Below are 72,089 nucleotides of genomic sequence, written 5' to 3' on the forward strand. Positions count from 1 at the left end.
ACAGACATGGCACACATGTCATGCTGTTACTTAATCTATATTATTTGATCAAGCATATGTGCAATATATGTATATTGTAAAGATTACTTGGAACAATCATTGGTTATAGTTTGTAGTTAAAAAATATACTTAAATGTAAAAATAGAAATAAATTCTTTATATTGTGCTAATTTATTGTATGCCACATAAGATGGTACTATGATCTCTTTTTTTGTCTTACCCCAATTATTATTTCACTTTGTTATCTTTATATGTGTGGCCACAATGTTTTGATGTCATCACTTTCTGACATCTCACAAAATGCTTTAAAGCACAGGAAGGTAGGCCAACAACTTTGGCTCAGGCTGCCCCTGCTCCTCCTGCACTGATGCCCAGCACATCTGAGACCCAACCCCATGCACCAAGCCTGGCATCTCTTGGCAGGTGATAAAACTCCCACATCTGCCAATAGTCTCAGAGGTTATATGGTTAAGGTGTTTGCCTTGCAAATGCAAGGTGCAGGGTTTGATTCTCACATCAGATATTTAACTAGGCTTAAAATTGCCCACAAGGGCAATTAGCCTAGTACTAATCTATGAACCTTTGCTGTCCTTACACTACCTGGTTCCTCCACATTGAGTAGCATTACCCTGGCAGCTTGTGCAGTGGTACCCTATGGGAGTATTGGCAGAGGTGGAAATTTTGTCACCCACCAACAGATGACAGGCTTGGTGCATGAAGTCATGGAGAGCATTATTGGTGGACTCCTCCACAAGATGGAAGGGAAGCTCTCCATTGTGGTGTGTAAACAAAGATGTCAAGAGCTCCAACAGCCAGCAGAGTAAGGGGACAGTGATGACAGCTCTGAGGGTGAGAATTAGATTCTCACTGTCCCCATTTTTGATGCGCAAGGACATCTGATGTCCACTCCCTATCCCCAATCTTGTCTATATTGCAATGTCGAAACTTCAAAAGAGTGAACACTCTTACATCAACATGGAAATACTGAACCCACAGAATGTCAAACGGCCACAACAGCGATTTTTATTTTCCAGGGGGAAAAAAAATCGCTGGGCCAAAAAAAAAAAAAAAAAACAAATAGACAAAATAAAGTGGGGAGTTTCACCTTCCACACCCCTGATGTGGTGGGCTATGACCCCCACACCCTCCTACTTTTATATACCAAATCTGAGATAGCACCACAGTGGAGGAAATTGTTCTGGCCATTCAACGTTCTGTTGGTTCATTTTTTCCATGTCGATAAAAGAGTGTTCACTCTGTTGAAGTTTCGATGTTACAATATAGGTCCCCCTCAGTCATGGTGTCCACCAACCTATTGTGTCCTTCACTGTCCCTGTGTCTTGTCTTTTTTGTCCTTTTGCTTATCAAGAGATCATTTTACACCGGCATATGAGACACTGCTATTACCATCCTCTTCTCATCAGACACTGCTAATGTCCTCAGTAATAAAGTGTTGCCTGACACTACAAAAGCCAGAAGCCAGATTTGTGCTGTGGCACTTGCATTTAGTACTGTGCTCTGTAAATAGGTAGGAGTTCTATTTTCATTACAGACAATTGGTGTGTGTGTGTGTGTGTGTGTGTGTGTGTGTGTGTGTGTGTGTGTGTGTGTGTGTGTGTGTGTGTCCACTTGGTTAACATTTAAGAGACCGTTTTATTCCAGCATGAAGGACACTGCTACAACCATCCTCTTCTCACCAGGCACTGCTGATGTAATCAGTTATAAAGTGTTGTCCAACGCTAAAAAAGATAGATGTCTGCTGTGTCACTTGCATTAAGTACACTGCTCTGCAGACAGGTATATGTTGTGCTCTCACTGTGGTCAGTTCTTTTTGTGTGTGTGTGTGTGTGTGTGTGTGTGTGTGTGTGTGTGTGTGTGTGTGTGTGTGTGTGTGTGTGTGTGCGCGAATTTTTTATTTATTTGGTTGAAATTCAAGAGACCATTTTACACCATGTGGGACACTGCTATTACCATCCTCTTCTCACCAGACACTGCTGATGTCATCAGTTAGAAAAGTGCTGTCTGACACTGTAGAAGCCAGACTTGTACTGTTGCACTTACTTTAAGTACTGTGCTTTGTAAACAGTTAGGTGGGGATTCTATTATCACTGCAGTCAACTGTGTGTGCATTCAACAATCAATATTGTGACAATTTTAGAATGATATCTGAGTCTACAGCTATGCTAAATGCTCATCCTAACATCTTAATTAATGGTGGTGTTATGCTGATATTGTCCATGACATTGCATGCGTCTGTATACTGTTATCCATGAGCATGTTGCTTTGTGCCCCACTTGGTTGACACCTATACTGACATAATGCGCATATTCAGGCAACTCATTCTGCACAGCTTCACAATATGCATCTACCTCTATTGTATATACCATCCTTGATATATGTCCTCTCCATTGTTTATGTCCGGATGCTTATATCACAAAGAATCCTCTCCATTAATATATCACCTTGTGTGACAGTCACATAATATACAATACTGGTGTGACTATACCCACAAGGGACGTATACACAGCAGTATGTACTGTACTGGGTACCTATTACTTGATTGACAAGTCAAAACAGCGACACTCACATGTTCGACTCCACATCATCGACACTTCATAACATCGACGTTTCAGGTAAGCGATCTTCCCCCTCACAGGACCCATGGTAGCACTCGTTTCACTATTAAGAAGGTAAGGACAACGCTGTCAGGGTACATTTTGAAGACTGACGTAAACCTTGTGCGTTAAAATACAGAAACGAGTGCTACCATGGGTCCTGTGAGGGGGAAGATCGCTTACCTGAAACGTCAATGTTATGAAGTGTCGATGATGTGGAGTCAAACATGTGAGTGTCGCTGTTTTGACTTGTCGATCAAGTAATAGGTACCCACTGTATTATATACATATGTGATTACTACTCATGTTACAACTGTCTTTTCTTTGTGGTATATGCATATTGACATGCCCTCATCTGCTGTGCATTATCATGTCTCACCTGTCCTCTTCCCCTGTGTTCATTCTTACAATTCATATGTGTGCTCCTTTCAATACACACACACTTCCCCAGAATAATTATATATAATTCAGTCTATGTACCCTTGCTGATCACCACCAAAACATTTATTCTGCATGCCTAAAACATGTTTGCACAGTGTTCTGCATGGACTAAACATTATTATAATATGTTATAACTGCCTTACATTAAGCCATGGTAATTATTGTGGCTGTCTATGCAATCACACAGAACAAGTTTACCCATAGGTAAACATGCCTGCTTATCTGCAGGTGTTTAGGCTGCTTAGCATGCTATTCTGGCTGGTAACACTGTTGCTTGCCATGAAGTCACTCTTGTATTTGTTTAAGCATGATGCACAACATGCAGATGCAATTAACACTGCTGCTCACTGTGCAAATGCTTAAACTCCATGTAGGCTTTGCACTAAGTCTACATGGAGTTTATTGAATCCCCGGGCTTGTTTTGTTACATGCTCAATAATGGATACAGCCTTATTTGTGTACTGCACAGAGAAATCATGTCAGTATAGTTTAGATTTACTGCAAGTTTATTCTTAAAATAAGCATTTTTATTGACCTGCTTTCATGTATTCATGTTGTAGTGGATTTACTATTGACAGACAGTAATAAGGAACCTCTTAATACAGTTAGAGTTTCATGCTCGATCCAGAAAAAAAAAAAAAAAGAAAAAACAGGAATTATCTGAATAAATTTGGATTTAGAAAGAAAGAAAAAAAGAAAGATGAAAAAAAGTTTGGAAGGGGTTCTTGAGAAATTAATTGAATAAAACTGGTATTACAAAGAAGGCTGAGAAGAAGTACTTTGGAAGGGGTTCTTTAAAAATGAACAAACAACTACACATACAAATCCTATAATGAAATAAAGCAAGATTTTAATCCGATGAACAGTAGCTGTAATCATTTTAGCAACAAGCAGTTTCAATAAAAGATGTTAAATTTAAAGTCCCACTGTTTTCACCACAAATCACGTGAAACATAAAAGTAAGAGTGAGCTTCAAAAGCCCAGTTTGTTTATCATTTAATATATTTTTATTTCATTCCATTTCTAATGGTAGACATGCAAATCAATAAAAGGTCATAAAGCAGAATAGGCTCTCTGTGTGGGATAGCTAGTGTAAATCTTCCTATTAAACTGTGAGACCAATATTGCAAGTCATTCAACTACAAAAGATATTGAACGATTACCAAAAAATGCATCTGATCATGAGACTGACAGTAAATGGTCATAGCATGTTGCAGAGGAGCTTTGCTAATGACAGTCCCACTGCAGTGCTTTTATATACTACCTTCATGATAGCCATACTTTAAAGTAAGGGAAAATTCTGAAATACCGCAACCTAATACTTAACCTGTCTTAATCATACCGGAACTTTCCAGCTCACTATTTTAAATGTCATAACTTCAACCCTCGGAATTTTAGGAGGAATCCCAGAACTCAGACAAAGATGCCAAAATATGAAGGTTTTAATAAAGGTTTTGAATCTGAAAGTACATTGTTTTCTAAGACAAGTGAAGCAGAAAACTGAGCTGAGATGCAGTAGGATACATTGTTTCCTCTTTGGACTTTTTTAAAAGTGTTTTTAATTCTAGCTACATTGAGGGCAAGCCAACAAACTCAGAACTCTTGAAACAGAAACAATCAAGGCAGGTTTTAAGTGTACCAAATAGCCAATTTTACACAGTGGAAGTTTCATTTAAGTGGCTGAATTTGAAAGGTCCTCCATTTTTGAAGCTAAATGAAGCAAATAGAATGTCATGCTGAACTCCAAGCCTCTTGACTGTTTTTCCTTTGTATAAATGTCTGGTATTCTAGTTCTACCTGGGGTATAGATCATTTTAAGTAGATCTGTTTATATCTCTGCTGTGTTTTATGTCTATCATGGAATTGTACTGTTTTGAAATTTCATGAAAAAAGTAGCTCATCTAGGGGGTTCTTTAAAATCAAATGCCATATAAATAAATAAATACATACATACATACATACATACATACATACATACATACATATTACAGCTGTATTACTTTTCTGTACTGCTGTCACAAAACAGAATTCTATTATTTGTTACAACCAATTAGGCACTGCCATTTTCAAGCATGGCCTACCTTTGAGCCTTGAACTTGCTTCTTACTGCTTACACTAAAGCCACCTACTGGTCGTCCACTTTTGCATTTTTAAGCTGATCGAGTGATTGGCACTATATCACAAATGGAGTGTACTAATTTGTCCTGCTCAGCTTTGGATTCGAATTATGACATTGTGAGAGTCTCAAAACACATTTCTCTTTTCCTTCACTTGCACGAGCATTGCTTATTCACATGTTTGCATTTCACACTTGTGTGTGGTTTTCCATGAATTCAAACTGATGAAAAGTAAAGTCAATGACTTACAATGTCACTTTTCTAAAAATTACAAAAGCAATTTTTGTAGGGGGACAAACCACTGTACATGTTTCTGCAGCAATGTAAGTCTGTGCATATTAATTTCAAAATCATTCCACCTTAGGAGAAAGCAGTAAAGTTCTTTAGTTTTTAGAAGTCTGTAATCTTGCACATAACATTAGCTGTAATTTAATTTAAGTGGGACATTTCAAACGTCAGCGACCATTCCTGTATTGACAAAATCCACATATCTTGCTATGTGTGTTTGCCTTTCTGTGCATGCATGCATGTGTGTGTGTGTGTGTGTGTGTGTAGTTGCGTGCACATGTCTATGTGTCTGTATCTTAATAGCATGTATATGGTTTCACCTTTACTGTTCTGTAAGCACTGTTAATTATCACTTTCTAATTTTTCTTTTTGCCCATTTTCAAGGTGCATTATTATTTTTTTCCATTTTTTTTCTTGTGGAACTTTCCACACATCATCTTATTTGCCTCACATAAGTCTCATATTTCATATTAGTACACTCTGGCCTATTTATACTCTTCCACAGTCACATGACATTTTGTCACTTTGGTACATTCTTTATGGATTTTTACCACAACACTTAATGCAGGACATACTGTCATTCATTGTCTCTTCTTCCTGTGCTCCATTCACACTGTTGATGTGTCAGTATTATCCTGTGTTGTTGTCTACTGTGTATTGCCTGCAAATAAATACAGGACAACGTTTTTTTTTCACTTTTATCCATAATGTTGCACACACATGATGTTCAGGTTGTATCCACTGAAAGTTGCTGTTTCTCTCGTTCAACCTCCTTTCCCGGGATTCTTCACACTTCTTCACTATAGCCACTCTGTTAATGAAATGGCTCTCAGACTCAACCTTAGATATTCACAATCTGGGCTGCTGCTCTTTGTACCTCCAACATATATTGCCAACCTCATAAGTTACACTTTTTTGCCATAAACATATAGCTTTACAACAAATTGCATAATAATGTCAATCATGAAAAAAAATGTGTTTTCATTTTCTTGTTCTCAAATGCAACACTGTATAGCACTTTTATTCTGCTGTGTACTATTTTCCTATCTGGTGTAAAGAATCTTTATCAAACCATGACTTTTATTGACCAAAAACATTTATTTATTTATTTATTTATTTGTTCCAGTTTGGAGGGGAGCCCATTTTCAGTAGAGGCCCGGGGAGAAAAGCTCCACAGTACATAGAAAATATAAAGAATGCAAATAAATTATAATGAAAAGAGTTACAAAATACATATTAAATTTCAAGTTAGAGACATGACTTGGTCATTGGTACATAGATTCTAAAATGTTTGTGGTAGCAGTAAGGAGATCATTGCCAGAGATGGGAGAATAGCGGGGTAAAAATAAACTATTTACAATATATACATTCATGATGTAGTTGTTAGATTAGTTTACAAAGAGAGTGAGCCCAGGAGTTCAGGAAATTCAGGATGGAAGAGAGTTACTAGGAGGATGGGGAGAATGCTTTATTGTCTAAAATGTATTATGTATTATTTTGTTTATTAATTTTATTTTGGATTTTTCTCCCTAGGCTTACACTGAAAAGGTGCAGTTAGTCTTACCCAGTCAGACCATCCGATAAACAAATTTAATAAATAATAAATAAATCCTTCTTTTTTGCCTAGTGGCACATCTTTCTGCCTGCATTATAATATTTTTTTCTTGTTAGATAATTTGTAAATAACTTCACTATTTTGCATGCTCTGAAACTGGTTAGCACATCACACATTAAAAATACTTACAGTGAGTAAATGTGCTTGCTTTTCTAGAAAAATGATGTACAACACTGAATGTCTTTTATTTCCAAAGTAATCATGAATTGTATTGCTGCATAGTAGAATTGTACAATAAAACTATTCTTTAGAGTATATGCTTTCTTGGCAAATGAGTGTTTTTTTTTTTTTTTTTTTGCAGCGCTATCATTTGGTTGTGCATGGTCTCTCCTAACTGAATTTTCCAGAAGTTAAACAGAATTGTTTCATACGGTGCAGGCTAGATGCCATTCATAGTTGTCATGCTATTTTTTTATGTAATTAATTCATTTGAGAAAGTGCTTGCAAAATCTGTGTTTGTGACACTTCATGTTGTTAAATGGCATATTTGTTTATCAGCAAATTGTCAGAGACCGAATTTGTTCAATTTAAGGTATTAGAGAAGAGAAGCAGAAGTAATGGATGTTGACTCTCATGTGTGGTTAGATACTTTGTAAATTTAAAGTGTAATCTGTGTGCATTCACAGGTTTTAAAGCATGGCAGTACGAACTATCTTATGTATGCTGCAGGAGGAGTTTATTACGTACACAGACATGGATAATGAAAATAGTACATAGGCAAAAATGTGACTACAAGGTTTTATACGCTTACTTTATTAATCACTTCATTAGGCTATAGTTCTGCGAGTATGTTAATGTCTAGTTATGCAAACCTAATCTACTTGCATCAGGGATTTGAGAGAGAGGACAACATAAACTGTATTTTAATATGCAAATATGAAAAGGAGCGTTGCACTCTATCTTTTAATTAGCGCTACTAATTAACATTTCTTAACAATTAATGTTTGCAAGTTTCCATTGTAGTAGTAGACTTTCTTGTTTGATTATCATCCCAATAAATATGTTGTTCATTGTTTAAAAGAAGCAGAGAGACACGTTTCCCAGAGATAACTACATTATTTCCCATGTAATGGAGTTTTATCTTTGCCTTGCTGGAATATGATCCAAAATTAAATATCACACTAAATAACACCATCTGCACTGAAAATGAAGCTTGAAGAAACTATGATATTCAGAAATCCACAGTGTGGGTCAGTGTAAATATTTGAAATATGATGCTAGCATAAGAATCTCCTTCAATCCTTTGATTATTGAAAATATAGCAAAAACTCTGTGCTGAATAACTGGATTTCTGTGTATGGTGTTAAGACATCCGTATAGACAATCATTTGCATTTGTTTAACATTAACATGTTGCTCTGGAGTGGTGTTATTGTACTTTTAAATGTCAGAATCAAGAGATAAAAATAGTTACAGAGATATATAGCATTAAGCGTAATTCATGTATGCATGTATTAAAAACTGAAATGATGACTGCCTTTTTTGTGTCTATGATATTGGTTTAACTGTATGAGCATTGATGCTAAATGTGAAGGATTTCAGCCCAAATCAAACTATATCACACTATTTCTTTTTAAATTCATATCATTTAAAAAGTGTCTTGCAGTGGCTTTAATGTTCTTTAACCTTACTTGACTTTCACAGAGGGTGGGGATGAGGCCACTGCAGGCTACCAAACATTAAACAAATATTCATATCTATAAAACCTGCTGGCCATACAGTGTGAGTAGGCAGATAGGATACTTAGTGTAATATTAAAGTGCTCAGCAAAGGTTTGTGCAGGCAGGAAAGAATGATGTGTTAATGTAGCTATGTGGGATATTAGTGAGATTACATCTGAAGTACAAAGACTAATCTGGAGGCTGAATGTCAAAATGGATATAGAAAATGTGGAGATATTAAAAAGAAGGATGCAAAAGTTAGAAAATTGGCACCACAAACAGATTAAAAACAATACCATACTCTTTGTTTTCCTGCAGATTTTATTCTCTCTTTTTTTTTTTTTTTTGAGAAAGCATTTTGTGGTATCAGCTGGATATAATGTAAGGAAATAATCATAGATAATACAGTGATTTATTTTTTGTATAAGTCATTGCTAAAATTTAGCTTTCAGTACACAAGATCTGTGATATATAATTTGCTTTTCTGTCAATATCCTGGTAATATTGTAAGGTGTCTAGTTTGTTCGTGTCCATGCAGTATGTAAGTAAAACTTGTGGTAATCAAATTTCCTGATACATGTGAGATGCAACATGCTAATCTAACCTGCAAGATATGTTACCAGCTGAATTTGCAGACATGATATTGGATATTTGGAATATCCTTCTTACCAAGGTAATTAAGGAAATTAAAAATACAGCACATTCAAACTAACAACTTTCAAAGGGTCCACTTCTTAATTTCGAAATGCCACAATCTCGAGATTCATAAACTTGAGTCCACAATCTCGAGGTTGTGAAATCTTGAAAGTAAGAAGTTAAATAAAAAAAAAAAAACATAACATGTAAAACCATGTTTTTGCAGGAGTGCAAGCCTCCTGCACCCCCACCCCCACACTTCGTGCAAATTAAATATACTTTCTCCTGGATCAAGCTACAGTGAAGAGAATGGTACTACATGTGAGTATAAAGTACAGAACAGGAACATTACAATTCTCTTCACTGTAGCATAATCTTGGAGTTAGTATATTTCAGTTGCAGAGGGTGTGGGTGGTGCAGGGGGCTTGCCCACCTGCAGAAACATGGTTTTACATGTTTTCTTTTTTTTTTTTTGCTCACTAATTAGTTTCGAGATTTCACAATCTTAACATTCTGGCCTTGAGTTTATGAATCTCGAGATTGTGATATTTTGAAATTATGTAGTGGACCTCTTTAAAAGCATGTAGCAGTAGAGTATGTAGTAGTAAAAAGACTGAAGATCAACTGCTGTTCATAGCATGCAGGTAGAGGAGGACCACTGTTAAAGGACATGCGCCATTTGTCTGGAGAATGTGGTCAGTATAAATGTGTAAAATAGTGCTTGCCAGAAGAGACAGGAAAGTTAGTGCCATGCACAGTCTCTACATACATTCAGTCAAAGTCAGGTGATAGGCTGTAAGTCTTGCATGGCTACACCCTTTAAGAATGAAAAGTGGGTGTTATAGAAATAATAATCTGTTCTGGCAGTCATATTAAAACATCAGAATAAACCTGTGTTTGAGAGTAATAAGCCAGTATTCATAGTCCAGGGGTTCGCACTTTTATAGTGGTAATACAAGAAAGGTTACACCACATGGATATGCAAATCCTGGACTTTCATGATGCATATGTAAATGTGGAGGCCTTTTCATAAACATGCCTCCCTATTGCAAAAGTATAATATGCATAAGGCATAATGATAGGGTGCAGCTCATACACAGATAAAGGGTGTTACACATTTGCATATTAGTAGGATTCACAGAAGTTAATCCATATTGAACTCATTTGCATACCAAACATAAATTACCCTGAATCTAGGCCAGTAAGCAACAATTTAACAGAAAAATATGGAGATGTAAGGGGAAGGAAAAAGGTTTTGTTTGGTGTCAGGGCCATGTGTCTGCATACATAGACAGGCTAACTACTGAAAGGGTTGTTGGCGAAAATGTTTCATTTGGTGTCAGAGGCATGCTTATGCATATATGGGCAGCCTACTGAAGGAGTCATTGGGGGGAATGTTTTATTTTGATGTCAAGGACATTCTTGTGCATACATGGGCAGACTGCTGAAGGGATTGGTAGGAGATGTTTCATTTTGGTGATGGTACATACTCGTACATACTGCTGAAGGGATTGGTGGGAAATGTTTCATTTTGGTGCATGCGCATACTTGAACATGTTGCTGAAGGGATCAGTGGGGTAAATATTTCATTTTTGTTCTTGTGCAGACCTGGGCATATTGATGAAGGGATCTATGGGGGGAAGTGTTTCATTTTGGTGCTTGTGCACACTTGAACATATTGCTGAAAGGAGCAATGGGAAACTATTTCATTTTGGTACTTGTGCTTACCTGGAGATATTGCTGAAGGGGTCAGTGGGGGGAAATGTTTCATTTTGTTGGTTGTGCATACTCAGATAGACTAGTGAAGGGATGGCTGGGGGCAAATTCATGTACTGCAACTCATATATGAAAAGTGAAGCACCACATTAACTAGGGATGTGGGAACCACACAGATACTGGAATGTAAATTGCAAGAACATCTGAGCAGCCTATGCCATGTTACAAAATTTCTCATTTGCATCAAATTATATTTAAGGCATATCACATTAGCATACATGACCTCTGTGAATCTTTGATTTGCTACACTCATTCATAAACATCAAGGGTACCCCTATGCAAATGACTATGAATACAAGCTGTAGTCTTTCTTCTGGTTTCATAGTACTGTTTCATGGAATGGTGACTGAAACTAGTTAGCTTGTACTAAGCACTTAATAAAATAATACTATAAGCACAGATGAGGAATTGGACTGGTTTAATAGTTTAATTTAGCTAAATTAATAAAAAATGCTTTGTGGAAGAATTTAAAAAAATTCTGAGTAATATGTATTATTATTTATTACCATTGCAAGAGGAATGAAGGTCAGCAGGACTAAGACAGAATATATGTGTGTGAATGAGAGGGAGGATAGAAGAATGGTGAGGATGCAAGGAGTAGAGGTGGTGAAGGGGGATGAGTTTAAATATTTGGGGTCAAGTTCAGAGTAACGGTGAGTGTGGAAGAGAGGTGAAGAAGAGAGTACAGGCAGGATGGAGTGGGTGGAGAAGAGTGTCAGGAGTGATTTGTGACAGATGAGTACCTGTAAGAGTGAGAGGGAAGCTCTACAAGAGGGTAGTGAGACCAGCTATGTTATATGGGTTGGAGACAGTGGCATTGACAAAAAGGCAGGAGTCTGAGTTGGATGTGGCAGAGTTAAAGATGTTAAGATTTGCACTGGGTGTGATGAGGGTGGTCAGGATTAGGAATAGGTATATTAGAGGGTCAGCCCAGGTTGGAAGATTTGGAGACAAAGCCAGAGAGGCAAGATTACGTTGGTTTGGACATGTGCTGAGGAGGGATGCTGAGTATATTGGGAAAAAGATGCTAAGGATGAAGCTACCAAGTAACAGGAAAAGAGGAAGGCCTAAGATAAGGTTTATGGATGTGGTGAGAGAGGACATGCTGATGGTTGGTGTGACAGAGCAAGATGCAGAGGACAGGAAGAAATGTAAACAGGTGATCCGCTGTGGCAACCCCTAATGGGAACAGCCGAAAGAAGATGATGACCATTGCTCATTTTGTAGAGGGAATAATAGATCTGAATAATTCAAGAGTGTAGTTTTGGTAACTTAGAAATTTCACCAGTGTGACAAGGAGACAAAGACTTTCTTCGCAAATTTACAAGGACAAAGACTTTTCTTTTGTATTCTCTGTATCACACTGGAGATTTAAAAAAAGTGGGCAAATCAATATTGAAGGCACAGTGAAGACTAAGGTAATAAAAGTACAAGCCTGCTAGACCCTAGCTATGTTTGTGTGTGCATGGGGTCTAGTAGATTTATAAAACAGGAAGGAAAGAAAGTCATTTGATAAAAGCAGTACTTTTTCTAGTACAAATTGCGTTGGTAAGTGGAGTAGAAAAGAATAACTGAAAATGATGACTGCATTCAATGAATGAGGTAGTGCAAAAAGAAGCATATTGTTAAAACTAAAACTAAAGCTGAATAGAAATAATAATGATAATAATGATAATAATAAAATAGTGTTATCTTATAAGTAGAATTCATAACGAAACACTGTATACATGTGCTGAGCTTCCTCAGCTATCTAAGAATATGTGGCAGTGAAAGCAGAAGCAATAAATACAAATGGAGGAATATGGAGCCACGGAGTACAAAGTCATGCTCATATGGGTGTACTACAGAGTGAAACGCTGTGCTTAGATTGCTGTAGCATGGAGTGCACAGCTGTACTCAGATGGGTATAGCATGGAGTGCACAGCTGTGCTCAGATGGGTATAGCATGGAGTGCACAGCTGTGCTCAAATAAGTGTAGCATGAAGTACACAGCAGTGCTTAGATGGCTGTAGCATGGAGTGCACAGCTGTGCTCAGATGGGGTATAGCAAGGAGTGCACAGCTGTTCTCAAATGAGAGTAGCATGAAGTACACAGCAGTGCATAGATGAATGTAGCGTGGAGTGTACACTGTGCTTGGATGGATATAGCATGTAATGCTGAGTTGCACTCAGTTGGATGAATGTGGACTACACAGCTGTACTTGGATAGGTAAAGTATGGAGTGCACATCTGTGATCAGTTGGATGTGGCATTTAGTGCAAAGCTGTATTTAGATGTGTGTAACATGGAGTGCATAGCTGTGTTCAGATGGGTGTAGCATAGAGTGCACAGCTGTGTTCAGATGGGTTATAGCATGGAGTTCACTGCTGTGTTTAGATGGATGTAGCATGGAATGTGCATCTGTGGTTGGATGGGTATAGCATGTAATGTTGAGCTGCACTCAGATGGGTATAGCATGGTGTACACAGCTGTGCTCAGTTGAATGTGGCATGGAGTTCACAGATGTGTTCAGATGGGGGTTGCATAGAGTGCACAGCTGTATTTCACTGGATGTAACATGGAGTGCACAGCTGCATTCAGATGGGTGTAGCATGGAGTGTACAGCTGTCTTCAAATGGGTATAGCATGTAATGCACAGCTGTGTTTAGATGGGCATAGCATGGAGTGCACAGTTGTGTTCAGCTGGATGTGGCATGGAGTCCACAGCTGTGCTTGGATAGGTATAGGATGGAGTGCACAGTTGTCCTCAGGTGGGTATAGCAAGGAGTGCACTGTTTTGCTTATATGAAAGTAGTTGAGTGTGATAGCAACTACATAATAAGACCAGTCCATGCAGTGACCAAATTGCACAGAAGAGTAACCTAGACATATGTAGGATATAATTAAGCTCAACAATCACATGTTCCACTTTTGTACCTCTCAACATCTTAGTCCAAGAATTCTGGACAAGGCTAAAATAATGGCTGGACGAAGGTCCACAATCAGAAACACATTTTAAACATAGTTGCTATAAATACAGAAAGGTGTTAGAATAACAGGCTTTCTGTTAGCATGCATTTGCAAAAGAATAAGAAGTCTGGAACTCAAATGTTTGTCTTTTTACTGACATCAGTCCTCTGTGATTTGCCAGAAAACTACCAATTTTATGAGAAACATACTAAAAATAAAAGACACAATCTTGACCTTCTATGAATTCCTAGACATTTCAAAGGTATGGTCACGTTGCATGATCTTAGTGATTAGAAGCTGTAGGAATTTATATCTATGCATCTGACAGCAGTAAGAATAAGAATGCTGGTACATTCTGTAGTCACTTCCACAGCAGAGTAGCAAAAATCATCACTGCATACACAGACACATTGAAATGCGATCTACAATGCATTAAATTGGGGGGGGGTTCAAATATATAGGTTCCCTTCAGATGCTGAAAATCAAGTGAAAGGGAGTATACAGTGATTTTAGGAAAGATGGAAGGCAGCAATGAGATGGATATACACTAGAAATATATATAGGAGTGTACAGAAAAAAGTGATGTTGGGAAACATTATTTTTGTGGTGATAGAACCACCTTTGTCTCATAGATACAGGAATGAGAGGGAAGCATGACAAAGAAAAAGGAAAGAAAGAAAAATGATGCAGGTAAGTGTGCAGGTGATTTTGCATGAGCAAGCAGGGAAGCAGAGAATAGCAATAAGTAAGGGTGAGTGTGAACATGCAAGACTGAGGAGATACAGGACTGACAGAGATGTACAGAGGGTGGACAAAATAATCATGCAGTGGAAATGGTAATACACATGATATGATTTTACACATAACAGGCTGGTAGAAGATAAGGCTAGGGACAGGGTGGAGTATAGGCAGCATGTTGCTAGGTGCCTGGAAGAGAAGGTAACTATTTTGACCTATCTACATCATACAATCCAACATGACCAGTGGTATAAGCATGTCCCTCTGATGGTGGCCCTAACATCTGGTTTAGCCTGGTGAGTGAATAAGATATGCTCCACAAGAAGAATTTGATTTGATGGAATTAAGTAAGCAGCTGCCTTTCACCTACAGACTCTGCTTTCTGTGATGACTTTCTATTGCCACCAACTTTAAACATAGTAACCATTCATAGTACCCCATCATAAATAGCAATGACATGTGGCATACAGACCTTCAAGTACCAGGAGCACATTATCAAAGGATAGTAACAACCATTCCCACAAAATGAAAGAATAAAAACTATGCAAAAAAGAGATATTTACATTACCACCTGGGTCATTGTTTTCTGCTCTCTTATTTCACTAATAAGGTCATCACTGGAAAAGTATTTCATGTCATCATAGTAACACTTGCACTCTTCACCTGTCCTGTAAATGCCGATAGCTATGGCCAAAACCTTGATTAAGTCACACCAGATATTGCCTTACAGAATAGTCCTTCATAAAGTTGCAGTTGTCACTCCTTTAATTGGCTTGCGAAGGAGATGGAGCATACTGTTGGACTCCTTCACATATCAGACATGTACTCTACACTGGACACTAGCAGAAGTACCCAGAAGTACCATTGCTATACCAATATATAAAATGGGAGACAATGAATCATGAGTAGCACAAATCATTTTTGCACACTTGCATGATGTATGTGCATGTGTAAGTCAGATTTTGTTTGATTTATCCCATAATTTAGCCTCATGAAACAGCTGCACTTTTCACCATTCTGCATGAAAACACAATTAAGCAATTCAGAGATATTTAAGAATTATGGGTTGAAGAGCTTAACTATTTCATATCCAGGTATAAAAGTGGAGAATGTGTGTCTGAGGCACAATTTTAAATACCATCAGTGCAAGGATTTGCAGTAAGTCTAGTAATTGAAAGAGTACAGGTGAATGCAAATATAGCATCAGTTGTGTGATAAGAAATATTGTCCAAACAGGTTAATTGTGTTCTCCTAAGCTATTAAACCTATTAAGTGGATGTAGTAGGTATTCCACTATGTTCTGGTTTGCCTTCTACCTTGTATTAATTCTGTAGATATGCGTGTATCTCAGTGTATAAATTGCAAGCCTGTTAGTGACACACATATATGTATATATGAGGGGGACTTGTGTTCCCTTCATCTCTATATTCTGTGTATACCCTGAGCATTTATGGGCAACATTACAGCTTACCCTGTCAGGTCTACTTATTTGCTATACATACATCTAGAACTTATCAGAGTGGCTAGACCTGAAGAACATATCTGTACCTTGATGTCCCTGGGTACATCATCAGTATCTGAACACAATGTTTCACAACTGTTGAACTACTGTATGTGTTTCTTACATGTGTTGCCAAAGATAGCACCTAGATTATTGATATCTATGTACAATGTATATCTATGTTCTCTTGACTTCACAGGTGTCATCATCTCCAGGGGATGTGGTGAAGTCCTACTTCAGGCACTCAGGACCCTTGAATGATACTTCCCGGGGAAACAAAATGCTGATTAGCCTGTGGGAAGATATTTGTATGTGTCCCACATATGCAATTAAGTCCAGAAGGTTTAGGATTTTTACATGGATGTGTTTGCTAGACATTTTATACCTGAAGCAGACTTCAAAGATTTTTCTCATGTAGATAGAAATTACTGGAGATGTGATATAAATGAGAAAGGTTACTGGGAATGTCTTTTTTGGGAATATAATGAGTTAGCAAATTTTTTCTACAGACTACTTTATCTGAAATGTTGGGGGAACAAATAACTGTAACTAATGAAAAAAATTTTTTTTGAACTTCAATATATGATCGGACTTTTCTCTACATAATAAGCAGTGGTAGCTGGTGACTTCAAATTAAAGTGGGGGGGGGGCTCCAGGAGACAGCTGAATGGGTGGGGCCAATGGGAGGGGGTATGGCCAACTAGAAAGGGGTGGAGCTATGCTAAAAAACACAACAGCAGGAACTTTAATTAAATATGCTGCCCTGGGTGCCAAAACTGTCATTATGAGAGTTCAATCAAGACAAAATGAAGTGTAGAAGAAAAAAATATTTAAATGCATTGGCTACATGACAGCTTACTTAGTCTCTAGATGGAAGCAAAAAGGTTGTGAGGCATGAAAACATAAATTAATTTTTAAATACATTACTGGAATACTAGTCAAAATCAAGCATAAAAAAAACAAGTGTCTCCTTGCACTGCAGTTCTAATTATAACTTATATTCAGCTTTATAAAAGTACCAAGTAACATGCTGAAAGTAGAAATCTCTGTGATACCCCAACTTGTAAAAATGTTTCTTATCCAAAAAAGACCTGCTGCCTAACAACATATATCTACTTGTTTCATGTGGAAAACATGATCAAAGTATAAACTGAACAGCAAACAAGAAACAAGCTCAAGATAAATTGCTTAAAGGATTACTGCACAGGTTATGGACCATACATGATATATTGGCATTTTGTTTAGTTTATGGGTAAAGCCTGCAAAGATGACTGCAAATCTCCAACAAATCTAATGAGCTTCTGAAAATACTGTAATCCTGTCCTTTATTACAAATACTGTCATATGCATTTCAATACCTAAGGCTTGTACATTATCTAGTTATATAAATATTCTCTGCATGGCAACAACAAAAAGGCTTTCAGTGTTGGTAATTATTTAACAGTATGCTTATTAAAGGTTACTTGCATCTTACAATCTCAGAGAAGCTTACCCGATGGTCATTAAAGCATTGCTATTTAAACACAAACCAACAGGGCACTGTGACAGCATGCATTTTCTGAATAATAAGAAGCATAAATCAACAGTATAAAACTATGACAGAAAACCAGAACATTCTGCATCACATAACATTCAGACATATCTCTTGTAACCACAATTTCTACTCTCACTGTCTGATATATATATAGTATATTGTTGGACACTACAACAATTTATTTCAATCTGCTAACTTTATTGTGAACTGTACATAATCTATACCTGAACATTTGAAGTGCTGAACTTATCATACATTGTATATATTCTATGTCTGATTATCTGAGGCTTCAACTTATTGTAATGTTCTGAACTTATCAGAAATTGTACATAATCTATGTCTGAACATTTGATTTGTGAACTTATTGTAAACTGGAACTAAAATGTATGGAGCTTTTCTCCTAGGGCCTCCACTGTAAATGGACCTGTGTCCAGTCGGACTATCCCAGTAAACAAATGTAAAATAAAATAAAAATAAAAAATAAATAAAAATTCTGCAAATTCAAGGACAGATGAAAAGCCATTGTCGTACTTGCCTTGGATGGGGGAATACTCTGTACACTTATACTGCATAACTGCTCCTTGTCTTGCTTGGACACATCCAGAGTCACTACATGGGGGAGTGGTGTGCAACAAGTATGTCACAATGTGAAATGTCTCTGGCTGATGGTGATGGCTCTGACTCTCATACCTCTCAACCTCAGAGCAAGAAATCTGAACAAAGCCATACATAGAAGTGGGACACAGGCCCAAAACTAAGGACAATTTTTAAATATTGCTCTTATAAACTTAGAAAGATAAGAGAATAGTAGTAGGTCTTGCATTAGTATGAATTTTCTGAAGGGTATGAAATCTGAATCTCAAATGTCTGCCATTATTTTCTATCTTCAATCTTTAATGATTTGCCTCTAATTTGCCAGAAAAACACAATTTTATGAAAAACAGACAAAACATGTGATGCAAAAATATAAAATAGCCAAACAATACAGCTTGGAACCTGTCAATGAAGGGACACCTTTTTAATATTAGTACTGTTAATTTGAGCAGTTGACAAAATAAGAGCATCTACATGCATTTCTGAAATAAAAGTAATCTATAACTCTGATCATTACACTTATTTATAATTGTAAACCCTCCACATTTTCTTCCAAAATTGCCATTTTGTGGAGGGGTTATTAGGGGGAGGGCAACATTTTGAGCCAAAATTGGGGACGGTTGAGAGGTTTGGATATTCCTAATTCTATAAAGCGATTTATTTGCATGTACCTCTCAACCTCTTAATGCAGGAAATCTGGACAAGGCCAAATAAATATATTGGGGGAACATACTAACAGTACTAAAAATTGCTTTTGTGTAAACTTAAGACAGTTGATAGAATAACAGGTCTTGCTTTAGCATGCATTTTTCTGAAGGTTATAATGTCTGAAACTCAGTGTCTGTCATTATTTAGTGACTTCATTCCTAAATGATTTGCCAGAAAACCACAAAATTTATGAGGAACAAACCAAAAATATGAAGCAAAAATCTATTCATTCTGCAAAAATCTGGACAGTTGAGAGGTATAGTTCAGCCGGGGCTGTCTGAGTTTGCTGCCCTTCCCCCCTCACAAAATCATGGTTGAATGGAGCCTCCCCCCTACAGCCATTCCAATGTCCCATTCCTTGGTTATTTCACCCCGTTTACCATAAACACTGTAATGTGCATACTGCTTTACTTCTGCGATGATTTGGATTTCGTTTGAAAGCTTTATTTTGCATTTTACAGCACAGACCTTAATAGATATCTACTAAACAAAGCAATGCAGTCTCACAATGAAAACAGACTTAGCATTAAAACGTCTCTGTCCTTGAAATTCACATTCATTGAAACAGCATTGAAACCCACATTCAAAGAAAATACATTTTGCCAGTGGCAGATAAAGATTAACTTTGGGCTGTTTTCAAATCATAGGGCCCTTGAACATGAAACATACACATGCTCTTTGATACACCTTCCTGATTATATTAAATTATATTCCTTGTACAATACAGTACAGTTGTAAGAGGGCATTTTAAATTTATTGTTTTGAACATTTTTCCAGTAAACAATGAAACAAAATGCATGCAACAATAATGACAAAACTGCCCAATTCAGAACATTTCCATCATAAAAGTCTACTCAAACTTACATTTCCATCATAAAAGTCTACTCAAACTTCTACAGTCCACCAGTATCAGTAAATATGCACAATCTCTGAAGAAGTAAAAGCCATCTAAATAATTCCACATTAAAGAAATCTGTAACTAATGAAGAGGTTGCTGCTAACAAACAACTTTTTATGTCATTGTTTCATCTACAAATAAAGTGGTTGTTGCCCTTGAGGAATAAACTGCACATGTTGCATTAAAAAAATGATAAGCTAGTAATATCGCAGTAGGGAATGGATGGCAAACTGATAACAGGTTCATAGTTTCTAGGTATCTTTGCCAAAAAGGAATGCAGCATCCATCCCATTTACAACACACTACAGTATCAGCAATGCATCTACCTACTGTGGGAATAGAACCCACAGCCTTCTGCATCGAAAGCAGGTACACTAACTGTTGTGCTATTAACAATGCAAGTAGATTCACCATAAGCAGTACTATACTTTTGTTCCCCTGCAGCTCTCAGATCCTTGTAAAATCTACTCAACACTCCGCTGTATCTCTGAACTTTGCAGCACAAAAAATCTGGAAAAAGCCAAAATTTATTGGGGGGGGGGGGGACAAAAGCCCAAAAACCAGGGACACATTTTAAACATTGCTTGTATAATGCTAGAAAGTTGCTACAATAAAATGTTGTGTTACCACCATACATTTCACTGCCAGGTCTTGAACCCAGGGGAACCCTGTGCAAAACAGTCAGAGCAACATACCACTATGCCCAATCAGCTGTTTTGTGAAAGAGGAAGACTGAAACTTAAATGACTACCATTTAGTGAATTCAGTTCTCACCATAGCTGTCAACCTCTTAGCACAAAACACCTGAACAAAGCCAATAATGGGGGGAATACAGCCCCCAAACATATTCAGTGAATTCAGTTCTCACCATACCTTTCAACCTCTTAGCAAAACACACATGGACAAAGCCAATAATGGGGGAATACAGCCCCCAAACATATTCAGTGAATTCAGTTCTCACCATAGCTCTCAACCTTAGCACAAAAAACCTGGACAAAGCCAATAATGGGGGGAAACAGTCCCAAAAATAAGGACACATTTCAAATATCCATGGTATAAACTTAGAAAATTGCTAGAATAAAAGGCCATGTGCTTTCTCAAGAATATGAAGTCTGAAATTCAAGTGCCTGTTAGTTTTATTTAACATTTGTTAACCAGGAAGGTCTGACTTGGAACAAAAGCCAATTGTCAGCAGAGCAGGGAGAAACACTCAAGACACATGTCTTTGTAAGATGGGAAGACATGCAAAATCCACACAGAAAGCACCCCAGCCACGAATCAAACCAGAGAACCTGCAGCTGTCAGGCAACAATGCTATCAGTGCACCACTGCACTAATGACTTTGCCAGGAGCAACAAACATACAGAAACCACAGATTTTATAAGGAACAGAACAAATATGATGCAAAAACCTGCAAATTCTTTTACAAATGGTGGTGGGTAGGGAATTCAGGCACTTACTACCTACACCCAAGATACAGGGTTCAGGCCTGAGTATTCTCTACCCACCACAATGTACTGTCTCTAGCCACCAGTCTGCAGCAACTGGGGCATTTCACACACACACACACACACACACACACACACACACACACACTACCTTCAGCAGATTTAAGTCATTGCCCTCTGCAGCAGATGTGATCTGTTCCTTCATGGCAGCTAAGTCCTTGTCCTCTGTAGCGGCCTGAATCTGTTCTCTGCAGCAGCCTGATCACCTGTCTGTCATCCATAGCCTGCCCTGTGCAGGCTGTTCAGGTTTCCCTGTGAGATGTGAGTAGGCTGGAGCCTCCAGCCTGTGGGCGATGCAGTCTGGTGTTATTCTGGTCTGTGCAGTTGTCACCGGAGTTCCAGGACTCGTGAATTTTTTTTTATTCTATTAACTTTCTACAGTGGGGTGGGGACTCACAATTTCTTTTTCTTTTTTCTTTTTTCTTTTTACAGGTGGGGGGCTGCAGTCCTGCAGTCCTATAGCACAAGCCGCCCATAAGGCCTTGTGCTGAGCCAAAAAAGTAATTATTTGACGATGGAAATCAAAATCTAAACCAACCATAACTGATATATTAAATATTATAAAGGAGATAAAGGAATTGGAGGTGGGATCTTTAGAAAAGGAAGGAACACATTATATAGAAATAAATGGAGTTTGTGGGAACAATATGTGCAGAATAATGGGGGTTTAAGAGAAGGTAGGACATGAGCAATTTATACAATGTTGGCACGAGTGTTAATTGTTAAAAAAGAAAATGCGTAATGTAGGAAATTAATCAAAAGGGTTTACAATGTTTGTTTTTCTTTGTGATAACTGTATGCATACCCAAATTATTGTTAAAATTGTGTGAATTTTTACAAAAGTGTTACAAAAACAAATATGTCAGTCACTGATCCTTAAAATCAATGCCATGGGATGTTGTAATTGCAGATTAAAGCTATCTGAAAGGAACATCACTGACTTGCTCAGCCATGTGAAGATAATCCCATGGCAGATGGTATCTTAGTGGCCAGCACAGGTGGAGGCCCAACAAAGACTACCACAGTGATGGAAATGGAGGAGCTTCTGGTGCCCCTTAATAGGGAAGCAAGTACAGTAAAAATCTTTGGAGGGACAGCAGTTGGTGCTATGATGGCTAAAATCCAGCATGTCACAGTGGGAGATGGATTAGGTTAGTATGAGATATAGAGGATGACATCATAGCAATAATACAGATACAGAGGGTAGGCTGACCACAGTATCCCGCTGCTTATTTATTGTCATAAGAACAGCAGGAGTACAGTAAAGGTAGGTTGTGATGGGAGCTGTGTTAGTAGCAGGCATCAGGTTTTGCTTGTACAACAGTGGCATGCGTGCCACATCACATGTGCAGCCAATATAATTGTAATCACTCTGGTGTTTCTCTGTTTTATGTCTATACAGACAGTCAACTGGAATATAGAGAATAAGTACATCAAGAAAATTAACTGAATAATGACTTGTAATTTCCATCTGCAATGGTTGGAAAACCTATTGTCAAGAATAAAGTGGATGTCAAGTAATATAGCTTGCATACCTGGGTGCAAAATCAGGGACATTATTATGGCCTTACAATCCATTTTTAAGTTTAAGAAGTCATATGGCTTATCCATTGTTATTTGTGGTACCAATTATGTGGAAATATACCACTGACCAATGGAATTTCTATGTAATCATCAACCCCTTTTTCCCATTTCCTATTTGGAGTTTGGATGCAATATAAACTATTGGGTGGTGCAGTAGTGCAGTGATTAACATTGTCACCTCACTGCAAGAGGTTCTCCAGTACAATTCTCAGCTGAGTTGCCTTCTTTGTGGAGTGTACATGTCCTCCCTGCATGTGCATGGGTTACATCTCGGTACTTTGGTACCTTCCCATATTTCCGAAGACATGCATCTGGAGTGTTTCTCCCCAGGCCTCCACTGAAAATAGGCTCTGTCCTTGTTGGACTTTCCCAGTCAACAAAATGTTAAATGAATAAATAAATAAAATAAAAATCTTGCCATTTCTCTAAATTCTGTGCCACACTCCTTCCTTCTTTGACTGTAAGCCTGAATGTGACAGGTCTTATCTTCTGCAATCCATCGATCCATTTCTTTGCTGGATGCTCTCTTTTTCTCTTGCCTCTTTCCTGCTTGTCTCAAAACTGCTTCACCAGTAGGGTGTATTTGCCTCCCATGCACAAGGTGTATGTAAAACATATTATTAATCTAAGTAAAAGGTCCTACTGACATTCTCTGGTGTTTTCCCATACCCTTTCTTCGGTACTGTATTAAAGAAGTGACTAGAAAATTTTCTATCATACTGTGCTGTGCTTGAAGAACAGTATTGATGTAATATACTTCTCAGAGAATGTTGTTGCTAGATCATATCACTTTGACAGCAGTGATTTATACCTGAGTAATACTGGGAAAAGGAACTGGGTGATAAAACAGATAAAATGATTACTGATATTTCAGGATCTCCTGTGAGTGTGCAATAACTAGTGGCTCTTCTAAAAAATGTACAAAATGTTTTTGATTAATACAATGAACCTTAACAATAAAGTGAGTGAGTTTGGAGCAAGGTTAGTTACAGAGGGCTACAACATAGTGCTGGTTATGGACCTTGGTTTAGTAATACAAGGGGTAACATCAATATAGACAATTTAAAAATGGTAGTGGAATTTTTTCATATGCTTCAGATATATTATGATTGTAAAGGTCTAATAGATTTACTTGTTTCAAGTCTCATTTGCAATAGGTAAGCATACTACATCTATTTTGTAAGCCACTTAATGTGTCTAATACAGAAATAAAAAAGTGTGTTTCAGAGTTTAAAAATGTTTTGGGAAGGCCAATGATCTAAATCCATCAGGATAAGCTGGCCATCTTATTTCACTATATGCATGCTGTTCTCTGAAACTATATGAAACAGTATTGTAAATAATTTGTTCAGATCATTACTAAGGCTTTCCATGAAAAAAGACTCCTGGATACAATATGGATTAGGAATGAACAGAGACATTTTGTTACAGTGAACCTTCTTCAGGAAGTCTAATCATGTGGTGTGTGTGTGTGTGTGTGTGTGTGTGTGTGTGTGTGTGTGTGTGTGTGTGTGTATGTATGTATGTATTATAGGAAATTGATACTAATAAGGGTTGTTGCCTCACTGTAATTGAGAATGTAATCAAGTGTCCTCAAGAGAACTAGGATATAATTAACTCTGAAATTAATAAGTGGAAGATAGAAGAAATAATGCAAGATAAATATGCTGAGGATTGCCTGAACCTATTTTATGACATTATCATTGATCTTATAACAAAATCTGAAATAGTCACTGAGGTGAAATCTATTAATAAAGGGGTACAAAATTCTTGCTTGATGGCCAAGAGGTCTACACAAGAGTGCAGGGGTGGCAACTAGAAACATATTAGTGAGCTGTATATGCAATATATCTAAATGTTGAGAATAAACAGTAGTATTCACAGTTCTGCAACATCTGAAAAAAATCTGAAGATCCAAGACTTGATATGTGTTAAAATGTGCGAATCTCACTAACCTAAGACTAAACCCTTTTTAAACCTCGTGGACTATATAGTAAATCTATCCCATGGACCTCCACTACAAGAGGTTCAAGGAATTACACAGTGAAAACTCTAGCTTGGCTAGGTCTTTCTTGCACTTTTTACTTAATCATGTAAAGGGGATACATGTTTAAATTTTCATAATTTTATGATCATAGCTTCATCCAAGATTATAAATCTTTTTTGCAATAAGTTCCTGAAAGCTTAATTAATACTTAGCCTCATATTTACAATAAGAAGTTAAAGGATATGGCGAAATATCCAAGCATTAGCACAGAAGACGTAACTCACAGAAGACGTAACTAAAGCATTCAAGCATATAAGAACAAACATTGTTGCAGGACCTGATGACCTGAACAGATATTACTAATCAAGAACAATGAAGTCCTTAGGACTGTGCTTAACATGTCTGTTTTAATTATCCTTAAATTTTAGGTATGTTCCTGAAAACTGGAAGGAGTCTATAGTCAGTCCTGCTCAAAAGGATAGTGCATCAGTCTCAGTCTACAGGCCAATAATTTTAATTAGTCTTAAAAGGAAAGTTTTTCAAAGACATACGCTCCTCCCAAAACCTACGAGGCAGTCAAGTAATATTTCTCAACACAGATTTACCTCTAGCCACTCTTGTCTAAGTAACTTAAAGGGATTCTTGTCATAGTTTGGTTGACTTCTTTGAGATGAGATTACCAGTGGATGTTATTTACTCAGACAGATTTCAATCTTTTGATTCTATTCTGCATGTCAAGATTCTTTGCATCCTCAGTTCACTGGACATTAACATACATGCCATTGCAAGGGCTGACCAGTAACAAGATATGGAAATTCAGAGTCAGGAGAGGATTATTACTGTGGATGTCCCTCCTGGGTCAGTTCTGGGACTAGTAATTTTGTGTTAATTTATCTTTTAATTTTCCTCTAGTAATGAAAGTTTTGCAACCAGTGACAATTCGTGGATTAGTAAGTACACAGATGACACCAAAGCTGATAAGATGCTGAAAAATGTGAATGATTGAGGGAGTTTACAAAACCATCTAGTGAGATTATACAGCATATAGCATCAATACTATGCTTTTAATATTGCCAAATGCAAGATGCATTATTTTGGCTAAGGCCATAAGAAATGCCCTTATCTCATAAATCAGGAAATTAAACCAGTTATTGATTACAAAATGTCTGGCTTTTGTTACTGGTGATAATATGAAGTCTGATGCCCATATCACTTCTATTTTAAGATGCTATGGTATAATGGAAGATGTCCTTCATTCTGTTGGCAATAGGGAAGAAAAAGTATTGATGCCTGTATATAATATATTGATAAGACTGAATACTGGATGTTCTGGATCTATTTGCATCTATAACTCCAGCTCACTAAAAAAGCTAGAATTGATCCCTGTCTTCTTCTTTCACCTTTTCCCGCTAGGGGTCACCACTGCAGATCATCTGTTTCCATTTCATCCTGTCCTCTGCATCTTGCTCTGTCACATCAACCACCTGCATGTCCTCTCTCACCACATCCATAAACCTCATCTTAGGCCTTTCTCTTTTCCTCTTACCTGGCAGTTCCATCCTTAGCATCCTTTTCCCAATATATCCAGCATCCCTCCCCAGCACATGCCCAAATCAACACAATCTCGCCTCTCTGACTTTGTCTCCAAACCGTGCAACCTGAGCTGACCCTCTAATATACTGATTTCTTATCCTGTCCATCCTCGTCACATCCAATGCAAATCTTAACATCTTTAACTCTGCAACCTCCAGCTCTGACTCCTGCCTTTTTGTCAGTGCCACTGTCTCCAACTCATATAACATAGCTGGTCTCATTACCCTCTTGTAGACCTTCCCTTTCACTTTTGCTGGTACCTGTCTGTCACAAATCACTCCAGACATTCTTCACCACCCACTACACCCTGCCTGTACTCTCTTCTTCACCTCTCTTCCACACTCACCATTACTCTGAACTGTTTATCCCAAGTATTTAAACTCATCCACCTTCACCAACTCTACTCCCTGCATCCTCACCATTCTTCCATTCTCCCTTTCATTCACACACATATATTCTGTCTTAGTCCTGCTGACCTTCATTCCTCTTCTCTCTAGAGCATATCTCCATCTCTCCAGGGTCTTCTCCACCTGTTCCCTACTCTCACTACAGATCACAATGTCATCTGCAAACATCATAGTCCATGGGGATTCCTGCCTGATCTCGTCTGTCAACCTGTCCATCCCCATTGCAAATAAGAAAGGGCTCCGAGCTGATCCTTGATGTAATACCACCTCCACCTTAAATGCATCTGTCACTCCTACTGCAGACCTCAACATTGTCACACTATCCTCATACATTTCTTGTACCACTCTTACATACTTCTCTGCCACTCCCGACTTTTTCATACAATACCACAACTCCTCTCTAGGCACCCTATCATATGCTTTCTCTAAGTCCACAAAGACACAATGTAACTCCTTCTGACCTTCACTATACTTCTCCATCAACACTCTTAGAGCAAACATTACATCTGCAGTGCTCTTTCCCAGCATGAAACCATACTGCTGCTCACTAATCATCACCTCCATTCTTAACCTAGCTTTCACTACTCTTTCCCATTCATGCTGCGAATGATCAATTTTATCCTGCTGGAGTTACTACAGCTCTGCACATCACCCTTATTCTTAAATATTGGTACCAAAACAATTGTCTTCTCCTCAGGCATCCTCTCTCATTCCATGATTTCATTAAAAAATCTGGTTATAAACTCCTCTGCCATCTCTCCTAAACACCTCCATGCTTCCACAGGTATGTCATCTGGACCATCAGTCTTTCTATTCTTCACCCTCTTCATAGCTGTTCTTACTTTCTCATTGGTAATCTGTTGCACTTCCTACTTCACTATCCCCACATTATCCAACCTTCTTTCTTTCTCATTCTCTTCATTCATCAGCCCTTCAAAGTTCTCTTTCCATCATCCCAACACACTCTCCTCACTTGTGAGTACGATTCCCTCATTATCCTTTATCACCCTTACCTGCTGCACATCTTTCCCAGCTTGGTCCCTCTGTCTAGTCAATTGGTACAGGTCCTTTTATCCCAATAACCTATACAACACAGATACCCAAGGTGTGTTACTTGGGCTATAAGAATAGGTTAAAGTCCTTAAACGTATATTCACTGCATTATTGGCTAGTAGAGTGGATGCTACTTTTGATTTATAAACATTTTACTAATGATTTACTATCATCAATGATGAGAATGCAATTTACATCTCATATGAGTGATACTTAGAATAAAAATAATGTATGGAAGTTCCAGTTGCTAAAAAAAAAAAGAGACGAGAAGTACAGTTATAAACATTATATTGTATTGTATGTGATTTCTGTTAAACCAGTATAAACTCCTAGGCAGTCTGGGTGAAACTTTGAATTTGTTGTACTATAACAATAAACATTGAACATGATGGACAGGTGCAGGGATGACACACACAGAGGATTTGGAAGAGTAATGTGCTGATGTTGGCATCTGTACAGGGGCCAGAGATAATGTTGAAACTGTAGTTATAGCTGGATAGCACAGGGGTATTACCTGTGCATCCTAGGTTGTCATAGAGGACAAATTTACAGCAACAACCACAGAAGGGCACATGACAGTACTGTCAGAACATAGTCCCTGGAGAAGGAGGATTCTTTTCCTTGTGGCTGCAGCAGTAAAGGAGTGCATTGCATCAAATATGGGCACACCTGCCATAATGTACCCTCGCAAGGGTATCAGAGGTCATCATATGACATATTTGGCCCCAGGCATGTAAGTAGTACAGAGTATGAATTAGCAGCATGGACCTGACTGCTGTGTCATTTAACACTTTGGAGAATGCCTTCCAGCACTATCAGCATTTCTCTGAGTACATGGAGTCCAGTGACACCATTATGACTGTGTTTTTGAGATCTGTGGTGGTTCCTGTTACATCCTTTGTCACTTCTATGGTGTGGATTTAAGTGCTATCACCAATGCCACTACTGGAATCATTGTCCTGTCCTTGGTCAGGTTATAGTTGTACCTTGGGTGGCCAGGCATGGATGCACTAGCAGCGGACACATTGTACACCAATATCAGAAGTCAAATGTCACTTCACTTCACTACCCCTTATGATGGAATCTGTGTATGTGATGAGTGTGAACCACTACATCCTCCATCCAGTGTGGTATATGTTATGATGTCTTGTGCATAGTGTGATCCGACCATGCATTGCTTAGCATAGCCTGTTATTAACACAGAAAGCATCATGTTATTTATGTGTTTCTCAGCATTGTCACTGTGTGCACATCATGGTCCAAAGTTCTGGACTAGACATCTCCACTTTACCATGTATTGTGTGATCACTATCTAAAGGGATATTATCTAGCATATGCTTCCTCCTTTTCTGGTTGTCTCTCTCTGTCCTCACTATGCCTTCTTGGCCTTTGTGGTCTAGACCCATGGCTGTCTTTTTTTTTTTTTGTTGTTTCCACAGTATTAAGTTATATAGCTAGCATAACATATTACTAGCTTAAGCCCTCCAGATGTTTCTAAGCAGTAGAAATGTGACTTTTGCCAATTTCATTATATTGGTGATCAGCAAAAAAGCTCCATGCTATTATTAAGTGTCATTAGCTAAGGGTAAGACAGCATCCAGCATCATCTGTACACTTAATAGATATGTGTCTGAGGGTGGTTAGTACATATGTACATACTCTACATAGTGCTTATGTACCCATGCTATATAGTGCATATGTAAACACTTTACCATATATTTTGCCCACAGCGCCTGCACTTGCCAGCTTGTGGAAAAGTCATCTTGCTGAATGTATGGGAATCATGTTCCAGCCAGGGGGTTTTACAGACAAATTGGTAATAATATTCTGATAACTGTACAATATGTAGATGTTCAGACAATGATAGAGTTTCCTGTTTGTACACCACGGCAAATATTGACCTTTTGGCACCTTTATTGCTACATGTTTGCAATCTGTTCACTCTGTACCTCATGGTGATGGGCAGTGTCAAAGAAACACCTCTTTGTACTGAGTTTCTCTTCTGTTGTCCTGAGAAATAACAGAAACACTCATCCACATGTAAAGAAATCATGATATCAAGAAACTAATTAACCAGTCTTGAATACTTATTTATTTATTTTTATTTATTTGCAGTTTGTTTGCCAGGATGGTTCATTGGGCCACTAGGAGCCTGTTTTCAATGGAGTCCTGGGGAGAAAAACGCCAGTCAAATGAATAAACAAATACAAGTTACTTAGAAATCAAGTTATAACAATAGATAGTACAGTAATACAGGTAATAAATTGCAAAAGCATGCATATATGTGATATTATCAATGTATCCCAGGTTGGTATCTGAAAGTCCCTGTAGCATACGATGGTGAGTAGTACACATACTTATGTGCCCACAGAGATAAGTAGCCATCACCTTCCTGTAGATTCTTCTAGCTGTCTGTACATATTCACCAGGAACTGTGCAATGTCCCAGTCAATGCAGAATGGGTCTCTCATTCTCTCTCCCAACATAAGTCAACCTTTCTCATCACATCCTCCAACAACACCATCACTGAACCTGAGCCACTCACTAGCTCCTTGGTACCATCATAGATGAAGAGCTCAAATTTAGCTTATATGTCTTACAAAGCATAAAAAAACTCACCAAAAACTAGGTCTCCTATACCAAAACAGAAAATTCCTTGCTCCCAATGCTAGACTCTCCCTGACTCAGGCTCTAATCCCCCCTCCCACCTCTACACTGCCCCTATCCTTACCAACCTACAAACCACAACCTTGTCCAAACATCAACAAACCTACCACAAGGTAGCCAGATTTGCCACCAACTCACATCACAAGTATCATCGTTGCCATTCACGCAACTCTCTTGAATGGTTAGAATTCCCTCAACAATTTTTACTATCTCAGTTACAAATCTTACACAGTATGGTATACAAATGACCCACCTTCCCAGAGGATTCCTCTCTGATATCCTGTTATACCTCTACATGTACTCTACGCACCTCCAACCAATCACTCTTGAACATCTACCACCCCAATAAAACTGCTGGCAAATCCACCATAGCTTAAGCTTGGAACAAACTCCCCTCCCACATCAGATCAATTCCCCAACCCAAACACTTCAAAAAGGAACTAAAACTCTACCTTCTTAACACTAAGACTTGTCCCTGTCATGCCCTTACCTAATCCACTAGACTGCTATATTTCCTCTTCCCCTATTTCCATCCACTTATCCTCCATATTTTTATTTTTTTCTGTAGTCTCTGTAACCTCAATCTATCTATTTACTGTATATCTTTATAACTTATGTATAATATGTATAATATTTATCTATTGGGTATGTAACTACTATTGTAATTTAGTCTGTACTGAAACTCTGTATGTGCTATAAATATTTGTAATGTAAATGTCTCTACTGGAGCGTTTCTCTTTGGGTCTCCACTGAAAATTGGCTACTAGCCTAGTTGGACTAACCCAGTTAACAAATGTCAAATGTAAAAAAAAAATTAAAAAAATGGATCCTGGTCAGTCCAATTGCGCCATTTAATATACAGTCTATAATACTTTCAGTGTCACCATCAGCCACTTCATGCTGTTTCTGGATAGGAGCTGCCAGCACTAAGCATAATAAACTGCTGCTGAGTTAGTGCTGACAAAAAAACAAGCATAGAGTAGTACAGTGCGGTGCACAGTTTTCTCCAAAAATGACTATGAACTGCCTCAATGTTATTGTTGTATAAGTCTATGTATCTTTACTGCCTTCATTTGCATGTGGTCATTTTCATATATGGCATGATGCACACAACTGCAGCACAGTATACATGATTTTATGAACTGCCAGCACCCTGCATGTTATCATTAACCTCAAAAATTGACACTTTGTATGACACAGCTTAGGACACAAACTCATCAGTATACACAAGATAAAGGAACAACATGGAGAATAAACATAAAATATGGAAAGATGACAGTTCTTGTAGTTGCAAGGATTAAAGAAATAACTGGGAGAGGAAGGACTCTGGATTGCAGTTAAGAACCTAGAAATTCTGTACCTGCAGAGCTTAATTACAATGTTATTGTTTTTGCTTTTCCCAGTTAGGGGTCTCCACAGCGGAACTCCGGTCCGCTAATGATTCGCAATCAATTTTTATGGTGCCGAGGTGCCAGCCCGATGCCAAACCTTCAATGACAGCATGCCCATTCACGTATGTCTTTTGAACACCACTCGACCGCGGGAAGGACATGCAGACTCCACACAGAAGGCGCTCCATCCGAGAATCGAACAGGAAAACCTCTTGCTGTGAGGTGACAATGCTACCGCTGCACCACCGCGGCAGAGCTTAATTACAATAATAATTAATTTTCTTCCATCTTTGGTAACTGATAAAAAATGTTAGAATGTATCTAGAACACTATTAAAAGGGGAAAAAGACGTCTAAAACTTAAACATGACATATTCTCTTTGGCACATCTTGAAAGAAAACATTGCGTCGGGTATGACAGAAATTAAGGCTGGTTAGAAACATATTCCTGGGGATTCATAATAGTGCAGCTGACTCATGCCAAGATAATATTATTTACAATATTGGCACATTGAGTAGCATTGACGATCACATATGCATGCAACCAAGGCTTATGTCTACATACTGGTAAGTTATCTCTCACCCATATCCAAATACATGATCATGTAAACAAACAAGCACACATGAGAAACCACTCTATCCAAAGTGAGTGTGGACACACAGGTCAATAGAGAGGATGTAATCAACATCATCAGATAAATAAAATGAGAAGTCATGAGCAATGGAAAGCCTAGCAACAAACAGACATTGAAGGCTGGAGTGGAGATAATTAACTAAAGCCATGCAGAGGGTGAACATTACCTGCAAGGCTGTTGGCATAACAAAACAAGGAGTGGCACAACATAAAATGTGTGTAAGACAATTTGGATTATACATAGGCATACCTGTCAACCTTTCAATGCAAAAATTCTGGACAAATCCACAAATAATGTGGTGACAAAGGCATACAATTAGGGACAACTTGTAAATATTGCCTTAATACACTGAGAAAATGGATAGAATAGCAGTTTTTGCATTAGTGTGCATTTTCTGAAGGGTATGAAGTCTGAAACTGAAATGTCTAACATTATGTAGGTGAATGTATTCTTTAAGGGTAAGCCAGAAAACCAGAAATGTTATGTGGAACAGACAAAAATTATGATGCAAAAATCTGGACAAGCTGTGAAACTCTGGCCAGGTGAGAAGTAGGCACATGAGAGATGCAGGATATGAAAGTAAAAGTAATGTGATGTAACACCATGTATATACCTAATAACAATTGGGAGTGTTAACTATGTAGCCATACTATACTATGGGGGTAAGTAAAAGATGCTTCTCGCGAGGTGGGTCAGTGCAGCACTTCAATCCACACTGCAGTATATCCACGCTGTGCTGTTAAGGTGAGACACCACAGATGTCATAGTGTAAGGGGTCATAAAACCACACATACCTTTAAATTCTTTCACGTGTGGTAGTGAATTGCAATAAAAACAGCAAGTAACAGACCTCAAGGGAAGTGATGCCAAAACTCGCACACTACAATGTAGCACAGAAACACCTTAACAAGGGTAGCCAATGAAACAGTTATGTTGCAAGTCCCTCTCACAAATATTATACATCCATTCAGAACTACTTGGATCACTTCAATAGCCATTAATAACACATATACCCCAAATGGCCATCCCAATATTTGCATAAGCATCCAGATAAATTAATTATTTTAACACAATGTCAACATAACCCACATATTGTACACACATAACAAAATAACTAACAGGCTGGAGAATGCAGTACATGACAGTACTAAATGAGACAAATCAAGGGATGAGATGGGACCTCTGCTGATGTCCCAGGCATACTCCAGGCCACTGCAGTAGCAGGGCATGCTACAGAAGCACTAGAGGCATCAGTGACTCGAGTAACACATTTCTAGGTTACAAGAGCAGTTAATACCAGGCAAACAAAATGTACATGTCTGTGGTAAATGCTTGACTTTGTTCAAGAATAGACCCACCAGAAGGGGGTATTAGCAGGACATATTAACAAAGTACTCAGGAAATAGATGGCTGCCTAATACATCTCAGAAGAACAGACTAGGTGACATCAGGCAAACAAAATGTACCTTCATGATTTCTAGTGCATTGCTTTTCACATTGATAATGTACATTCATGGACTGGACTGTAATACACCTCAAAAAAAGGTGTTGATGACTTTCCTACATGTGTTTGCTTACTTTCTCTGCAGCCATATTCTTTCGCCCACACTTTTGACGGCATTCCTCCAAATGGTTGCTTTCTGACAAGTGTTATATAACTTGTTCTGTGGCATTGTTAGCTGGTGAACAACTCAAGGACTGTGAGTTAGACAAGAAGGATTCCAATTTATGATGAAATAATTTATGAAATACTGACAATTGTCATTATAATATGGTAATGACTGGAATGTAAGCATAAAATGTGATAAACAGGTACATTCATCTGACAGATTCCATATTTCAGTAAAAACATGTATTGATTCATAAAGTGAGTGGTGGTTTTAAATCTCCCCCTTTTTTATGTATTTTGTTTCTGTGCATTTTACTTTATGCAGCATTATTTTTAACTTTATATATCCACAAATCACCAATTGCTTTATAACACACTGATACAATTTACACCTCACCAGAATTGAACACCTTTTCAATAATAACAATGTTGGTTCCAGTAATGTGAATGTCAATTCCAACAATGCCAAGTTGCTTGTTACAAATTTTTCAGTTGACAACAGTGCTATACTTGATGTTTTGAATCGCTGCTGGAATATTTTTAAAACTGATGCTTCCTATTGGAGAAGTTAAGGGAGAAACCACATATAGTATATCAAAAAGATGTATCTTTTAAGAAATTACTTGAATGAGGCCCAAGGCCTGCCCTTTAACACAAAAGATGTGGAATGTTTAAATGCAGACATTGTAAGATGGGTCACACTGCTGTTGTGAGTGGTAAGCAATTACATATGCAGGGCCATTTTTCTTGTGATTCAACTCGTGTTGTATATTTAACTTGCTGTGACTCTTGTCTGGCATCTTTTTGTGGGCATGACTAGTAGAAAAAAAAATTGCGGAACAGAATTTATGAACATTTAGTGGATTTAAGAATTGGAAGAATGACAAATGCATTATATAGGCATATTAATAATAATGTTGTACATAAGTTTTATTGTATTGTATTAGAACAGGTTAATTTGGATTCCCAGGGTTATGCTGTGGATGAACATCTAGCCAAAAGTGAATTGAGTTGGCAGATTAGGCTTCATGCCACAACATACCCTGGTCAGCGTGAGAAGGAAAATGTGAGGCAATCCCACCCTCAGTGGCATACAGCAATGCATTGAAAGTAGTAGATTGTTCTCCTCATATCATACATACTTTGAGACAATAAAGCATATACAACTAATAGAGATTACTGGCATTATTTCCATTCAGTCAGAATCATTTTACTGTCATTTAATGCAGTGCAATATTGCTAAACTCAGTTGCATGACCCCTGGCAAAGTCGTGGCACATGAGTAGGAATTTTCTTGTTTTTTATCTGCCATAAGGCAAGAACTAGCAATTGCTTTTCCTGCAAAATGCCAAGCCGTTCAGAAATAATGAGAATAGAAATACAGATTTCTGTTTCTAAGCCATTTATGACCATGTATGTGGTGTGTGCATCTATTTTTTATCGGATTACAGGTGTGAAATGGTATAATAGGACAGAAAGAAATGGGGACACTAGGTGAGTAATTCAGGAATAAGCAGGATAGAGGTGGGCAAGGACCATGTACATCCACTTTTTCTGAAGCAAATAATGTACATGTACAAATAATTTAGAAATGTTTGGATAGTTACATGAAAAATGATGTATGACAAATTAATAATGTTGTGTGACTAATCTGACAAAATCAGGTATGCAAAACACACACACACACACATACACACACACACACACACACACACACACACACACACACACACACACACACACACACACACACACACACACACACACACACACACACACACACACACACACACACACACACGTGAAGTGGAGAGTTATGTATGAAACCTTATTTCTTTGTGGGGCAGGTGCCATTTCTACTTTTTTTCTGAGAGAGAGGAAAGCTGAGAAAGGAAGTTAGGGTTCTCAGAGTAGGTACATAGGGCAGGTTAGGCGAGCAAGGGCTAGCATGCAGAACAGGTATGACAGGCATTGCTGATGACGGACATAAGAGGAAGGGAAACACTATGATTAGGGATAGGAATGGGTGTTTGGACACACATCTCCTTCTGGTGTGAACAAAGAGGGAAATCATCTCATCAGCTTATTACCTTCAGAACTGTCATCATTGTTTCAACCTCAGGCAGTGCCGATGACAGTGGCAATTTGGTAATGTGATGCAGAATCTTTGTCCATATGGCGAATTTGGATATTGAGGCCCTTGTCCATTATCTCCTGCACCAACCCTGCCATCTCCTGTTAGATGACATAATTGCCAATGTCACTGGCACTACTATTGGTGAGTTCCAGAGCACCAGCCCACAGGGCAGAGCTACATAATGCAGGTGGTGAAGGTTGTGCAAAAGATATGGAGGCAATTTTGGCAGGTTGTAACCCAGGAGTTCTGCATGTCACTGCTGTTGGTGGTGGAGCCACCATTTCCATCTGTGGAAGGATGTAAGTCTGACCCAATGTGGTTGTTTTAGCCTCTGTGCTGGTGGTAGTGATGGAGCACAGTTAACTGGCTGCTCAGGTGCACAACCAATGGTAAAGTCTTGGCACATGTGTAGTAATTTTCTCAGTTTTTGCCATGAAACTAGGACAGCCTTTTCCATATGGACATCACTGAACAGTGAGGCACGTTTGCTATAGCAATGTTGTGTGGTCAGTCATGCTGACCTACGTGTCAAAGTGATTTCATGAATCGCTTGTCATTTGGATGCCTTCCTTGAGACAGGTTAGATATAGAGAAATAAAGAGCAAGCACATGACTAATTATGATATACCTCTCCTTGGATTGCCTCTTTATTATACAGCACAGCTGCAAAGCCAGCCTTATATGGTGTTGCACGTCTTCATGCTAGAGCACTGTACCACATCATTTCAGGGCTGTCTTTAAATTCAAAAAAGTTACCGTGATATGTACACAAAGTACACACATTGCTGTAGCCTTAATTAATTCCCCACTTTTTTTACATCAGTGGTAAGATAAATAACATAATATATTATTTTATCATCTGACTGCTGTAGACATAGGTGCACTAGAACTGATCCCAAGGCAATACACCAAAAGGATGAACAGTATTCCTAACCCTTCTTACTCTGATAGACTGTAACATTTTAATTTACAAAGCATTCTTTAATAGATTTGAATAAAGCTTTGTGTAGCTCTGAGAGCTATTCTAGATGGAGACTTTAGGAAAGGAATTTACCTAACCATCAAACACCATATGAGTATGAGAGAGACAGAAGTCTCAATTACAACAGGATCTTCAACTTGACAGGCACAAAGCACAAATAAATATTACATATTGGAACTGATTACCCTCTGAGATCAAGAAATTAAAAAAAATATGAATATCTTTAACTTATTGTTTTCTACACAAGTATTATCTTCAGGAAAGCTGAGTTCCTTTGTATCCTGCAAGAGTGTACTCGTCTTTATAGGTGACTACCCTCCGCTCTTTGTGTTCCTAAAGAACCTACTGCTACTTCATATCAAGTTTACCACCGTTGATGTGCAGTGATCATGTGGTTAAAAAGGTTACTTTGTTGCTAGATAATTATGCCAAACTGAAATCCAAACCAATGCACAGAAGGTTAATGACAGATTATAAGGAAGCAGAAGAGACACTGGGCAGGATTCACGAAGCCTCCATGTAAGAGTTATAACTCATACACGGAGGCTGCAGTTAAACTAAGTGATGTCAGCATGCTTTGCATATTCATGAGAGCATGCTGAATCACACTTAAGGCTAACACGGTCCATGTAAGACAGTAGGGGGCATGCCCGTAGGCCGAGCCCTGTAAGCGGACACGCTCCTAGAAGAGGAAAAGTTCCCAAAGTAAACACCCACGACAGAGTCCACGGAAATGTGAATAAACAGAACACAACACATGCCCCCACAGACTATGAACAGAAAACATATAAATAAACATGTTATATATTTTTTTAAATTGTAAAAATGTTTAACTGTGAGTGCGCTCGTTTGCGCGGGCGTGCCCGTAGTGCAGCTACAGTTAGCAGGCAGTGGAAAAGCATATAAGAACTAAATATGCAAAATAAGCCAGGAAACAATAGCGTAGTGGTAGAGATGTTGGCTGAAGAGCAGGCATTCATGGTTCGAGCCCCCACAACACCAATTTTTATTTTTAGCAAAATAAGCACGAAACAAGTCCCTGACAAATATGTACACATAAAACCACATTTTATGTAAAATGTAATGAAATAGCCCATTTATATTGAAGAAATGTGAGGTAACAAAAGAATAAAAAATGCCAGATGTGCCCATAGCTGAGCTACAGTTTAACAGGGTGAGTGCATCTGCCCGTAGATGAGCAGTGGTTTAACTGGTGTAAAATGAGTGCCCGTAGCTGAGCAGTGGTTTAACACGCTAAATCTATGTGCCCCTAACTGAGCTGAGTGTAATATGCGTGCCGATAGCCAAATGAGGCTTAAACCAGCGTACCCCATTTGCGCGGAGCTGCGCACCGTGCAAACAAGCTAACCGACGGGCAACATTGAGCAAGCCGTATCAAAACTGCCTTTACACAGACACACCCCTCAGCATGTCTAGACAGTCATGAAAAATAAAAAGCAGTGGCAAGGTTCGAACCCAGGATACTATACACCATAGTCAAGGTACCAAACCACTAAGCCATGACAGCAGTACCTAGAAATGCAATAATAGCTAATATATAGGAATGAATACAAACTGGAGCATGACAATGCAGGTTTACTGAAGTTGATACAATTCCAAAATGGCCAATCACAGATATGTGCGGGAAAAACAGAATATATAAGCCCCATAGGCGGGAATACACAGCATAAATGATTGTAGAACTGACCTGCAGGCAGAATGACAGGAGTAGGAGAGGGTAGTTGCTTTCGAGCACAGAGGTGGGGTGTTGAGGAGTCCAGGTACATGGTCTGGCTCCTAGTCCACAATCATGAGGCCCAACTCATGCAGGGCCAGGTCCTCCGGGGAGCATACAGGGCCAAGGTGTGGGACCGGTTGGCTCATGATCTCACCAGTGCCACAGGGATTCCAAGGACTGGTGAGCAGGTCCGTCACCACCATGCGGACCTGAACAGATGCAAGCAGGACCAACTGAACCTTTGGATCCAGGAGGCCCGGCAAACACCCAACGCCCCACTACTGAGTAAGTTACATTTAATTATGTATGTAAGAAATTAAACTAGCTGATATTATGGAGATGTGTATTCCAATATTACTTCATTTATATTACAGCTGCAGGTATCCGTTCTGCAAACCGCAGAGCCTATGGTGATAGGCTGGTGTGGTTGCGCCACCAGGCAGGTCAGTAATCCACTACCAGTAACTGTAAAGAAATATAAAAGTATGACAGTCAGCAAAAGAGTGCAGTGTAGTCAGTAAGAAATAAAATGTGCAAGTAACAGTGTGAAAGTGTCTGCAAGTATTGCTTGATTACAAAATTGTGTTTCAGCCTGTAAGTTAAACCGAAAAATGAAACTGTCTGACATAAATTCTGAAATAAAAATGCCCTACCTGTAAGAAAATAGTACACAACCTGCAGCAGGCTGAAAAGTATAGCTGCAGCAGATGATGAAATCACATGTGTGAAATATATCCCTGTTGAAATACTGAAACATGACAGAAGTGAGACTGCTGGAAAGGATTGTAATAACTACAGGTAAAACATGTCAATAAAGCCTAGAAGTAAGTACCATCCTGAATAGTAAAATGAAAGCAAGTGAGAGAGTGTGAGAAAGTGTCATGAATCCAGCAATACAGTAGTAATAACCCCTGAATAAAGTATACTGCAGTCAAGACAGAATGAAATGCATGTGGGAATCAAAACTAAACAGCGAAATCTGTTCAAAGTGTTGCTGCATCTGGAATGTGTATCCCAAAATCTGGATATGTTGCTCTCAGTCTGCAATATGCAGATAGGATGATTGTCTGATATACCAAACATCCACACTTGTCTACAGCTATATAAAGCAAATGTAGCAGGATGATGTAGCTGAACAAAGCTAGATATGAATGTGTATGAAGAACAATAAAATGTATATTGATGTTGCAGTAACAGTCCTATCACCAAGTTGAAATAGTTATCATATAGGAAACTGTAGTTAGAACAGTAGTGTGTATATAACTGTAGCTATTAGAAATGTACAGCATATGTATTGGTATTTGAAGGTGTTAATATTATTTTCTTCACCCCACCCTATAACCACATATAACCCATTCCACGTGAAAATGGTATGTGCAATCACAATTAACACCCCTGGACGTTTGTCCTGTTGGGTCATATATATTTGCATGTCCGTTGATGCATCTGCCCTGTTCATACATCCAAACCTGATGGCCTGTTGCCATCAATTAACCCTGCATGTTGTTGGACTGTGTATTTCTATTCAAATTATGCATGTGTTATGCATGCTGTTTAATGGTGCGAATATCTGGGTGTTTGGTTAATGGGAATACTAATGCATGCTGTTACAACTAATTGTGAATGGTATTATATGTCACTAACCCAAACTGTCATGACATAATGCAAAACATAGGACGACAGGGAAGGCGGGTTCCAGCGGACTCACCTCTCCCACCTCAGCTGGCGAGTGCACCTGGCACTAGTGCCGAGTCCGGACCCTCCTCCGGTGGCCCTGTGCCACCTGCGGGTGGAAGCGCTGCAGGGGATGGGGCTCACCCCCCCTCTGCAAGTGTGCCCGGAGGAGAACCACCACTCACCCTCCGTAGCATCCGGACTGTGGTGCGTAGGGAGATTCGGGACTCTGTTCTCGAGCCCCTACGCCAGCTTGAGGCACGGGAGGAGCAACTAACGTGCATGCCTGTTGCCCGGCCTACACAGCCCCAAGCACAGCCCCATCCTGGGCAGTGAAGGAACAGTGGCAACTGCCTATGGGTGGGGATATCAGTTCCACTGTTGCCATCTGTGGGCTCATGGGCTCTGGATATCCAAACCTCCGTCCCCGTCAATTGTGTAACCCCCCCACACGTGTCATACACCGCCCCTGTATGCGTTTTGTTTGTCTTGTCTGTTTACCTACCCAACCTACCTCCCCAGCTGTACCAACTTCCTTCACCTGACATACCACTCTCACCTGAAAAAAAAAAAAAAAAAAAGGGCACTCTCTACCCACAAAAAAATTACGCCCCATACATAGCTGCCCATTCCGCACACATGTCTGCTGGACATGGAATCTATCAATTACAATTGGCTGTACAACAAGTACACCTCTCTCAGAGGTGGAAGGTTTCAAATGTCATACCAAATTACATACATATGCACAGCTGTTGCTGATGAAGAAATGGGCAGCTATGGGCCTTACCTGCATCCCTCCTGCAAATCCCAAGCTTGTTTCCCTACTGTCTTACCCTCTTTGTGACCCCTTTTTTACCACTTTCCTGTTTCCCCATTTTCTTTTCTTTCAAAGAAAATAGTGCGGGTGTGTGCCAGAGTAAGCACGTTTAAGCGGTTGTAAGCGGGTGTGCGCTTGTGTGCGCGGAGCTGAACGCCAGTGCACATGCGTGAGCTCCGCGCAAACCAGCGCTAACCCGGTTACAACTGCTTAAAAGTGCCTTAGTCACTTTGATTGACAGGTCCTGTACTCAGTTCAAAAGCAAAATAAAATCCCACTGTCAGTCCCGAACCCAGGACCTTGGAAACACTAGTCTGTATGACCTACCACTAAGCCATGACTCTTATACAAGAACATTGTGCTAAAATAAATATAACATGTAATAGTAGGGATGAATGTAAAGGGAATATAGGATGTGTAGTACACAAAGCATGTCATTTAGAATTACTGTCAAAACTACTGGATTTCCATAATAGTAGTGTGTGAACAGAAACAGCCATGCTAGTTGGTAGCTTGTAGATAATAATGTCAGTTAAAGTACATATATAAATGTATGTATATGTACATATATATATATATATATATATATCTATATATAGTTGTAGGAGTCATTGTGCAGACACACTTGCTACAAGGAACATGAGAGAGGAATGGAGAAATGTGAATATACAACACAGCCTGAATCATGAGAGAGATACTAACCTTTACACTCACAGAACACTGTCCACAGCATACCAGCATGGTCCCCGCCCTTACAATCTGAAAGGGCAACGCCTATCCCACATACCCTTTTATAGCACTGACCTGAAATCACAGTGAGAACTGCAATCAGTACACAACTGGCTGTATGCAATTAGCAAATGCTGGCTTACAATTGGTGCAGAGGCCATCACATGGACCTATGCAGATACCTACAAAAGCATCCAGTACTAACTCTCCACACATGCAATACATTCATTGCACTGTCTGGAAGCAGACAGAGGGAGAGAGAGAAAAGTGTGAGAGAGAGAGAGAGAGAGAGAGAGAGAGAGAGAGAGAGAGACAAAAAAAAAAAATTATACACTGTGACTCTGTCACCCAAAGCTGTCAGCAGTGACAGTAGCAGCAGCAAGCAGAAGCAGTGGTAACGCAACCAGCTGTGACAAACACAGGTAATGCAAAGTAGCAGGTTAATAGTGTGCATACTGTGAACCCTCCAAATGTGTCATAGGTCTGTATCTATAGGTATGTCCATGTGATATGTTGTGTGTACGTAGTTCCACCAAAAGGGGATGACCATACATTACATGTCAATCAGTCTTAGGCCATGATCCTGGCAGCAGTTGTCTGTGCGTTGCCCCAGCAATGGCTGTAGTGACTGCTTTGAAATGTCAGCCAGGTTCAAAAGGCAGGATCAGCCCATCACAAAGGCACACTGGCTGAGAACAAGTGTCTGCAGGTACCCGCTATCACTGCATATGCATCCCATACTGCATAATTCCATAGCTTAGCAGACCAGGCCGGTTATGCATATGATGTGGTAGTTCCCAGGGTCAGTCGAGGTGCCTCCTTAGTGGTGTGGGACCACTGTCACTGGATGCCACTGTCCAGGTACAGATCCTGTAGTATGGCCAAGATAAATTATCAGTGTTATATGCGGTTGTATGTCCTCTCGGAGTGCAGGTAGCACACATCCAGGGATACCATGAGGTCACAGTGATGCTGTGTGTTCTTCTCTGCTGAGGGCGGCCCTCACCTGGACATGTGAGATGATAGGGAGGTTACATCCAGCTGTGATAAATATTTCAACTGGTGGGGGAGAAGGAGTGGGGATACGTGCACTGAACATGTCTGCAAGATTGTTGCCAATATCCGTGTGTTTGGTGAATGTTAAGTATGTGTGTATTAACACAGAGCATATCTGAGGCATGTGGTCCATATGTGTAACATAACTGAAGAAGGCCTTGTGGTCATCCATAGTGTTTGTGGCCATTTCCCTCCCAGAGTAGGCCGTGGCCATTGTTATGACGGACCGTAGCGTAGTACCAGTGCTGACCACAGATGCCTTCCCTTAATGTGAATGTGCTCTGTCCTGCAGTAGCCTCCTGCTATTGTTATACAATCTGCCTCTGTCTGGGGTCCACCGGACAGGATGCCTAACCTTTGTGCATAGGGTCTGGGTTAGAAATGTGTGTGCAAGTTCCATGTAATCTGTGGCATGTCCGTGGTAAGCATTTGCAAAGGGGTCAGCAGTGTGGCTTGTGGTTTCCACTGGCCCAGTGTGCTGCATGGATACCATCTCAGTCCCAGCAAGTGAATAACTGTCTAATCACATACATATCAAAGTAGTCTACTGTGCTGGTGGTGGTGGTGGGATATGTATATCCAGGCCGAGTAACTTCTGTCCACATCACAGTAGTGGGCGTCCCACATACAGTACCTTGGGATGAACCCCCAGAGTGAGGTTGTGCATTGCACCTGTCAGTGTGTGCTGACAGATGGGGCATGCTACTATGTTGTGTGGAATGTGGCAGGTATTGTTGCACAGGTGTTGGCTGAGCACTGATATCTGGCCATGTACCTGTGTATCCACCACGACACACACACATGCAACATATGGGAGTAGTAGTATATCACTACACATGAGTATCATGTATAGTATGTGTGCCATATATTGCTGACATGGTCTGCTGATATCCTGTTTGTGTTCTCTTCCAGGGAGATGGCGTGTCAGCGTAACCCCGCCTACTCTGTGGCGGAAGACGAGGAGATCCACCAGAGCCTGGTGCGGGAGTATGACATCCTGTTTTCCCGCACCAGTCAGAATCAGCAGGAGAGGGCTGCACTGTGGCAAGACCTTGTCCATAGGGTAAATGATATTGGCATGCATAACAGGACATATGAGCAGGTACGACATCACTGCAGTGATTTAATCCGAAGTGTCTGTCAGCGTGCATCAGATATCCACAGGCAACAGGTTGCCACAGGAGGTGGGGTGGCCACACATCCCCCCCTCACCAGACTGGAGGGGCTACTCCTAAGTGTTGTGGCTCCAGCCCCGGAATACCAACAGCAGTACACCTGCATTATGATGGAGGCTGGTTCCACACAGCAGCACGACATGGAGCATGCAGGTAATATGCCATATGTACACTTGACTGTTCTGTACACTGTATCATATACAATATCAATGGCACAGTTGTGCCCACTGACATTAATCTCATCATTTCTGCAGGTCCCTCTGGGGTTACAGCAAGGCAGGCCATCCATGCTGGTGAGTGTGTTTAACATAACCTATAATAGTCCTGATAATGCTAGTAACAGTAGTGTAACTCAGTAGTGCTCTGTGTGTATACTGCGGGGTGTGCATGTGTGCAGGTGTGCCTGTGCCCATGTGTGCATGTCTGCAGGTGTGCCTGTGTCCACGTGTGCATGTGTGCATGTGTGCCTGTGTCCACGTGTGCATGTGTGCATGTGTCCACATGTGCATGTGTGCATGTGTGCATGTGTACACGTGTGCATGTGTGCATGTGTCCACGTGTGCATGTGTCCACGTGTGCATGCCTGCATGTGTGCATGTGTGCATGTGTGCCTGTGTGCATGTGTGCATGTGTGCATGTGTGCCTGTGTGCATGTGTCCACATGTGCATGTCTGCATGTGTGCCTGTGTCCATGTGTGCATGTGTGCCTGTGTCCATGTGTGCATGTGTCCATGTGTGCATGTGTGCATGTGTGTAGAAGTGCATCAGTGGTAACAATGTCTGGAGACTGTAAACTGTGTTTCCTGTCTTCCTCCCACAGGTTCTGGGGCTGCTCTGGTGACCTGCAGCAGGGAACCTGAATCCTGTGCCACGGCTACTGGTAATGATGATATTTGTGTAATGGTACAGGAAGGTGTGTCAGAGTCCACCATTGGTCAGCCAATTGACAGTACACAGCTGTCAACCCCATCATTGCGCACAGTCATCCTGCCAGTACATCCTTTGTCACCATTGTCCCTAGGTGATGGACAGGATACAGTGGGCATAGACCAGGGTAATATGGTACCTGTGGCACATGCGTCCCCACACAGCAGCCATGGGCAGGGTCCTCCGATGGTACCACACAGACAGTTGCCCATGGGTTCTCCTGGGAGCATCCATGGGCGTACTGCCTCTGGCCGACATGCCCAAAGAGGTCTGACAACCTCAGCTATGTTTCGGACTGTTATGCAGGCACAGTCATGTATGGAAAGGTACACCAGACAGGGTCTGAGGGAGCAGAGAGCATGTCGCACAGCCATGACAGACAGTATGCGTGACATTGCGGATGCTATACGTAACTTCACCGATGTCATAGACAGGCATTGTGGGGACATATTACAGCAGTTCCACAACAAGATATCCATGAGCCAGGGCAATGGTAGGCGTTTGCGGCATCGACGTGGCCGTATGCCAGCAGCAGCAGCAGCTGGCAGTCGGCGCAGATGACAACAGGCTCGCGCATGCCCCCATAGTGCCAGCAGCAGCCCCAGCAATGCTGGGTCTGTGCTGTTATCGGAAAGCCCCAGGAGACCACGTGCATGTGGCTCTGGACAGTCCCAACAGGGACTTGTGTCCAGTCAACACACTCCCGCTTCTGATGACAGTACCCAGTCTGGCTTAGTACTGGATACAGTCCATAGCACCCCTGCCAGGCACAGGTACCGTGTCCGTGCACACAGACACTGATCTGTATGACCTGCCAGGTGCAGTCTGTGGCTGTCCACAAACCCCTGTATATGGCAGCCATGAGGTGGAACTGTGTGCGTGCATACACACATGCGAAATGTTAACACCTAGGGTGACCACATACACGCACACACTGCACCAACACTGCCCCACCCTATACTGCTGCCCCTCACCAACACACATACACACACATGTCAATTGGTGGTATCAGTGGCTGACTCAGGCATACCTAATCCACACCCTGTGCATATGATGACACTGTGCCACCTCCTGCAATCTCCAACATCATTGCGGAAACAGGTAAACACGTTGCTGATGCACAGGGTGACTACATAGAAGTGTATTAGTAGTATCATGTTGGTAACAGTACAGTGTGCTGCTATGACTGTGTGTTTATCCCAGCATGCCTGCTGCAGTAACTGTATGAATGTCCTGAATTGTTATCTGCACCCATAGTACATACCAAAGTATAACAGCTGCACATAATTGCATGCCGGTGGTAAGGTTGTCAACAGATAGCCGCATACATGGGTAGCACAGGGGGAAAGCTAACGCAAGTAGTGATATGCAATGGTGGACATGTACAGTAATGGTGTCAAGTTGCCCACAAAGACTATGCCATGTGGATGTTCGCGCATGTAGATATGTGTGCAGTACCAATGTAATCCAAATCACAAATAACTATGACATAATATCAGTTCTACCATGGGCATCTGCACTGTGTATTCCTGGGTACATGTTGATAGTGCCTACATATTTGCATTGTTACTTACTGTTATTGTTACCCCTTCTTTGTTGTACAATGCACTACTTCCAGCCCTGTTTACTGTAGCTTTGTTTGCATGCATGTTCGCTTGGGGTTCCCTGGAACACTGCTTACACCTGCAATGCAGAGTTACAGTGCTTCTGTAGACTTCTAGTGACATCTGCATAGCGTATGATACGTATGTCAACTTTCCACATGACAGAACGTCACTGTCTGTCCTGTACGCATGTACGTTGCCTGTGACACATTGCACATGTCTTACCTGGCATTTACCCATGTGTGCAGTCATATATGTCAGTGCTATGAAACAGTAGCGGTACACCCACACATACACACCTTCAGTATGTTGTTCCCCATTGGCCCTATGTGTTGGTACTCACCATGGCAATCACACTACTAGGGTAGCATGTGCAAAGGTAACCTGTGAATCGCCTCTATGGTCCAGTTGTGGTTTATGTGAGTCATGTGTCATTGTCACAGCTGCCACATGTATGCAGTCAGCCATCACCCTTGGCCAGGAACGTACAACACATGTGTGGGATGCCAACACACAGCCAATCTGGGGACTGGGCTTTCTGAACCCAGTAATGCCATACCCTGTCAGGTGGCATGTCATATATACTACATCCTGGACAAACGTCAACCCCAATCCCTGCTGCTACTATTGATAATACCCCTGAAGATGTTCCTGATAGTTTTGACCAATTCTTTACTGAGACATATCAGGCCCTAGCTAGCCATCTACCTCCTAGCTCCCCTGGTCCTGAAAGTAGCACCCCTAGAAACCTACTTGCGTTCAGCTGCCAACCAGTCGCCACTTCACTTCTCCATACCTTGATTGAAACAGTGAAACCCACTACACTTTCTGCTGATCAACTCCCTGCCGAGTACCTATCAAAATCAGATGATGCTATTGCTTACCCCGTCTCAAAGGTAATCAAATGAACCATGGTAGAATCTAAATTTCCCTCCATCTGGAAAATGTCATATGTAATCCCACTTCACAAAGGAGGCAGCTCTACTGAATTATCCAATTATAGGCCAATAGCTTTACTCTCTCCACTTGCAAAGATTATGGAAACTTTAGTCATAGACAATTCATGCACCACCTAATCCAAAATCTCCTTATGGCAGACATTCAGCATGGCTTCCATCCTCATCACAGCACTACTTCAGGCCTCCTAGCCTTTACTAACACCATAAACCATACTTGCAACACTAATTATATATCCTCAGCCCTCTTTTTGGATCTTTCCAAGGCATAGGATATGGTTGATCACCAACTTGTAATCCACACCCTGCAAACATTCTGTCTAGATACTGGAGCCTTCCACTGGTTTCAATCCTACCTGCATGGTTGACAGCAGGCTGGTCTCTGGCAGAACTAACTCTCTAACCTTCTACCTAACACCCTCAGAGTACCACAAGGCTCTATACTAGGGCCCTTGCTGTTCTCCATCTTCATTAACGACCTTTATACTGTCATCCCAAAAGTCAGCTGTATCCAATATGCTGAAGACCCTACTCTGATCTGCTCAGCCACATCTCCAGTAGAGTTATGGTCAGCTACCCAGACCACCTTTAATACAATAGAAAACTGGCTTTCTGAACATCGTCTCATCCTAAATTCCAAATAAACTAAACTGCTGTTATTTCACCAACACGTAGGTCTACCGCTTTCACCGTTACCATAACATCAACTGATGGCACAATAATCTCCCCTGACCCATCTACTAAACTATTAGGTGTCATCATAGACAATAATCTCAAATGTGACCTACATGTTAACCAAATTATCAAAGCCATCAATAGAAAACTAGGGTCACTTTACAGAATTAAAGCCTTCCTAGCCCCTCCAGCTAAAGGTGCCATAGCTCGCTCACACCTTGTTTCAACCCTTCTGTATGCATCCCCTCTACTCACGAATATGAACAAGACTGTCCTTAACAAACACTCAATTTGCTACAACCACATTGCCAGGTTTGCCACTGGGCTGCCTTTTAGGACACATCATTGCATCAATCTAAATCAGCTTGGTTGGCTTGCAATACCCAGCCTAATGCAGTATAACCAACTGATTATGGCCTATAAAATCCTCTATAATCCAGACAATACTCCTGCACTTCAAATATTATCACCCCCTATAACAATCCTAGACCGCTTCGATCCTCTAACAAACTACTAATTCAGACTAGCAGATTTAATAACACAGCCGGTGATTCTCTCTTTGCAAACTCTGTAAGTAGATCCTGGAACTCACTTCCAGCTGATATTACCCTACTGTCCACCTTAGGTCAATTTAACACTAGACTCAAACAACATTTGTCACTTAACTGGCTATGTCAATGTATCAAGCCTGGCTAACTCGAATGTGTAAAATCTGTGAACCACTTTACTGTGTAATTTAATTTAATCCTGACTTGTGCTCAGGACTAACATTAACCTGTGGAACATGTTTAACTTGCTTACTTATGTAATCTCTGTAAATAATCTGTTTGTAATATGTAATGCTGGTATTATGTAATGCTGTATCTGCTACCCTCATAGCTTGTCTCCCCGGGCCTCCCCTGGAAATGGACACGCATCCAGTCGGACTATCCCGGTCAACAAATGTAGGATAAATAAATATATAAATAAAATATATTACAGTGAATACAATACAAGTCAGACATTGACACGCACTGACAGCATGCTGAACACACTGGGGCATACGTGGGGACTCAGAATAGCAGCCTGCCTGAGCAACACACACCTCCGCAGCTGGCACACAGGCATATGTTCCGTCGGAACAGAGCACATGCCACACATGGCACACACATCCCCTGTGCCACACACTCACAGCCTGTAGGGCTACACAACACACCTGCTACAGACATATCAGGTACCTGTCTTGTGTGCTGCACTGGTGTCCCTCTCAACAGGCTGTATCTGGTGAAGGTCACAGTGATATGCCTCAGGGGCACTATGGTCCACCACAGAACACATGCATACAGGTCAGTCAGAGGCATGGACACATATGACTCACTCACTGACCATGCCAGTATGGCTGCCTGAGACATACCTCCCTGGACTACATGATAGGGAACATAGAATGGATCTCTCAGCATGTGGCACAGGCCAGTATGAGCCTGATCTTGGTTGCTAACATACCCTCACCAGGTATGCTACCACTATATGTGGGAAGGGTGTTGTATGTCTACATTATGCTCAGTCTCCACTGTCATTCATAGGGTATCTGCTGGCTGTCAATGTGTGCTTACATGCTAGGGAAGCCACAATGATGTGCAAGGGTCATCTTGCATGTGACCACCCATGGCCCGATGTATAATGGCAAAGCTCCTTGGTACACACATACTGCCTTATGCTGCAGGACATGGTTTACATAGCCACCTCCGTGGGTATCACACAGGTTAGGACACTAACAGTGCTGCTACACAACAACAGCAGTGTACACTGGAAGATGCATGCACCAGACACTGTCCTCAGCACGGTGAACTGCAATGTCTGTGCAGTACCAGATTCATGATTCATGGCTCACAGGTGTTACCCATCACTGACAGGTTATGCCCCATACCATGCCTGTCGTTCCCTACACATGTAACACACATGGATAGGGGGGTGGTATCCCAAGGTACCACAGATACTCACACCTCCAGGTTGTTGGCACAGCACAAAGCATCAGGGCCTAATCATGTGCAGCTAACAGTGTGTCAGACTGCCATCTGGTTCATAGCCTGGCACACACAACCCTCCCATACACAGGAAGACCACCTATCCTCCATAACAACACTGGCAATATGACAGTCTCAAGAACTGTGTTTATATGGCTGGACTGCATCCAGCCAAATATTGTGCGTGAGCATTACTGTAGCTACAGCACACTAGTTGAAGGGTTCACAGCATGTGGTCACTGAATTGCAGTGGAATGACATGTTACCACTACCACAACAGGTGGGAACATGCAGCACCTGTACATCGACTACATGTACACTATATGGCCCAGACCAGATGTGTATCCCCTGCTGTAGGTATTTCACCATATACACCCACACTGTATAGAGACATACCACGTGCGGACCCTGCACAGTAAGACACAGTCATATTGGTATACATTGCAAATACCATTTATCCAATCGAGGCATGTGTCAGACATGGTAACTACTGCAGGTCACAGGTATTTATGTGTATGTGTCACACACATACATCATGTGTGCAATGTCATTGCTGGTTTAGGCAATGGCATGCATTGTTATGTACAAAGACCCACACAAGGTCATACTGTGTGACACAACCACACGTGGCAGTTGTGGGTTACCACAACATACCTATCTGTACTCTGACAATGGTAATAGACACAGTAGCAGAGCGCACTATTGGCATTACTAGCCAACTAGCCCTGTTTGGCTGTGCTGATAGTGTGGTGACATCCCCTGTGTTTACTGGGGGAGTATGCAGCATCTGTTGTATGGTAGTATTTGCCAAAAGGATCTGTTCTCTCACACTTGCATTTACACACACCCTACTACCCCCACACACACGCACACTTGCCATTTGCAGGATTCATTCCCCTACCTAACTAAGTCATGACACATGAGAGTGACGCATTAGCGAAGCACACTATTCGGTTTACTAGATAGTTCCTCTTCTCTGGCTGTACTTATAGGGTGCTGACAACATCAGTATTTTGAAAGGGTAATGTGCATCAGGTAGGGTGATCCCTGATTGCCAAAAACGAACATGTTTTTTATACGGAAATGCACACACACAAACTCCCCACATCCAAACACACACACATGCCATGTACAGGTTTCAAACTCCTACCTAACTACATTACGATACTCGGGGGAGACACTTTTGAGAGACGCAGTAGCAGAGCGCGCTATTTGCATTACTGGGAGGCTTCCCTTCTCCTGCTGTACTTATAGGGTGCTGACATCATCTGTGTTTAGAAAGGGGAGTGTGCATCCTGTAGTGTGTTCTCCCAGTTGCCAAAAGGGACATTTCCCTCACACAAAATTGCACATGCACTAACCCCCCTCATCCAAACACACACACTTGCAGGATTCAAACCACTACCTAACTATGTTATGACACTTGAGACGGACGCATTAGCAGAGCGTGCTATTCGCATTACTCGGAGGCTTTCCTTCTCCTGCTTTACTTATAGGGTGCTGACATCATCTGTGTTTAGAAAGGGGAGTGTGCATCCTGTAGTGCCCAGTTGCCAAAAGGGACATTTCCCTCACACAAAATTGCACACACACTAACCCCCCTCATCCAAACGCACACACTTGCCATTTGCAGGATTCAAACCACTACCTAACTATGTTATGACACTCGAGGCAGACACATTAGCAGAGCACGCTATTCGCATTACCTGGAGGCTTCCCTTCTCCTGCTATACTTACAGGGTGCTGACATCATCTGTGTTTAGAAAGGGGAGTGTGCATCCTGTAGTTTGTTCTCCCAGTTGCCAAAAGGGACATTTCCCTCACACAAATTTGCACACACACTAACCCCCCTCATCCAAACACACACACTTGCCATTTGCAGGATTCAAACCACTACCTAACTATGTTATGACACTCGAGACGGACGCATGAGCAGAGCGCGCTATTTACATTACTGGGAGGCTTCCCTTCTCCTGCTGTACTTATAGGGTGCTGACATCATCTGTGTTTAGAAAGGGGAATGTGCATCCTGTAGTGTATTCTCCTAGCTGGCAAAAGGGATACTTCTTTCAAACAGTCTTGAACACACACTAACCCCCTCCACACACACTGAGCATGTACAGGATTCAAACCCCTACCTAACTATGTTATGACACTCAAAACGGACGCATTAGCGGAGCGCGCTATTCGCATTACTGGGTGGTTTCTCTTCACCTGCTGTACTTATAGGGTGCTGATTTCAGCAGTGTTTAGAAAGGGGAATGTGCATCCTGTAGTGTGTTTTCCCAGTTGCCAAAAGGGACATTTCCCTCTCACAGCCTTTCACACACACAAACCCCACTCACCCACACACACACACTGAGCATTTTCAGGATTCGAACCCCTACCTACCTATATTATGACACTTGAGGGAGACGCATTAGCAGAGTGCACTATCCGAATTACTGGGCATCTGTTCTGCCACCTGTAGTATTTATAGGGTGCTGACATCTTTATTTCTACAGAGGTATGTAGATGTAGTACTACCTGTCAGGTGGGGGATAGCATATATATGCATTTGCAGCCACCTACGTCAGGGTCAGATATGCACATCGCACTGGCAGGTTATGTTCTATACCATGCTTTGGGACCACAGGACCTGTAACACACAACACAACCAGTCCAGAACACCACACCCACATCCAGGACACATACTTAGCTTCCCTGGGAACAGTGCCAGGATATGCAGGTATTCACATACACCATTCCAGTTGTTAACATCAGGTACAGGCATATTGTGTGTGAGAACTACTCAGGCCACTACCACTTTACCCTACAGCCACTACAATTTGTGGGTCCATGTGCTATGGCAGAACCACACACCACAGCCACATGGGTGAATACATATTGCACCTGTCCATCTGCAACGTGGGTACTCACTGTTCCACACCAGAGGTAGACCACCATTGTTGATATCTGACCATACCCACCTTTCCTTGGACATCCATATCTCATCTCCACCCCCAGGCAAGGTTGTCACTGCACACAAACTGTGTTTAGCACAAGCAGACTCTACACTTGTGTAGACTGGGGTGGATGACTTCAGAGGACCCATGCTGGAGGACTATACTGGCCACTCAGCATAATCCTTGACAATTGCATTCTATGAGCATGTGTACAGTTTGCATTGGTCATGCTATCCCAGATATACCCATGACTGCTCCACAACAAGACACCTGTCAGCTGTACACCAGCCATATATGCGCCTTTCAACAGACAGAGTGACCTAATACATTGCAGAGCTGTAGCCCACAGAGGGAGGACATCTGTGGACAGTTCCGGCACGGCACTTCATTCACACATACTCATTACAACACAGTGTTGACAGTGGAATCGTCCAGAGAATGCAGATAGGGTTCCCCTCAGTCTGTTATTGACGGACACCTAATGTCAGAGATCCTCAGCAACCCTCTCACAGCACACACCGACAACATGGCTGTGGCTTAGCACATTCAATCCCTGAGACCTCCACGGTGCCCCTGCTTGACAGAGGCACAGCTCACTAGCCTCACATGTTGCCTTCTGTGACCTACTTTACAGTGGCACAGTAGCCTACTATCCTGGGGATGCAGATGCCAAGCACACTCTAGCTGAGCTGTCATTCCCTGGGGCAAGAAGCCTAGTATTGACCTCTACACCCATATGTTCAATTGTCGGATGCACAATATTTGTTGTGCTGTTCTACTGTTTGCAGGTCTTTATTGCCATAGCATTCCCTGTTCCTATGACTAACTTGTGTATCTGTAGAAGATGTTTGCATATGATGGTGATCCACTATATCAGTTATGTCTCTGTGGTCATTTACTGTGTGCACTGGGCTGATTGCTGTGTTGTGGTTGGTTCCTGGACTGACACGTACATATACCAGATATGTGTGGCCAACTGCTAAACGGAGATATGGCCTAAGTGTGTGAGCATGCCCAGTTCAGCCTTTCCATGGCATGTTGTCTGACATATGCCTCATTTATCAAAGTGTGCGAGCATGCCCAGTGTGAGCTTTCCATATGTTGCACTCTGAAGTCCACCACATATTTGGGTGTGTGTGAACTTCGACAATATCGCACGTTTATGATTTTGTGTTGGGTGTCATGTTGTGTACTAACTGGCCAACTGCTTCGTGTCTGCCACAACAGGGATTATACTGTGCCTGCAGGGATTGCATGGGATACTTTGCAGACAGTTCTCAACATACTTTCATAATGACCTAACACTGTAGTACCGTATAGTGTACTGGTTCGGTACTTTCACTGTGGTGGACATTATCCTGGGCTTTAGTCCTATGACTGCTTGACATCTTCATAGTGAGCACAACAGACTGTGTAGGGGCCAGTTGTGCACATATGACCATGTTGCAATATGTTCAGATATGGACTACCTACACCAGGCTCGTCCAACATTGCTAGTGTATTCCACAACATGGGTGGACATTGGCAAACACTAGCGATGTTCCCTAGGCAATTTCTGATGCTAGTCACAGGGTGTGTTTGTCCTTCGACACACATTGTAACTGGAGTTTGCCATGACATATGTCATGGTTAGTATACTGTGCCTCCGTCTACCTCTGACATAACAGTGATACCCAGGGTAGCCTACCATCTCCCATACACTCATCAGGATGCCTCTTGAGGGGTGTCGATATGTGGCTCTCTGGCTGACCTGCACCAGGAGCTTACTGAAGTGTGGGGGTGCCTTCTGTGTTATGGATCATTCTGTACAGCTTGTCCTATGTATGTCAGTGCTGGGGTTCAGGTCTCTCATGTGCATAGCTCACTGCCATTCAGATTGTACAAGGTGCAACATGTTCATTCATTCCAGGTTGGACATGGCTTCATACATCAGGCACAGCTTTCCTGTAGCTGGGAAGGATGGCGGTGTGTGTGGCTGCAGTTTGTTTACTCAGGCAACACATGGCATCTGTTCATGCTCTTTGCTACCCCTGGTGGGGTACTGTTGTGGACTTTACAGTTGATGGAGGTGTCTGCTGGTATATCCCACAGGGGCTATTGTAGTCAGTTGTGGCTGATGGAGGATGGCTGCAGAGCCACAGTGAGTTCCCCTTATCTACATCTGCCAACCTTCATGTTTGGGTGGGTATATGGTACATGTTTCTGAACACTACAGCCACATGTTTGTCCAGTGCAGGATATTTATCACCTTTTGTACCCAGGTCTCACATTACATGTTAGGTACCTCATGGGTTAACACCTGTGTGGTAATTTGTGGGCACTTACTGTATATCCACGGTGGTTGTCTATACACAGTTCTGCAATTAGCTTGCTGACATGGCTATGGCTACAGTTGTCTGTTTGTAGGTGGCCTTTTGTGGGTTGCTTGTGTCAGCTGGGGGTCGGATATGGTGGGCTGTTTGTACTCCTCTGCATACATGCTCAGTCACAGTCCTTCCATGTTGGCCTATACCTATGGGACATGTATACAGAACGGGGGTGGGCCAAGACCAGGCCTTGTGGGATGCCACTCATATCCGCTTTGTAGTCTGACATGGATGCGGCATGTCTGACCATGTCAGTTCTGTCCTTGGTCTGGTTTGCAACCCCTCTACTGACATAGGGGTGTATATTTAAGCTGGTGAACATATCCATACTGAACTCGTACGGTATTGTCTAGAAGCATGTGCATGGTCCAGCTACGCTGTGTGGACCACATTGCCCTCATCAATGACCTTAATGACTGCTTCAAATGGGTCAGACATGTTTAGGGGCCGGTTCTGCAGTTACAACAGCCACAGTGTGTAGGGTCCAGTATCAGTAGGTCCACAATAGCCTTCTGTCTGCGGTACATACTGATCCTTTCCATAGCTGTGCAGAACAAGCTTGTCAGGATCCTGGGGTGGTAGTTTGGAGTATCCATTCAGGCAACACCTTTGTTGTGATGGACCACTGTTGTTGTACACTGCTCATTGGGTACATATCCTGTGATAAGGCTGACATTGGGCAGTAGTGTGATTTGGCATTCCATTATTCTTGGAGTCCATGTTGGCCTCAGCACAGGACACCATCACATACCTTTGCTGCTGTGTGTTCTGCTTTGCAGATGATGGCTGTTACCTCAGCATCTGCAATGTCAGGGGACCATCTGCTGGGATAGGTATTTTGCACTCGGGGGGGGGTGTTTGCACTACACCTGACAGGTTGTATGTTAGCAATATGTGTGTGTGTTTGGTATGTTGTTTGTAATATCTGTGTGATTCGGAGCATATCTGTGGATGCCCAACATGGTTCCTACCATCAGTTGGGTAAGCCTTGTGATTATCCTTAGTGTCCTGTACGTTTTGTATCTTCATAGGTTCATGGGTTCATAGTAGGCTAGACACCCTAGGCCATTAGTAAGCCTAGCTAGAGTGTGTGTGTCTTTCGCCACCCCTTGCTATGTTCAATTATGGCCATTTATGAGGTTCTTCACTGTGCCTCTGTCTGTTCGTGACAAAGTGGGGACCCCCAGTATACATGTACGGTCATCCATCCACTTGGCAATATTCCTGTTGAGGGGTGTCAGTGAGGGGCTCTGCCTACCATGGATTGGGATCCTGTTTCTGGGTGTGGGGAGCCTATGGGTTATGTATCTGTCCCTCCAGCACATCTTATTTCATTATGTGTTGAGGTTGACATCTGTGACTCTCACAGCTCCAATGGCTTTGATTTCCTGTGGTGTAGCATGTCCATTACTCCTGTGTTGGACATGGCCTTGTACAACAGACATACAATGCCTCTGTGTAGGCAGTGTGTGACTGCAGTCAGCTGGGGTGTCTACAGCCAGGCAGCATATGACATATATTTCACACCCTTTATCCTGTTGGTGGGGTAACTATGAGGTCTTCCGAACCGCTGCAGGTGTCACGTACGGTACATCCCATATGAGTCATTGTACTAGATTATGGGTCTGATAAGGGAACAGTACAGCGGCACAGTGACCTCTGTTGATGTTGATGTGAATCCTTTCATGATACGGTGTCCAGATTCAACAGTCTTCATAGCCACATTGGCATTCTGGGTGTCACATGACAGATTAATGTCGACCTGTGTCCCTAGGTCCCTGATTACTCCTTGCATACATAATGGTTTGACACCTATGTGGTACTTTGTGTGTACCTTGTCTGGTATTTGGTGGGACATTCATACTGTCCAGTGTCTTCGGATGTCTGGGTGGAGTTCTTGTGTGTGAGAGTGTGGTCTGTCGCATGCTACAGACTGTACAGCAGTTTTGACTACAGTTATGTGCACATGGGTGGTGTCCGCTGCTTTGTGCATTGTCAGTTACCTGGCAATATGGGTGTCTGTGCTGCATATGGATACTCCCCCTCCTTTGATGTTTTGCTGCAGGTGTTGGGGCCATAACACATGATATGTGGTATAACCTAGTAGTGCTGGTGTGCTATCACTAGGCTTGCAGCAGGCTTCTGTCACTGGACAGACATCAATGTTCTCCATAATGGGAAGTGCCTCAGGGGCATGCATATTGCAATTTACACATCTGGCATTGGTCAGCATTACCCTTATGTTTCCTACCACTTATGTTTTCTAGGGTGGTGGGTAGTCTTTTTGGCCTTGCCTACATACGGCTCTATGGAGGCGGCAAAGGCCTTATCCAGTATGCAGACGCACACGGGTAACAGCTGACAGCCATCCCTGGAACAGCAGCATGGCTTGTCATGCTTGACATCTCAAGCAGACACACATTAGACCCTCTTGGACTGACAGCTGTAACTGTGCCAGCTGTTAAACATGAGCATTCTGTGTTTGTACTGTGGCATCATTCTTGGTGAGGGTTGGATGCTGCACACAGCCAGTGTCATCCCGCCCTGGGGTACATACTCAGAGGGACCATCCATGTCTCTTTTGATGTTGACCAGGGAGGTACATCTCAGGTAATTCACACCAGCATGGACATTGAGTGCATCATATTTCTGCTTGCTTTGGGGTGACCTGCGTACTTGTGTTATGTGGCATTTTGTGGCAGCCTACAAGCAGCTTACTCTACCCTTTCCCTTGTTCAGTCTGGTGAGTGGGACAGCTGTGTGTCTGCCTATACAGACACCTATTACGACTGTATCAGGCATGTTGTTTCTCCTTCTGGCCTGTGACTGCTTGGCACACCAGCTTTGCGTACTATTCGTTGCATGTGCTATGTTTGAAGGTTGTGGTTGCTTGTGATCTACTTTGGAGGCTTCTGTTGGTGTGGTGTGTTTGTAATTAAGGCCTCCGGGAATATTTGTCTGTGTTTATGTGTTTGGTTTACAGTTGTGGTAGGTCTGTGTGGGACTGGGTTTGTGGTGTATGTGGTTACCTTCTCCTCCTGACTAGTTTTGACAGTACTGAGTTGTTGGAGCTCAACCTCTGGTTTGGATACATGGATGCATCTATCAAATATATTTGTATTTATTGGGGGGTGTTGTGGTTGTCTGTGTACTTGGTACTGGCGTCACATTGCCTCTGGATTCACAGATTCTACTTGTTGTGGCTGGACTTAGTGGATTGTATGTGTGGACATATGTTGTTGCCATACTACTGGTCAGTGATTACTTCCCTTTTTATGTTTGCTCTATCATGTGGTAGCTTCCTCATTATCTTGCATGGTTTGGTAATGGCTGGAGGCCAGCATGCCAGATGCCTGCATGTATGGCATTGTGTGTTGTTGTTATTTGTGATTGCATACTCCAAGCATTCCTGGCTGTGTTCATGGAATGGCTGTATAACATGTTCTGTGGTGTGTCCCATATTCTGCACTTGCACAGGGCCTTTTGTGGATTCAACATCGGTTTTGAGGGCTGCAATCTATACTTTACACATCTTTTTCACTGTGGTATTCTGGCCAGGGACTGGGGTCAGGATGTGTATATCCAGTGTGATTACTCTATGGTCTGGTCGTACCAGTGAGGGGTACACTTCTCATTTTGCCATCCAGTACACATGTTGCTGATTATCACATCAAGTATGCTTACCCCTCTTGTGGGAGTAGTACATTGTTCCTGGGCATTTTGGTTTATGGAATCTGGGTAATTTTCTCCTACTGTGTTGGTGCTAGTACAATGCTACCTGTGTATGTCTGGGCATTTTCAGTCAAGCAATATAATGTGGTTTGGGGGGCTTGATATATTCATGTATTCCGACATAGGCCAGGTGCTGTTCCTGGTATTAGGACAGTAGTCTGCAGCAGGCTATATACTGCGAGGCAGTTTTAGCCATTGGTATTTGACCATGGCTATTCCATGCTGCTTCTTGTTGTGGTACCAACATGGGGGTGTGGTTATCCTTGCCATTTCTTGCTAGTCACCCTCCTTTTGTAGCTTGTTCCATGTTTTGCGGCTGTACAGCACAGTATGAGGTGTGACCTGGTAGTGTTAGGGTGCTGATGTGAGCCTTGCCCAGTTCTCTATTACAGGACTGGTATCTACATTCTCCATACTGTGTGCATTTACACTGCACACATCTTGCTGTTTATACATCTGTCATTGGGTAGCATTACATCTAGGTTCCTATCCCTTGTAGAACCTATGAAGGTGGGTTTGTGTTTTGAGACTTACCTATTCAGGGCATGCTGTGGGTACTGACAGCCTTTGCCAGTATCCATGGGGCATGGCATGATAGGTGCACGCCACACCTAGCAGGTGGTGCATCATGTCAAGCTCCGCATATCTTCCCAGCCTGAAACACATTGGCTCCCCTTTGACTGACTGCATTACTTCAGCCAGTTATTGCACTTGATCATCCCATCGTCATTTTGTAGCTTCATGCTTGGTGAGGGTGGATGTTAGTCAGGATGCTCAGGTGTGCATATAGTACATGGTGTTACATTACTTAACACATAGCATTCATGCCTCAGGTGGTGCTGCAGGGCTGCCTCTGTTGGATGCGCATATTACACTTCCCTGTACATGTTTGTGAGCAGGTCATGTCATTTTAGGCATCCATGTTATTATTTGAGTGAGTCAGAGGGGGTATCATTCCCAGGGTTCCTACTGAGCCAGTGTATGTGCTATGGCTCGCCTCTTTGCCAAGGCCAGGGCATACTGGGCACGCCTCCTTCTGCCTACTGGGGCAGGCTCAGGTTGTTCCTCCTCCGAGTCACGCTCTGCCTGTGATGGCCTTGGCAATGGTGGGGGGCTGTTTGGCCCGGCCCTATGCTGGTCCTGCTGCAGCTGTTTTCGCAAGATCATATTATGTAGCATAGCACATACCATGACAATTTGGGTACATGTAGTTGGTGTGTACTGCAAGGCTCCACCAGATGTGTCCAGACACCGGAACTGTGACTTGAGCAGCCCAAACACACGCTCTATTACATTACGTGTTTGTGCGTGTGCCTCATTATGGCATTCCTGTTCAGGTGTGTGTGCATTTCTGATGGGTGTCATCAGCCACGGCTCCAGTGCATAACCTGCATCCCCCACTAGGTGTCCGTGTGGGATGTCCCCATTGGCAAATGTCTGGTACAGCTGCGTCAAATGCCAGATGTGGGAATCGTGATAACTCCCAGGGCAGCCAGCACACACATTCATTATTATGCCCTGGGCATCACACATGACCTGGCAGTTGATGGAGGGGAAGCCCTTGCGGTTAATGTAGGCCCTACCCCGCTCACCGGCTGGTGCTTTGATGCGTATGTGCGTGCAGTCTACTGCACCCAGTACCTCAGGGTATTCCGCTATTTGATGGAAGAGACGCATATTGCAGGCCAATACCTCATGGGCATTGGGGAAATATACATGATCACCGACATGTGCTGACATGGCATCCAGGAACTGGTGCAGTACCCTGGAGGCTGATGCCTGTGATATCCCCATCATATCACCAGTTGGTCTCTGGAAGGTACCTGTTGCTAGTATTCTTAGGCCAACACATACCTTGGTTTCCACTGGGATGGGTTCCCCTCTGTTGGTTCTGTGTGTGAGGCGTGGCCTACACAGCTCAACAATTTGCTGCAGGAGCTCTCTGTCCACTCTATAGCGCTCTACTATCTCCAGCTCATGTAACCCGTGGTAGGTGACCCTGGGCCTGTACACTCTTCTCCGTCTCCTCACTGTGGGTTGTCTGGCACCATCTGCATTGTCACCACCCTCAGCAAGTCGCCTATGTCTCATTATGACAGCTATGGCAGCCCCTAACATTTCTGCTCTGAGTTCAGCTTTTTCAGTTTTCACTTCTATTAGCTTACTCCTGTCTTGCAGTGTTTCTTAAGGGAAACATCCTGCACTACTGTTTGCAGAGTTTTAAGTGCTGGGCTGGGCTACTATTCTGCCTGTGTAATTGCCTGCTTCTAATTGTTTTCACCTGCTAGCTTCCTATTAATTCTGTTGCTTCCTTTTTCCTCTCTGTTTCCTCTGGGGGGAGCAACATGCATACCATCAGAAACACGCTCACAGTGGCTTACACGCACGCATACGTGCTTACATGGTTCAGAATCTACTTATTTGGGTTAAAACACGAGTACACCCGCGCAAACACTGTTACACGTCTGCCAACAGCCTCCAACATACTCAGCCTGCCCTACACGCGTGCACACCCACGCAAACAGTGCTAAACATCTCCCAACACGCTCCCACATGTTCAGACTGCCTTACACGCGTGCACACTGTCCTACTCGCGCTTCATGGTGCGCACACGTGCGCATGCACGCCCAGCAAGAAACTTTGGTGTAAGTAACAGTGTACACTTTCCATTTCTTGACTTTCCATGACTTATCTAGTGGCACACCTCTTTCCATGATCTGTGCCTGTCATCTGTCATGTTACACTGGCCTCCAATGAACTGCATTTCTTTCTACCATTCACCCCTGTGATGTCACCTATCTCCTACTCTATTCCTCCCCCTTATGTATCTCTTACACTACTCAGACTGTGCTCATTTGCTATGTGACTGTGAGATTCAGTATCTGAACCCTCATTTACATGAGATTGCCTACTAATGCTTAGTTACATGTCTTAGACTCAGCTTCCCCCCTTAGCAACCACTACACAGTGGCCATGTTGTTTTTGGTCTGCTGGTCTCTGCATTGTCATTCCATGTATTGCATGAAACCCACATTTGTGGGTTTATAACCTTCTTTTTTATGTTTTTATACAGCACAGCCCGTTTTATTATTTTGGCATTGGGTTGTATTGCCAATGGCCACATATTTGGCCATTGGCATGCTGCCTGAGTCATATGCAACCTTTTTTTGGAGCTGACATGCCTCCGTTGTGGAATTTGCAGAAATGTACTCAGCTGTCAACTGAGTACATTTCTGCAGCTAAAACGTCTCCTACACGGACTGGTTTCTGCTTCGTGGATCGCTAATATACCTCATTTGCATACCTTTCGGATGCAAGTGAGGTATTTAGCATGTCCACGCCCAGTCCGTGTAAGAGACGTTTTAGCTGGTCTCTTACACGGAGCTTAGGGCTGTTCCTGGATCGCGAGGCTTGCATGGAGTGTTGCACGTCTCTTACACTCCATGCAAGCCTTCGTGAATCCTGCCCACTATGTAAAACTAATGGGAATGATGTGTTCAGTGGAAAAATGTAGAAGGAATGTGGGCAGCTTTGAAAGAGAAACTGTTTGAATTAAAAAAAAAAGTTTAACATCAGGATCTAGGCACAAAGTGTCAGGAGGATAAATTTCCATAAAAACAAAATACTTGATTAAGTTGAGAAACAAAAAAAAATAAGAAATATAAAAGAAGTTGAACTACAGCATTGAAAACTGACATAAACAAGCTGGGCAGACAAATTAAACATAGTATGAGATAAGATCAAGAAAAATCTGAAGAAAATGTATATAAAGATATTGAGCAAAAATAGGAAACTTTTTTATAGATACATAAGATGTGGAAAGAGTAAAGACATACAGACTGATAGATTGTGTGAAGATTCTAACATTTATTCTCAGACACAATGGATTTTATATACACATATATATATATATGTATATATATATATATATATATATATATATATATATATATATATATATATATATATATATATATATACACACACACACACACACACACACACACACACACACACACACACACACACACACACACACACATGCACACATACACACACACACACACACACACACACACACAGATAAAATGCCAATTTTTTTGTGATATAAAAAATGAGACCACAATAAATAATTTCAAAACTTTTCCTACCTTTAATGTTACCTATAACCTGTACAATTCAATTGTAAAACAAACAAATCTCTTAGGGGAAAAAATATAAAAAAATAAAAAACATACAATAAGCTGGTTGCATAAGTGTGCACACCCTTAAACTAATACTTTGTTGAAGCACATTTTGATTTAATTACAGCATTCAGTCTTCTTTGGTACAAACCTGCCATCAATTAAAGAGACTCTGATTAACCCCAAATAAAGTTCTGCTGTCCTAGTAGGATTTTCCTGACATTTACTCAGTTGCCTGCTACAGCAAAAGCTGTGGTTCACAGAAAGCTTACAAAGCATCAAAGGGATCTTATTGTTGAATGGTATCAGTCAGGAGAAGGGTACAAAAAAATTTGCACAGCTTTGGATATACCATGGAACATAGTGAAGACAGTCATCAAAAAGTAGAGAAAATATAAGTCAACAGTGATGTTGCAAATAACTAGACGTCCCTCCAAAATTGATGAAATGCAACATGAAAACTGGTCATGGAGGCTGCCAAGAGACCTACAGCAACACTGAAGGAGCTTCAGGAATTTCTGGCAAGTACTGGTTGTGTACTACATGTGACAACAATCTCCTGTATTCTCCATATGTCTGGACTATGGGGTAAGGTTGCAAGACAGAAGTCTTTTCTTACACAGAAAAACATACAGGCCTGGCTAAATTTTGCAAAAGAATACATCAAGTCTCTCAAAAGCATGTGGGAGAATGTGTTATGGTCTGATGAGACCAAGATTGAACTTTTTGGCCACAATTCCAAAGGGTACGTTTGGTGCAAAAACAACACTTTGCATTACTAAAAGAACACCATCCCCAGGGTGAAGCATGGTGGTGGCAGTATCATACTTTGGAGTTGCTTTTCTTCAGCTGGAACTGGGGCTTTAGTCAAGGTGGAAGGAATTATGAACAGTTCCAAATACCAGTCACTTTTGGCCCAAAACCTTCAGGTGTCTGCTAGAAACTGAATATGAAGAGGAATTTCACCTTTCAACATGACAATGACCCCAAGCATTCATTCAAATCAACAAAAGAATGGTGTCACCAGAAGAAAATAAAGTTTTGGAATGGCCCAGTCAGAGCTCAGACCTAAATCCAATAGAAAATCTGTGTGGTGACCTGAACAGGGCTGTGCACAAGAGATGCCCTTTCAATCTAACAGATTTGGAGTGCTTTTGCAAGGAAGAGTGGGCAAATATTGCCAAGACAAGATGTACCATGCTGATAGACTCCTACCCAAAAAGACTGAATCCTGTAATTAAATCAAAAGGTGCTTCAACAAGGTATTAGTTTAAGGGTCTGCACACTTATACAACCAGCTTATTGTACATTTTTTCCCCCTAACAGATTTGTTTGTTTTTCAATTGAGTTGTACAGGTTATAGGTCACATTAAAGGTGGGAAAAGTTTTGAAATGATTTATCGTGGTCTCATTTTTTTATATATATCACAAAAAGGTGGCATTTTAACAGGGGTGTGTAAAGTTTTTTATATCCACTGTGTGTGTATTTATATATATATATATATATATATATATATATATATATATATATATATATATATATTATTTATTTATTTTATTTTATTTTACATTTGTTGCCCGGGCTAGTCTAGCTGGATACATGTCCATTTTCAGTAGATGCCCGGGGAGATAAGCTCCAGAGTTTAAGATGAATTTACATTAAAGAAATAACATGAAAGTAAAGAGTAAAAAAAGAGTACAAAAAGAGTACAAACAGAAAAATAAAAAGCATTATAACTGCAGACATAGTTATAAAGTGTGAAAATACATTAGTTGTAACATAACTGTTAACAATAATTGTGACAAGGATAATGTTACAAGTGACAAAATGTACAATTGTGTTTTTTTTTTTTTTTGAAATAATAGGAGGAGAAATATGATAGTGGATGCAAATAAGAGGTAAGTTATAGGTTATAAGATATAGGTTTTAGTCAGGTGTCAAGAGCTAGAGTTAGTCAGGATTAGCACAGGGGCACAGCCATTGTGATTTGAGGTGGAGTTTAAGTCTCTTTTTGAAGAGAGATTTTAAGGGAATAGTAGAAAGTTCAGAGGGAAGCAGGTTCCAGTGTTTTCCAACAGTGTTGGAAAAGAAGGAATCACCAGCTTTGTTGTTTGCTTTGTCAATATTTACAAGAAGTTTGTGCGCGGATCTTAGAGATTTTAGGTTATGGTAGGGGTAGATAAGGATAGATAGTATAGGTGTTTTGTCAGGTTGATACAGTATTTGATGGGCTATGGTTAATTGATTAATTTTACGTTGCTGCTGAAATTCAAGCCAGCCTAGTTGCTTTAGATTAGTACAATGGTGGGTTCTGAAAGGGTTACCTGTAGCAAATCTGGCTATGTTGTGGTAAGAGTTTTCTAATTTAAGAAGATTCTTTTTTGACAAGTTAGTAAATATGGGTGAGGCATAGAGGAGGGGAGAGATAAGGTGGGAGTGGGCAATAGTGATTCTAGATTCTGGAGTGAGGAAAGGTTTGATCTGGTAAAGAGAGCCTATTTTTTTGTTAACATTTTTCAAAGTGTTGCTTATATGGGTATCAAAGTTAAGGTTGTTGTCTATGCTAATTCCTAATAGTTTAGTAGTGGGATCTTGTGATATAGGTGTGCGATTTTTAGATGTTATTGTAAAGTCTATAGGTGGAGATTTACTGGAGGGTGTAAAGAGAAGGAGTTTAGTTTTTTTTTGGTTAAGTAGGAGACAGCAATGAGAAAACCATTCTTCAACAGAGTTAAAGATGTGTTGTGTAAGGGAGTGAAGATCAGGTACTGATGTGGCTGAGCAAATGAGTGTGGAGTCGTCTGCATATTGAATGCTTGTAGCTTGGGGAACTACTTGGTGGAGGTCATTGATAAACAAAGAAAACAGGAGGGGACCTAGTATGGACCCTTGGGGGACACCAATGTTAACAGGTAGCTGGGAAGATAGGGTGGAGTTCCAGATTACTGCTTGGTGTCTGTCATTTAAGTAGGATTTGAACCAGTTAATGGGTTGGGTTTCTAGTGACAAAGATTGGAGAATGTGTATGAGTATTTGGTGGTTGACCATGTCAAAAGCCTTGGTCAGGTCTAAGAAGAGTGCTGAGGAAAGCGTGTTATGGTTGCGATTTTTGTTGATTGTGTCTGTAAAGGAGAGGAAGGCAGTGGTGGTACTGTGGGAAGGTCTAAAGCCATGTTGAGTATTAGAAAGTAAGTTATTTTGGAGAAGATGGTCCAGCAGTTGCTTGTGTATACTTCTTTCCATAATTTTTGATAAGGGAGAGAGCACGGCTATAGGTCGGTAGTTTGAAAGTTCAGTAGAATTTCCACCCTTGTGAAGTGGGATAATATGGGAGACTTTCCAAAGTTTTGGGACATATCCCTCTGTGATGGTTCTGTTGATGAGTATGGAAATTGGGTAGGCTATGGATCTGGCTGCTAATTGCAAGTATTCGGCGGGTAGTAGTTCAGCAGAGGGGGTGCAAGGTTTGAGTTTTTTGATAAGGGATAGTATGTAAGTTGTAGGGACAGGTTGGAAGAGAAGAGGGGGAGGTGGATTTAAGTTACAGTTGGATATAGTTGTGTCATTTCTAGAGAGTTGACTGGCTAGAGTTTGAATTGTTTCAGTGAAGAAGGAATTAAAGTCATTAGCAATTTGGTTGGGATTCTTTATGTCAGAGCCTTGTGGGTTGGGTGTGATAGGTTTACTTGGCTGTAGTAGCTGATTTATGTTAGCCCAGAACTTTTGTGGGTTGTTTTTGCGAGTTTGCTGAGATTTTAGGTAATAGTTTTTTTTATCGGTCATTATCGCCTTTTTGGTCTCATTTCTCGGTAGTTTATAGTGTTGGTAATCTGTTGTGTTTTTAGTTGAGCGGGATTTGATCCAGATCTTATTTCTGAGTTGGATTTTTAGCTTTGTTTCTTTTGAGAGCCAAGGGGCAGATTTGGTTCTAATTCTAATAGAGCGAGTGGGGGCATGGTAGTTAAGTATGGCCAGGAATTTAGCATTAAAGTAATCTACAGTTTCATCGAGAGAAAGGTGTTTTAAGGGAGACCAGTTACAAGCATTCAGTTCATTTTGAAAGAGTTCCAAATTGAAGTTTTTTTTGGTTCTGATTGTTCTAGTTATGCCTTGGGTAGGAGGGTTAGTTTTGAGCCTGATAATGTAGGTAAGTAAGTGATCACTTATATCATCAGGGAGGGTTCCTGTTTCATAAGTATGGGGCTGACTGTTGGTGAGTATCCAATCTAGGATACATTTTTTGTTGTTGGCTTTATTGATTGTAGTGGGGGAGGTGATAGTTTGAGCAAACCCATAAAGATTAATGTATATATATATATATATATATATATTTATATGTATATATTTTTATAGAGAGAGAGAGAGAGATGCACACACACACACACACACACACACACACACACACACACACACACACACACACACACACACACACACACACACACACTCACACACACACACACACACACACACACACACACACACACACACACACACACACACACACACACACACACACACACACACACACACACACAAACACAAAAGCTTATGCAAAGCAGTTTGACTCCAAAAATAGAGGGAGAAATTGTCCTGGTCACATCCAGGTAACCTCAGATACTGAAAACAAATTAGATTATATTGAAAAAGAGCTATGTAATCTGGATACAAGTAAAGCACAGGGAGTGGACAAAATTAGTAATAATGACATGAGAGCACTTAAGCAAGTACTTACAGAACCATTATAGCTATTATTTACTAGGTTGTATAAATATGGGGAGATTCCTCAAGAATGAAGACATGCGCTTGTTAGACCTGAAATCCAGAGTCACACAGACTCTTACATTTACTTTCATGATATAGAAAAATAATGGAGAAGGAAGAATTGGATCATAGGAGATTACTAGACTATCCACCTGGAGGCCATTTCAAGCCTAGCCATTTCATCCCAATGTAATACCATAGAAACTCTAGTCAATACCTAGGATTGTATTTAGTAATGACTGTCCATGTCTAAGATGGTTGTGGGTGCTATCCCTGTTAAGAATGTATGGTTCCTCATCTACTCATCCAGGTTCCTTTTGAACAGTGTCATAGAGGTGCTGTATTATATATGAATTGGTAGCCTATTCCAAAGACACGGCAGTTGCTGGGAGACAAATCTGTTCCTCCAGCATGTCCTATTCAAGTCACAGGCCATATTTAGGTTCCTGCAATGGGTAACTATAGTCCCATTTGATTTATGGATGTGCTGCAAGCTCATTAGGCTTAGGTCTGTGCTTGCTCTTTAACCCAGGGATAAGTCTCCCCTAAGATGTCTATACGATATACAGTATAGTGACAGGCACTTTAGTTGGTCTGTGTAACGCACGTGCTGGAGTACCTTGATCTTCTTTGTTATAAACCTCTGAGTTCTCTCCAACTGGTGTATGTGTTTTGTATGGTGCATGCCAAAAGGAGCATGTACCCAATTATGGGCCTGACTAGTGATGAGTATAGAGGGGTTATAACCTCCTTTGCTCTAGAGGCGGTACCTTTAGTAATCACGTGTGCTATATAGAAAGCCTTCCTTACTACAGTAGACACATGGTGGTCAAAGTTAACGTGTCAGTCAACTCGTGATCCCAGATCCCTTACCACTTTGTAGGTACTTGGGGTGTTGTTGTTGATTTGACAGTGTGAGGGGACGTTGTTTTTGCCAAAGAGAATAATGATGCATTTCTGTGCATTCAGTTTGAGACCCTCACTAAGACACCAGTTGTTAGTCTGCGTAAGACCATCCTGTAGTATGCTGACATAATTTGGGGATTCAATAGTTGCACCTAGTTTACAGTCATCTGCAAACTTGGTCAGCCACAGCCCCTTAGTTCTGGCCTGAACTTCTGAGAAGTATATACCAAACAGTAGGGGACCCAGCACTGACCCCTGTGGCACCCCGCTGGTATCAGGTCTGCTGGCTGATGTGGAGTCACCCACTTTGACAGTGTGTCCCAGTTTGTGAGCCAGTTGGTGACCCATCTTACAACAAATGGCTTCACATTCAGTTTGCTGAGTTTATTGATAATGCCTGAGTGTGGAATTGTGTTGAAAGCCTTTGCCAAGTCGAGGTAGGATGTATGCTTAGATTTGCCCTCATCAATGGCCCTGGTCACATTTTTGAAGAAATCCACCAGGATGAACAGGCAGGATCTGTCGTTGATAAAGCCAAATTGGGTTGGACCCAGGGTATGGAGGTCTCCTATGTCTTTGTTAATGAGGTCCATTATGATACATTCCATGGCCTTACAGATGAGGCTGGTTAGACTTATGGATCTTTAATTCCCTGAGTCTGTTACTAGGCTACCTTTGTGGAGGGAAATAACTGTTGCTGTTCTCCATTTCATAGGAACAAAGCCTGTGGTTAGGCTATGATTGAACAGGACAATTAATGTTGATGCTAGTTCATGTTTTAGCTTGTTTAGAAGACAGCTGGGGATGCTGTCTGGTCCCATAGAGGCTGTGTTTTTTTTCCTTGGTCAAGGCTTTTGTGACCTGCTCTTCAGATATGTAGGGTGGACAGGGAGTTGGGAGAAGGTTTGTGATAAGTTTGGAAGGGATAAAGGAGTGAAATTTTCAGCAAATCTAACCACAAGCAGGTTTGCTATCTCTGTAAGGTCAGTTTGTTATGATACTGTTAGTCACAAGTTCAGTACATGCTTGGGTCCTAACTTTTAGGCTACATACATAGCTGTTGAAGGCCTTATGGTTATCCTTAGCTGTGCTAGCTAGGTTTTTCTCAAAGATGCCCATAGAGGATTTGACATGTCTTATTTGCCTGTTGAGGCTGAGGAGGGCACTTTTCCATTGTTTCTTGGACAGTAACTTTTTGCGTTTGTTGTAAAGGTTGTTGATGCTGGATGTCCATCAGGGTGGTTTGTTTTTTGTTGGTGCTCTGGCTTTGATTCTCATTGGAACAGCTGATTCTATACACTTAAGCAAATGATTGTACAGGGTTTTAGTGTAAGCTTTGGTGTAGTTACCACTTCCAGCTGGGGGAGTGTCTTGCAATGCATTTATACCTACCCTTAGGAGGGTGTAGTTTGCATTGGTGAAGTTTTTTAGTCCGACATCACCCCTTGTAAGTTCTGGTGTTAGTGCCAGCTTGAAGATGACTGATTTGTGGTCAGATTTAATTAATGAGGGTCCGACAGTTGTGGCAATGCATCTGTTTGACATGTTAGTGAGGACCAGCTCTAGTATATCCATTCCTCTTGCTGGGGTTTGAATAATCTGTTCCATGGCATTTGAGTTAACAAAGTCAAGAATCTTTTGTGCTAGAGAGTTAGGGCTAGAGTAGGTTTCCCCATTGATGGTGGGATACTTGAAATCTGCTATAACAGGAGTGTTTGGTAATATTTGAATTGACTCCAGTTTGGGCAAGTAGGTTTCGTACGCATCATGACCCATGGAGGGGGGTTCTATAACTGGCTATCACTTGAATGGGGTACTTACTCACAGTAACCTGAACTTGGAGTAACTCCATGGAGTGGTCTAGTCTAACTAGATGGGAGATGAATTTATCTCTAATATTGATGGAAACTCCACCTTCTTTGGTTCTCACATGCTCGTTTTACAGTCTGAAGGTGTGGAAGGCATTGTAGCCTTGCAGGATAAGGGTATTCTCTGAGGCCTTGAACCAGCTTTTTGTAACTGCACAGACATCTACATCTTTGAGTGATAGAAGTGCTTCCAGGGTGTGCAGTTTTAAGTTTAAGCTCCTAGCATTTAGCAGGATTGTCAGAACTGGAAAGGTCGGGATTTGAAATTATATATCAGCATGCATATGTTGAAAATAGACCAATTACCACCAGCAACACAATGTTCTATAATAATACAATAACAGCTA

The sequence above is a fragment of the Protopterus annectens genome, chromosome 14.part0 (genome assembly GCF_019279795.1).
Source record: "Protopterus annectens isolate FY-2018-M chromosome 14.part0, PAN1.0, whole genome shotgun sequence".
Taxonomy (NCBI): domain Eukaryota; kingdom Metazoa; phylum Chordata; order Ceratodontiformes; family Protopteridae; genus Protopterus; species Protopterus annectens.